Here is a 72089-nt window from a genome sequence, read left to right on the forward strand (position 1 = left end):
AAAGTTTGAATATTTGTTGGAGGGAGTACACTTTGAAGTTTAAAACAGACCATAAGCTGTTAATAAGCTGTTAATAGAGGCTTGTACCAAAAAATATCTTGATTCAATTTCTGTTCACATATCCCAATGGATAATAACTTTGCAAGAAATAACTTTCCATGTTGACCCTATTCTGGTCTATAGAGCAAAGTAGTGGACTGCCTTTCTCACTTGAAAAAGGATGAGGATGAGTCCCTGGACAGTGGGCTGGAGAAAGATGTGATTAGGGTGTTCAGCAACTTGGGGCCAGATGTATCATCACGGCCCATTGCGATTCGGTAATAGCGATTTTTAAGAAATCGCTATTACTGATTCGCAAAGGGTCATGTATCACATTTGCGAATCGGTAATAGCGATTTCTTAAAAATCGCAAATGCTATTACCGAATCGCAAATTGCGATACCGGCCCCATTCGCAGCTTTGGGCCTGTTGGCCCAGAGCTGCAAATTTTTAGCATTTCCAAAATTGCGATTTCTGAACCAGAAATCACAATTTTGGAAATGCAAAATGCCAGGGTGCTGGGGGCCTAAGGCCCCCTCTCCTGCACCCCAAAATTATTTTTTTTAACATGTAAGGTACACACATGCCAAAAGGGCATGTGTGCTTTACATGTTAAATTTAAAAATGCAGTTTTACTGCATTTTTAAATTTTGCACCAGGTTACCACCTGGTTGCATTTCATGGTATTTTGCAAGTGCAAAATGCGATTTTTGGAAAAAACGCAATTTGCGATTTTTTCCAGCATAGCCTTGTGACCTGGAAATTGCAAATCACAAATTGCGAGTCGCAATTTCCAGGTCGCAACGCAAGAAATCGCAAATTTAGCAATTTCTTATTTGTGGTCTGCGAATGCATTTCATGCATCGCAGACCACTGTTTTGCACTCGCTAACGGCCGAATTTACCGATTCGCACCGTTTGCGACTGCAAAACTTTTTGATACATCTGTCCCTTGGTCTTCAGTGTCACATGAAGAGTGAATGAAGGTGAGTAAGCATGTAAAACTATAAGACGTTGAAGCCAATTTAATGAGATGGGAGCAAAAAAGCTATTTAGGAGTGAATTGTTGGGATTCTGGATGGTTAAGGTGGAGGTAGGTCTGAATGGAATGACGGTCTAATAACTAGAGAAACTAGAGTGGTACCTCTCACCTGTTATGAAGTAAGTTGGTAGAATTAGCACATGAAGGACATTCACCAACCACCCTTCTCCCACCAGCCATTTCTTATCCATTGACTATCCCTCCTCCATCCACAATTCCTCATCCACCTTAGTGGACATCCCTATGATTAGTTACTCATCTATTCACCATGCACTTACGAATTTTCAATTCATTCTTGCACTCTCATCCACTGTATGATTCATTTCATACTTACACACTTAATAATACTTACAAACATTGGTAAGATTGTGAATTAATGCAGTTTTGTGGAGAACCTAGAGCTTCTGGCTTTCCCAATGCTTATTGAAATGGAAAATGGTCTTCTGGATGTCCTATCCTAAAGAGATTTAGAAGATGGCACAAAGGGTAGGGTGTTCCATAGAAGGGTTTGAAAGACGCTGGCCTAAAATCATTTTAACATAAAGGTTTGTTCCAGCGCTTCATTTGTGCAGGTGTTTGCAGTGTTCTGTGCTGTCACTTATTTCTAAACACCAGCACATTTAATGATAGTCCACCACATGGTTATACTGTGTGTCTATTATTAGGCAAAGCTCATCACCAAAGCATTTAATATGCTATAAAAAAATATAATAAAACCAGCAGGTTATCCTTACAGGTTTAGGTGACGTGGAATAGTCCAAACTGCCACACTTGTATTGTATTGTATTGTATTGTGTGATTGTCAGTATATGGCAGCGCTGGCCGGGGTAGTGGGTAGGTCCAACCTTTGAAAGTAGGAACTTTGAAAGTTAAATACTAAAACAGGGGTAAGAGAAGTTGTTTTATAAAGTTAACTTCAAGTTTGGTTTAATGCTAAAGATGACTGCAGTTTTTTACTGTATGGCCATATAGCAGTGTTGTCTGTGCAATATCCTTACTATTTGCAGCACATGCCTTTCCAGAGTGGCCAAACAAAAGATAGAACAGTTAATTCCTTGACACCAGGGTGCTCTTCACTGGGGTATGTGAAGTGCACATTTGTGCATTACATTCATTTGGGAATCACCCTTCGACAGGGAGTAATGAGACGCTTAACACCCAAAGGTCTCAGAAAGTGTTTATATATTACTCTCCATCCTTTCTGAATGTACAATTCTGAAGGGCTTCGGTGGATCCTTGAGGCAAGTATCTTCTCACATCTTCAGGTGACTTACAGTGCTTGCCAGAAAGAAGACAAGCCTTTGATGAATGTATTTTTGTCCAATAAAACCTGTATGCACTTTAGTCAATTTTTTACTTTGTTTCAGAAGGTTAGAAGGAGGTATATGAGCGGCACTTTTTTAGACATGGCCTTCATAACATATAAAACAGCTGTTTATTTCTTGTTCATGCTTAGTGTTGTGGCTATCTGGGCTGCACGAGCCTTATAAATCTCTGCCATCTTTATCTTGTGAATATCTGACATTGCCTTGAGTCACGTGTGTTACAGGAGCAGAATATCACATTTGCAAAACATCAGAAATCTCTGCTACTGAGACAAATGGCAGACATGACATTGGCTGGCTTCCGAGATATAAAATTGATGTAAAGAATTTACTTTTTGCCCTAATATGAAATGTTGCAGGCACATTCCAGATGGAAGGGAAAAATAATGTTAATGCTTGCCACTGTGTCCAGAGTACTCAGAGATAGAAAGTGCATGATGTATACAAATGCTTTTTCTATGGGAACTATAACTGTCTTCTGACGACCACCAGTAGGTTTTATACAAACACACACACACACACATATATATATATTTATATATGTGTGTGTGTGTGTGTGTTTATGTGTGTGTATATTATATATATATATATATATATATATATATATTTATTTATTTTTTAATTGAACATTTTCCAAGTCATTGGTTGGACTGGAAACCTCCATAGCCCATTGGTTTCTCCATGTCCCCACCTTAAGACTCGTCAAACACTTGCTCAGAGTTGCCAGTCTTCATCTGAGTCCAGACAGCTGTCCAGCTGCTCTTGAACCAGACCACTCCTGTGGCCCGGACTCTTCTCGTCACACTTTACCTCCACCTCCTCTCCTCCCATGAGTGGAGTAGAGCAGGGCAGGGACCAGTCACTCACTGCCCAGGAAGTGAGACAAGTAAAATACAAAGTACATGGAAGCAGCGATCACCTACTGACCAACCTAGAGTTTGAGTGATATACACAATCTTCTAGGCAAAGGCCACAAAGGTAGAGTGAAGTAAGTAACAATGTTGCTGATGAAAGGAAAGGCTGCAGAATGTTGTTTCCTTCTAACAACAAAATATAAGTGCTTATAAATGAACACTACAGAGGTGAAAATAAAAAAAATACACAAATGAGGCACTTTGTTATAATTCTTTGAAGAGTGGTGAAACAAAGATTCTAATAGGGTGGAAGCAAATCAAAGCACCATTCTTGGTGATGTGCACATGACAAATATTCACTCAAACTCAAATTGCACACATTATTATTTGTGCACTATGTAGTTGTATCACTAATAATTGTAAGTCTGTGCATATTTAATGGTGTGGCTCATATGCGACATTTGTGACATTTGCTTATTGTGTGATGCTTGGATTTTTCAGAATCAGTGATGCAACATTGATGGCAGCACCCTTAGTCTGAAAATTGTGCCCGTGTCACTGGGGGTGAGGGAATAGGGGAAGGGAGTGAGACACCTGCAGGTTGGTAGCTGGTCGGTCCAGACTGGTTTCCTCGGCACAGTGTCTCCACCTACATGAGAGAGAACACTAATTACTCTACACTCAGAAGTGACTTATGAGGCTCAAACACCACAGACTAGGGCTTACCCAGTCACTTGGTACACCGTAAGTAGCCCCAGTGAACCAAGACACCAACACAAGAGCCGGGAACGAAGATCACTGTAGCCCTGGGAAGGAGGACTATATGCTGGAAAATCTAAACTTGACAAAAGGTCAGAGGGAGGGAAACAAGGCACAACAGGAGAGGGTACAAGAGAACCGAACAGGGGAAAAACAGTAACTGTGAAGAAATGAGTCAAGCTGGACTCAAATTAATGCAAGTAACAAAAAGTCACAACTGCTGAGGCAAGTGAGCTTAGTGTAAGTTTTGCCTAATTATTCTAATTGTCTTCACTGTCAAGGATACGTGTCTGACTGTGGTGGCCCTCTAGTGGCTAGGTCTGCAACTTACCCTCGGAAATGTAGTTATACCGGTCAAGCTGCATAACTTCCATTGTCCTGTGTGCCACATGCTCTACGTGTGCCTTCTCAAGTGCCTCATTGTGTCCCATGATCTCACACTGTCTCTCAGAAGAGCTGGATAAACCTATATTTTTTCCACTAAATTTAACTAATGAGGATCAATTGGATCCATTCCCAGGCTATATCAGAGATTTCTCCTTTATGAGAGGAATCCATGGTCTATTGCGGTTCATTCTGCAGATATGTGGAAAAGGGCCAGTTATGCCTGGCTTTCTTGCTGAAGATGTGAACTCAGCTGTTAATTACTGCATCTTCTGCATCTCTAATGGGTCTGAACCTTGGCGGTGATCACAGGACTCGTTTGACTATACTACCTACCCCTGCAGTTGTCTGTGATTTCTTTTTTGAGAATTCTACCTCAACAGGGAGATCTTTAATTCTTCTATGATTTCTACAAATAACCAGTAAGCTACTTCTTCAAAACTGCAGTAACAATTTCCTGCTTTAGGTTCAAGTATTTATTTTATTTTATTTTGTTTCAATAAATAAAACCATTCCCCAGGGCTACTCGTTTGATTCTATCCTGGTATCATGTAGATGTGATGTTGTGATGGTGTTTCAACCTTTTGTTTAGTTTTGTTCCTTTTACAAGAGCCTTTGATTTTTCCTTTGTTGGTTGGTAAACATTTTGAGCAGGAAGGTCCTGCTTTACTGCATTTACAGTCGTTGTCTGGTGTACTAATCTGTTTTCACCTGGCTTGTTTATTACCTGGGCTTTCAGACTGAGGAAAACTTTACTATATGATTGATGTACTGTTTCTTATGTCCTTTTATGGTTTTTAATCTTGAAAACGAACAAAGAAAAAACATGACTCCTGGTTTAGGTTGAGGTCAAAGTGGGGGCAAGTCCTTGCAGGGATTTCTTGGTCCAAGATGCTGGATATTGATTCAGAAGAAGACTGGATGCTTGGGATGCTTGGCATTTACGTGCTGGGTATATTTATTCCTCATTTCTAATGAGCATGATCACTTAGGATGAAATTTGTGTGCCAGGTAGGAGAACTGTGTTTAGGGTGATTGATAATGTGCCTTCGAATGTGCATTATAGCTGGTACAATGTCTGGTAGTAGATTTATACAGAAAATGTGGTCACACAAAGAACCTCTTTCAGGCCTTCTGGTTTTTGCTTAATGATTTTGTTACAATTTGTAATGTTCCCTTTGGTATCTGCCTGCTTTGCTGATTGCCTTGAGATATTATTCACTTTTTGGCTTCTTCGCCACTCGTGTGCATTAAATATTTCATTTTGTTAACACCTGGGTGGGTATCAAGTGATTTCAGGCTTTTGCACCTATGGCAGCATGGGGTGTACTTGAGGACTTACAGACAGCAGATTTACAGTTTACAGTAGCAGGCTTGATCTAGGATAAACAATAATTTTTTGAGTATGATTTCGAATAATATGCCTAATTATATTTACAGTGTTTTAGACATTTTAAATAGAGCAGACCTTTCACCCAGTCTCATCAGAGTGTTTAGGCAGTGAATTGTTATAGTAGCTGGACATCAGCTAGAGTACATAGTACACTGAGACGTATGAGTAAAGAGAAGCGTTTATGGAACAGGTAGGATGTTCGACAAGGAAGTACCAAACTGTCACAGTTTTACACAATCTAAATATGTGTGTATGGCACAAGAAGAATACCTAATTTGTGTGGTATTGTTCCAAGTGGCAAAACCAAAATTAGAACCTGGGTCTTTAGACAGATGTAGTCTGGAGCATCTAGTAGGGAATATTGGTGTACCCTAGTATTGTAGGGAAAATATTGAGGACACAAATGTTGAAAAATAGGTGCATATAAGGAAGTATATGTTTGCTAATCCTAATTACACAACTACCTACAAACCTTAAAGATATATATAATAATGTCACCGTTCATAGGAAGAGTTAGGTATGGAAGATCTACACATATTAACATGTCCATATTTTTGCTCTCAATAGTACGGCTACAATATTAAGGTATAACAGTATTTCCTACTCAATATTCAGGACTCACACCCTTAAGATTCCAGCGTCATTGAGCGTGTGCCTTCTCCCCACAACAGAACAGTGGAAGACAATTACACCAACACCCCGAGTCCCACCCCAATGCTACAGAGGAGGGAGTTCTGAAGAAACAAGAAGACTATGAAAAGGCACCAGCCAGTAGAGCTGGAAGCACATCTACAGCACACAACTTTGTCTCTTTACAAGATGTTCTTGAGACCTGAGAGACCCCAAAGTATCGGTACAAGTCAGTCAGTTGCAGTTCTAGCCACCAAGATCCTCACAACAAGAAGTCCTTCACTGTGCACCTGGCGGCACTGGTACATCATGCTGAATGGTAACAGTTCTCACCTGTCCACACCCACACAAGACATATGCTGCTGCCTCCATTGCACTCATCTCTTTTGTGGAAAACTCCTTTTGCAGGTTGATGAACAGCTGCATTTTTCCTCTACACTCCATTCTGTGGACACAGAGTCAGTGGGATGTTTGTGCACTTTTAGGTTACCTTGTTTCTGCTGTCAGGCCACAATAGCACAATTTGGTGTAACTTTGGGAAAAGACCCCCCCCAAGATCCAACAAGCCCTTTCAGCAGGGCGTACTACATTTACTACCAGAGTAGGGGGAGATTTGGTTAAATCAGGCCTAAGGAAGCTATTATTTTCAGGGGAGCAGCTTCTCTATAGTGTCACTGAATCAACACATCAGGAATAATGGCATTTCATGGAGTAGAGTCAGGGTTCAGGTGTATATCAGTTTTCTAGAAGTAATTCCTATCTGATATCATTACACAGTAGGGATGGTGGTGGTGTTCCCGGAGAGACATACAACTTGATAGGATGGAGCTCTCTCTTCGCTGCGTGAAATGTTGAAGCTGAAAGAATTTCGAAGAGATTTATGGAACTACTTATATTCTTCATTACGTTCCTGATGGATCTAATCATCAGTCCCTTCCTCCCCCAAACTCTCCAAAAAGGCTCTTACTGAAGCCTGTTGAATACGTATTTCAAGTTATAGGTATTGGGAGGGTGTTTCACCTCACATGTCTCCTCTGTCAGAAGATACACTTATTCAGACCCCAGGAAAGAAGTAGAATCATCACTAGTCTTTATTAAATAGTTATAAAACAAGTGTCCCAGGCATTTCATTTCCAGCACACATTACTCAGCAAGCCCTTTCTGATTCTGGCTTCTGAATTAGAACCGGGGGTAGCATGGGTACATCCAGGGGTTGAAAAGAGAAAGCCAGGGGCCACAGGTGTGACCACTCTTGACCCCTAAAGGATGCCCATACCTTCATCACTCCTTCTGCTCGGGACTTGCTGCCAGCATCATAGTGCTGAAGACTGTGTAGACAATGTGTTACTTCAGGCTATGATGAATGTAAGGGACAGCAGCTGCATCGTACTCACTAGGGCTGCCACTGTGTGCTCAAGGTTTGGTATGTGGGCACAGGAGTGGGCCTCATGGTTTGGGCCAGCACCTCGGATTCTCCCCACCTCCACCAATCCCACAAGTTGCCTGCTTATTATGATTATCCTTCTCATGCTTCTTCTCAGACTTTAACAATTTCAATTGTATGTCAGAATATCCTTCATAGAATTATCACCTGATAAATACTGCATCCTGAATATGGTTGGCAAAAATATCACACTACTACGTGCAAACAATAGTTTAGACAAAAGTCTATGTTTGACAATAGTCTAACAGTGCAGTTCTGCTACTATACCTCTCAGGGTAGAGGATTACATCTGTTACCCATCAAACTTAATCTGATCTCATGTAAACTCCTGGATCTTGTGTAAGTTCTTCAGATTAAGCCATCTTGGCACATTTGTACCAGAATTCCTGATATGTTAAAAAAGACTGATTGGAAGGAATACTACTTGAAAGGGTAGGACTTCCCACTTCAGTTGTTGCTATCTATATGCACAGTGTGTGCCCATGTAATCAAACTGAATGTAAATCTATTTAACCCCCATTCAAAACCGCACCTCACAAAGAAGAAGAGATGCGTATTGTCCTAGAGATGAGGATCTCTGTTGTGGTATGGAGATGAGTGCCACAAGACAGTGAAGAGGACCTGCTGTTGTATGGGTGAATGAAGTTTAACACCAGGTAGCGGTAAGAGCGACAACACTGCCGGATGGGATAATAAAGAGGGCGTATGCACAATAGCTAGGATTTATTAACTTTTACTGCAAGTGTCAAACATAGTAAATATAACTTTGGAAATTTACCTTGCTCATTCTTGAAGAACATGACCGCTTTCATGCTGCATATTTAAAGGCAAAGGCATGCCTTGAGGCCATGTGAAGTCTTGTAACAATGACACCTGAAAATGCAACATGCCTAGTTTTGGTATAGAATATAGGTTTCTCTAACATGAACTGAGAGTATCTTATCCCAGTCATAATGAGATTGACAGCAACCACAGGTGCAGTTCACCAGGTAAACCTTATCATCTGCCAGGCTCTAGAGCAAGATGTGTCCCCCTCAGTTCCCGAAGAGAGCATCCTGATTAGTTAGTTAAGAAAGTTATGAATTTATACTTACACTCACACATATGAATGCACATGTATGCACTTATACACACACACATATATGCACAAAACACACACACACATATGCACAGCACACATGCTCAGCGTTTCTGATAATGCCCTCCTCTCCTGCCACATCCTACAGATTGCCAGAAACATAATCACCTTCTACCTCAGATGTCATCCACTGGGATAAAAGCCAACCTTTAAACTCGAAATTGCACACCCCATCACAACAACCTCCACCGGCAATGCAAGCAGGATCTTCCTCAGTGACTTCAATCTTGCTAATGACTCGCCTTCCAAAACTATGCAGAATTACTTCATTCATTAGCTTCCACTGCATTCATCACACACCTTGTCTCACTATCAGGTCATGAGAGGGTGAAACGTGGACTTCAGCTGCAATAGCATAACACATTTCAAATTTCACTTGCCACAGAAAGATTGCCAGATTGATAACACTGGTATTGTCTTCCACCAGACTCACAAATGGCAAACCCACAGAAATCAATAAAGTTCAGCACAAACAATGAGTCATTCAAAAAAATAACAATAGACTAACTCAGTCAGCCAGTCAACTTTACTTCGGCAATAAGCCATAAAAAGCAAGGTGGTACAGCACACAAACATAAAAAAGTCATATAAATAACACCAAAGGACAACAAAACATATAAAATCACTATCAATACAATTCCAAAAGATCAGGAGGAAATTACATCTCTTTCACATTAAAATCTCAGGTTAAATTTGGAAGCTCATACTGGTCTCTAATTCAAATTGGGCTCTTAATAAAATTTAACACAGAATGGCACAAATTAATCGTAGTTAATTTCTGCAAAACACCCATAGCAGGACAATGTTTTCTAAGCTCCCCTTGACGCAACAATGGAGTCAGAAATGTCCTTCTTGGATCTGCATAGAGTGGACAGAATAAAATAAAGTGACAAGTGGTTTGTTTGGTGACATGATCACAATAACAGAGGGGTACGTCCTACAGCCAAACAGCCAAAACATTGTGACGGGAAAGCTACTTTAAAATTTATTAGATTGAGTCCAAAATATGTTGAAAGAAGCCGGTGATTTGGGTCCTCTATCCATCTCAAATATGGTTCCAATGCTTTAACTGTAACAATCTGCAAATAAAGGTCCACCGATTTCACATAGAGAACACCTCTCAGCCTCTCCTCCCCACAGGGGATTGCATACCTATCTTTCGAAATCAACTTGGCGTTTCTTGCAAGACATGTGGGGGAATGAAACCAATCAAAAAAAACTAAGTTCTGAAGGGCCGATTTTACATACATCAACCACGGTATCTTGTTCACATTATCTAAAGCTAGATGATCTAGCATACAGACTCTGACTAATTCTGCTTCTGGGTTTTCCCAAAACTTAACCCAAATTAACAGTGGCAAGACTTTTATTTGATTGGTTATATAAGGGAGGCCCACCTCCTCGTGGCATATGAAATTTGCTGTATTTCTTGGGACTGCAAGCAACCTTACCCGTAAGGCATTCCCAATATATTGGAGATTATCTGATTTTTGGTAACCCCAAACCCCTGCCCCATAAGTAGCTACAACAATGCATTTAGCTTTATACAGGGTGATCATCTCTGTCTGAGGTTTCAGGCCTAATAACCTTGCAAATCAACAAATGCCCTCTATATTTCTTTCCAATTGTTGTACTTTCGCAAAAATGTGTTATTTACACCCTAGAGAAGAGCTAAAAATGATACCCAAATAACTGAATCCTTTGTATGTTTTAAATTGTACCCCCCATTCTAAAGTGAGTTATTTTCATGCGTAATGGCCCACTGGTCATGGTATATGATTTTGAATGGTTTACTTTTAAGTCCAGGCCTACCATATATTCAGTGAAGAGATCTAATAGCTTCGGCAGTGCAATAGGTGTGCGAGCAATCAGAACCCAACATCTGCAATACAAAAGTATTGGCACAAAATGATCCCCCACCTTTAGGACGTCACACCTACCCGGAATAAATGACCTGTAATACCATCAATGTAAATTAAGAACAGAAAGGTGCTACAATACAACCCTGTCGACACCTCTCATGGACTTTATTGGAGACGATAGTTCCCCTTGTCTGACACATCGGACCGATATTTTGAGATCCTGGTGCAAGCATCTTAATAAAAAAAGCAAGTCTGAATCCACCCCCATTGTCTGCATGATCTTCCATAATTTATCCCTATTAACCAGTCAAAGGCACTTGACAGGTCAATGAATGCCACATGGATGGCGTCACTCTTGACCTTTACATGTTTAATAGTAATCAAACTCAGATTTAGTATTTGCTCCACAGTCCCTGTACCTGGCCTGAAACCAAACTGAACAGGAGTTGAAATCTTGTTCTCCTCGGCCCATGGCTTAAGTCGGGGGAGGATGACTCTTCCCAGGATCTTTGCTGTGGTGTCTATTAGAGATATTGGCCAACAACAGGCCAGGCATGATTTATCTCCTTTTTTAAAATTGGGGACAAGGATGGCAGTTTTCCGTGACTCAGGGATTTCCCCCACCACAACACTTCTTAAAACATTTGTCACAACTGGAGCCCATAAATCTATGTTTGATTTAAAGATATCAACAGGTTAACTCAACCCTAGCCTGATTACTTTAGCCACGTCATACAGTCCCAGTGCAGAACTTGAATTAAGATGTTTAAAGAAAAACAGAAAGAAAGAGATTGCAGAGGTGCACATACTTAACACTTTTAGTGAATAAAGGAAAACACACATGGGGGAAACTGAAAACACAACACATTATACAAGAAAAGCAAATAAGTAATAATAAGACATTGGACCAAATAAATATATATTTAGCTAAAATAATAATATATTTATCTAAACAACCTGTTTTTCGACAAGTGTTTCACAAATGGTGCTTAGTTAGTTAAATTCTGCACTTTCAGCATTCCTTGTCCTCTTCCAAATATATTGATATCAGAGATCTGGGCGGTCTGGAGGAGGTGGTTGTCATAATCTGCCACAGCAGTGCTGCCACAGGGATTACAACTCCCTTCTCTGTCAGCGGTTTCATGAAAAGGCTGGTGGAGAACACGTGCGGGGCGCCCCAGGGGGTCCTTACACTGCCCATCAGAGATCCGGGAGGTCTGGAGGTGGTGGTGGTCCTAAACTGCTGGAGCAGTGCTGCCACGGGAATTACAACTCCCTTCTCTGCCAGCGGTTTCATAAAAAGGCTGGCGGAAAATGGGTGCAGGGATGTCCAGGGGGTCCCTCCACTGCCCATGCACTTTCCATGGGCAGTGCAGGGGGCCTCCTGGCTAGCACAATCACAATGTTCACTGTGCAGACAGTGAAGATTGCAAGGCTGCTAGTTCACCCTGCTGGCTACAGCATTGCTGACTGCTCCATTACAAGCCGGAGACAATGCTGTAGCCTGTTTCCCACTTGATCAGCTGGCGGAAACTCAGGTTTCCGCCTGCTGACCTAGCGGGAAACTCTTATCAATTCAGGAGGGGAGGTTTCCACATAGGTGGCGGCCACCCTGTTAGGAGTATGGGGGATGGAGTTTTCCATCTGCCAAACTCAAAATCAGGCCCTATGTGTCTGGTTGATCCAACTAAAATATTGCAGTGAGAGTTTATTATATTCCGCAATTCAGCCTACCTCAAAGCCCAGCATATATTTTATTTCTACTTTTTAACATTTCACATTTTCTATTTATCTCTTTCAGTTTTCAGAATATGATAGCTGCAGATTTCCAGGGGCAGAAAAACCAAACAACGGTGGCAGAATTTTTTTTAATTGGATTGCCGAGTTCTTCACAATTTCAAAAGTTATTTTTTGTAATGTTTTTACTAATTTATATAAGTACTCTGCTTACAAATCTGGCCATTGTATCAATAATATATGTGGATTCACATCTACACTCACCAATGTATTTCTTCCTGATGAACTTGTCATTGATTGACATTTTTTTCACCTCAGTCACATCACCAAAGTTGCTAACAATCTTCCTAGGAGAACACACCAGTATATCATTCAATGGGTGTATGACCCAGCTATATTTTGTATCATCATTCACAAGTGCTGAATTTTACCTACTTGCAGCCATGGCTTTTGACCGCTATGTTGCAATCTGCAACCCACTACAATACCTGGTGACCATGGACCTAAAGGCTTGCATGCTGTTGGGAGCTATTTCTTGGGCACTAGGCTTTCTTGACACTCTGCCATTTCTAGCCTTGGTGTGCAGGCTCTCATTCTGTGAGTCCAACACAATAAATCATTTCTTTTGTGATCTCAGAGCTCTTACTAAACTCTCATGTGATGACACACTGATAATGGAAATTCTCATCTATGTTGAGGGAGTGTTCATTGGATTTGTCCCTTTTCTTTTAACTCTCACGTCGTACATGTACATAATCTCAACCATAATAGGGATTCGCTCCCCCGCTGGAAGATGGAAGACCTTTTCCACCTGTGCTTCCCACCTTATCATCGTCATCATATTCTATGGGACTGTAATGTGCACATATATGTTGCCTACCATGTCCCATCAACAATACCAAGACAAGTTGTTTTCTGTTCTATACACAACTGTTATTCCATTGTCTAATCCTTTGATCTACACACTAAGAAACAAAGATGTTAAAAGGGCACTAAAACATTTCATAGTTCAAAGGTGTACCAGTCAATAGCAATATTTGTACTCTGGGAAAGAAAAAATGAAAATTGTTGAAAAAACTCCTTCATTAAAAAAAATTGACATTTTTCAAAACATAGAAAATTCACAAATGAAAGGATACAAGAGTCCTGATTTGTAAGAGGGTGATAAAAGAAACTGTGCCCTGGTACTACCAGACTTAACATCCATGTCATAAGCAGCATGTTGACTTATTTAGAGTTAGGCTATTAAGTACAAATATAACAATTTAATACTGTTAAAGGGTGATTGTAAATAGAGCAATTCAATTTATCTCTTCTCCTTAACCCCTAAAGGTGCCTTGGACAACGGTTACATCCTGGGCAGCACCGCTCAAGTGGCAAGGACTCAACCGTTACTGCTTGCTATAGCCTTTGGGGGAAGCACGATCCCTCCCCCTGAGGGCCTGGCACCCCCCTCCCCTGGGCAGGGATGTAAGGGGAATCACTTCCCCTTCTACCCCCACCCCCCTGACCCCGCTGGCATCTGATGGCCTTAATGCTGCTGATTGCGCGCTGACCTCATCAGAGGCTGCCTCATCAGAGGCTGCCCCCTCCACGAGAAATGAAAAAGACCTTTCCTTTCCTTTCCTTTGATGTCACTCTCAGCAGAAATGCCCACTAAACACGAGGGCTTTTTTATTTTATTTCTGAATAAGGGGAGTGGCCCCTTGGGCCGTTCCCCAGGGAGGCAAATTATTTTTAGGCCTTTTCTGCCCCCCAAGGTAGATCAGCCTTTTCTAATTAGGCCGATCTGTCCCCAAGGGGGGCAGAAACCGCTAGACAGCAGGGATTTTTTTGTTGTTGTTTTATGTATTGTTAGATGTGGGGAGCGATCCCTTAGGTAAGGGTCGCTTCCTGTGGGTGCAAAATTAAGTTTAGGCCATTTCTGCACCCCCTGGGGACAGAACGGCCTATTTTTATTAGGTCAATCTGCCCCCAATGGGGGCATAAACCACTAGAAGCCAGGGATTTTTTTCTTGGTCAATTTCACGCAAGGGTAGTGACCCCTTAGGAGAGGGTCGCTCCCCGGGGGAGGGGCAAATTTGTGTTAGGCCATTTCTGCCCCCTTGGGGTCAGATTGGTCTATTGTAGTTAGGCTGATCTGCTCCTGAGGGGGGGGGGCAGAAACCCCTAGACACCAGGGATCTTTTTTTTGTTGTTTATTTTATTTTTTATATGTGGGGAGCGACCCCTTAGGCAAGGGTCACTCCCCTGGGGGAAAAATATTTTTAGGCCATTTTGCCCCTCTTGGGGGTAGATCGGCCTATTGTGATTAGGCCTATCTGCCTTCAGAGGGGGCAGAATCGTCCAGGCACCAGGGATCTTTTTTTTTGTTTGTTTTATTTGTTTAGACGTGAGGAGTGACCCCTTAGGCAAGGTTCATTCTCCTGGTTTACAATTCTATTTTAAGCCATTTCTACCTGCGTCAATTTCACTCAAGGCGAGCGACCCCTAAGTCAAGGGTCGTTCCCCTGGGGGGCAAATTTATTTTAGGCTATTTTTGCCCCCTTTGGGGGCAGACCAGCCTATTTTTATTAGGCTGATCTGCCCCCAAGGGAGGCAGAAACCACTACTCACTAGGGAGGTGTTTTTTTGCACCAATTTCACGCAAGGGGAGCAAACCCTTAGGCAAAGGCCGCTCCCCTGGAGGGGCAAATTTACTTTAGGCAATTTCTGCCCCCCCCTTGAGGGCAGATCGGCCTATTTCTATTAGACCGATCTGCTCTCGGTGGGGGCAGAAACCACTTAGGCACCAGGGTTTGGTGTGTGTGTATGTGTGTGTTTTGTTTAGGATGGCAGCCCCTTGGGCAAGGGTCTCTCCCCATGGGGGCACATTACTGTTGGCCATATCTGCCCGGGAAGATCGGTCTATTTTTGGAAGGCCCATCTCCCGCCAAGGGGGCAGAAAGCCCACCTGAGTCTAGGGAAGATGTTTTTCCATTTTTTTGCCATACCCCTACCCCCAAATAAATGGGGCCAAAGTTGTTCTGCCCACCGGTGGGCAGATGGTGCAGTTACCTCTGATTCACTCCCCTGCCCTGGGGGCAGAAAGCCAATTAGATGCCAGGGACTTAAAAAAAAAAAAAAATAGTGGGGCGGAGGCTACCAACCAGTATGGGCATGGTTATGCCCCCACCCCAAATGAAGGGGGTAATAGTCTTTCAGCTCTCCCCCACACACTAAAACACCTTATCCCACGGCAAGTAAGAGGACATTTGATTATTTTGGGTTTTGGATTTACATTTGGACCATGAGAGCTTGTCTAACTCTCAAAATCGTCCTACTTGAAGTGGTGAGGGCTGCACTTTTTGGTCATGTAGAAAAATCCACAAGACCTAGATACATCAAAACTAAACATCTGGGTAAGTCTAGGGTGGGGTGCTTCACATACACCTGCACCGTTTTCTTACCCACAATGCCCTGCAAACCTCCAACCTTGCTGGAGATCACACAGTTTCCTACTATTTTGTGATGGAACCTTCCGGAATCTGCAGGAATCCACAAAATTCCTACCAACCAGCATTGTCACATCTATACCGATAAAAATTCTTCCCCACTTGTCAGCCTAAAGATGTTTTTTTTCAAACTGCCCTTTTGGACCCGTTTGGTTCCCCCTCAATTTCGACATGTTTTGGCTCTTCCATGTCACAGGCACTTGGCTCACCTACACAAGTGAGGTATAATTTTTACCAGGAGACTGAGGGGAACGTTGGGTGGTAGGAAATGTGTGCTGGTGCGGTGGTCCAACACAGAAATGTGGGAAAAATGTGATTTTTTTAGCAAAATTTGAGATTTGCTGAGGATGCTGGGTAAGAAAACACTGGGGGACCCACGCAAGTCACACCTCCTTGGACTCCCTTGGGTTTTTAGTTTTCAGAAATGTGTGGGTTCGGTAGGTTTCCCTATATGGCTGCTGAGTACAGGACCACAAACGCAGGAGCCCCCCCGCAAATACAGGTAGTTTTGTATTGATAATTTTGATGTGTCCACATTGTGTTTTGGGGCATTTCCTTTCAATGGCACTTGGCCTACCCACACAAGTGAGGTACCATTTCTATCGGGATACTTGGGGGAATGCTGGGTGGAAGGAAATGTGTGGCTCCTCTTAGATTCCAGAACTTTCTATCACCGAAATGTGAGGAAAAAGTGTTTTTTTGGCCAAATTTTGAGATTTACAAAGGATTCTGGGTAACAGAACCTGGTGAGAGCCCCACAAGTCACCCCATCTTGGACTCCTCTAGGTGTTTAGGTTTCAAAAATGCACAAGTTTGGTAGGTTTCCTTAGGTGCTGGCTGAGCTAGAGGCAAAAATCATCAGCTAGGCACTTTGCAAAAAACAGCTATGTTTTCTTTGGGAAAATGTTATGTGTCCATGTTGTGTTTTGGGGCATTTCCTGTTGCGGGCACAAGTTCTACCCCACAAGTGAGGTACCATTTGTATTAGGAAACGTGTGGGAACACTGAGTGTAAGGACATTTGTGGCTCCTCTCAGTTTCCAGAACATTCTTTCACCGGAATGTGAGGAAAAAGTGTTTTTTTGGCCACATTTTGAGGTCTGCAACAGATTCTGGGTAACAGAACTTGGTGAGAACCCCACAAGCCTTGCCATCCTGGATTACGCTAGGTGTCTAGTTTGTCAAAAAGCACAGGTTTGGTGGGTTTCCCTAGTTGCCGGCTGAACTAGAGGCCAAAATCCACAGCTAGGCACTTTGCAAAAAACAGGTTTGTTTTCTTTGGGAAAATGTAATGTGTCCACGTTGTGTTTTGGGGCATTTCCTGTCGCAGGCACTAGGCCTACCCACACAAGTGTGGTATAATTTTTACCGGAAGACTTGGGTGAATGCTGGGTGGAAGGAAATGTGTGGCTCCTCCCAGATTCCAGAACTTTCTGTCACCGAAATATGAGGAAAAAGTGTTTTTTGCCACATTTTGAGGTTTGCAAAGGATTCTGGGTAACAGAACCTGGTGAGAGCCCCACAAGTAATCCCATCTTGGATTCCCCTAGGTGTCGAGTTTTAAAAAATGCACAGGTTTGGTAGGTTTCCTTAGGTGTCGGCTGAGCTAGAGGCTAAAATCCACGGCTAGGCACTTTGTAAAAAACAGCTCTGTTTTCTTTGGGAAATTGTGATGTGTGCACATTGTGTTTTGGGGCATTTCCTGTTGTGGGCACATAGCCTACCTACAAAAGTGAGGTACAATTTTCATCAGGAGACTTGAGGGAACACTGGGTGGAAGGAAATTTGGGGCTTCTCTCAGATTCCAGAACTTTCTGTCATCGAAATGTAAGCTAGAGGCCAAAATCCACAGCTAGGCACTTTGCAAAAAACATGTTAGATTTCAATATAAAAATGTAATATGTCCATGTAGCGTTTCAGTCGCAGGCACTAGGCTTACCTGCACAAGTGAGATACCATTTTTATCAAGAAGCTTGGGGAAACACAGAAAAGAAAAAGAAGTGTTATTACCCCTTGTCTTTCTATATATTTTTTCCTTCCAATTGTAAGACAGTAAAAAAAGATATCTGTAAGAGATATCACTGTAATTCACATGCTAATATGGAGACCCCGGAATACAGAGATGTGCAAATAACCACTGCTTCTCAACACCTTATCTTGTGCCCATTTTGAAAATACAAATGTTTTCCTGATACCTATCTTTCACTCTTTATATTTCAGCAAATGAATTGCTGTATACCCGGTATACAATGAAAACCCATTGCAAGGTGCAGCTCATTTATTGGCTCTTGGTACCTAGGGTTCTTGATGAACCTACAAGCCCTATATATCCCGGCAACCAGAAGAGTCCAGGAGATGTAAGTGTATGTATTTCTTTAAAAATACTGACATCGCAGGAATATGTTACAGAGTAAAACGTGGAGAAAAATGGCTGTGTTTTTCACCTCAATTTCAATATATTTTAATTTCAGTTGTCATTTTCTGTAGGAAAACCTTGTAGGATCTACACAAATGACCCCTTGCTGAATTCAGAATTGTGTCTAATTTTCAGAAACGGTTAGCTTTCTGGGATCCAGCATTGTTTCCACCCCCATTTCTGTCACTAACTGAAAGGAGGCTAAAAGCACAAAATATAGTACAAATGGGGTATGTCACAGTAAAATGCAAAAATTGAGTTGAAAAATGTGGTTTTCTGATTCAAGTCTGCATGTTCCTGAAAGCTGGGGAGATGGTAATGTGAGCACTGAAAACCCTTTGTTGATGCCATTTTCAGGGGAAAAAACACAAGCCTTCATCTGCAGCCTTTTTTTCCCTTTTTTTAAAAACAAATGACATTTTTGCTGTATTTTGGCTAATTTGTTGGTCTACTCCAGGGGAACCCACAAACTCTGGGTACATCTAGAATCCATAGGATGTTGGAAAAAAGGACACAACTTTGGCTTTGGTAGCTTCTGTGGACAAAAAGTTATGAGGGCCTAAGCGCACACTGCCCCAAATAGCCAAAAAAAGGCCTGGCACCTGAGGGGGAAAAGGCCTGGCAGCGAAGGGGTAAAAACAATCTTGCCAAATCCAGAAGTCTCACTAGAGTTAAATACTTTGGTTTCAAAAGAAAGCAAATTCATGGGTTTCATCTTTTTTATGATTCTCTTCCCAGGGTGAATTTGACCTTCATCAAAAACAGCTATTTCTGTTCATCAAAATGTGCCAATGGACCACACATACTATCTCAGAGTAGATTGGAGCCAAAAGACATGAGTCTTTCAATCATTTTGTCATCATTGTCCTAACATGTGGGTTTTCACCTAAATATAGTGCTTTGAAATCCACACTTGTGGCACTCAAACCCACATGTAAGTTTAAAGGGAAAACAGAGGTTTATGATGTGATTACAGAAACACATATGGCAAACTATATGGTTGAGAATAGTCTGAGCTGTGGGACATATCTATTCAACACAGGCATGCAAATTAAGTTGTTGATAATGTTTAACCACAGTAGTGATTAGTAGAATGTATCTAGGGCCCCGACAATGTCCCATTGTGCAAGAGGAGTGTGAACACATTAAAGATATGCCCTGGTCTGCTGGTCACACAAGAAAGCTCATGTGCTATGAAAAGAGTTTTAGAGAAACCAACATTCAGTTTCCACTCTATCAAGTTGGTTCAAGTCTGTAAAACATGATGATGTTCTAGTCCTGTCACTGAACTAAATGCAAGATGTCTGGCAGTATCCTTTTAAAGATCCATCTACGCTTTCTTTGTGGGGTCTTCTGGTTTATCTGGGTATCAAGATCCATGTTTCATTTGCTGTCTCCACTTGCTCAGCTAACTTTCAGGACTGAGTTTCCTGGCCACACCTTGTCGCGTAGGCTCTCATTATCCTAATGAGACTACAGGATTTTGTGCAGCAAGATCGTTCGCAGTGTGGGGGACTAAGTCCGACCCACGGTGAAGGACCCTTGTCACCCTAAATCCGGGTTTTACTCTGGCTAACTAGCAGTGCCTCATCTCTCCCAAACTGAAGAGACAATTGGGCAGCCGAGCGCATGACATCTTTAGTACTTCCCAGGGAAGTTGTGGTCACTCAGGTCACAACCGGTTCTCTCATACACAGTATGGTCTCATATAGAAATGACAAAGGCAGTTTAAGTTTTAAAGATTGGTTTAATAAAACAACTGCATTTTAGATAGCAAAGCGTGAGCTGCAATAACCAGAACTACACAACACAGTAGGATTGAAATAGTAACGATAAGAGTGAAGCACAAGAATAAGGCCATCATAGTGCAACTAGACTATGTTCTCTCTGAATTATATTCTGAGCACAGCATGTGAAGCTCTAAGCCTGCCTTTCAGGTTCCCCCGGGAGGACATCAACCCTCATACCTGAGCAAAGGCCTGTCATCTGGATCAGCATCTGCAACAGGGCAGTCAGCGTCTAGTTGTAGGTTCCTGGTCAGAATCTCCCTCTGGCGTGTATTAGGACTAGAAAGTGCTTTTATAACTAACACTCAGATGTTCTAAAAAATGTCCCTACGTAAGGATGTGTATTTTCTACGAATACTAGAGGCTAAACTTCTACCACGTTTACCGGCAATATACGAGACTGTAGCCTTGACAGAAGCACAGGGCGATCAAGAATGCATTGTTTGAAAACACAGTGCTAAACTAAACTAAACAGTGTGATAGGAGGAAATAAAAACAAGACCATAAAACTGGTTATTGTAAAATAACAGTGCGAGGCTGAATAAAATGTATCTAGGGCAAAGTGCACAGTGGCCTAGTATGATAAACTAAAGTGCATGAAGCTATATTAAAAATGGCTACACTACACCCTCCCCTTGTCAGTAGAAAGTGGTTTAAGCCGAAGCTAAAATGCCCTAAGCTAAAATATAATTAAAATCCTATTCAATTTTAACAAGATAAGAGGACACACAAGCACAGCAATTTGCAATTTAAAAATGAGCATGCGGCCAAATGCTGAATTCAAATGATAATGTCAATTTAGAATAAGTCCAAATCAAGCATCGGTCAAGGAAAGCAGGAGATTCTCCACCTCGGCATATGACAAAACTGGAAAATCCACGCCAAAGACTATCAAGGAGCAGGTGTGTTCCAGAGCCCCAGTGTCAACTAAGGCGGCATCCCACAAAGTGCCTACGAACGAATCAATATAAACTTCCTCCAGGAAGGGTATCTCGTAATCAGCTTCTCTAAGCAAACGCAGGCGCAGCGCGCACGTCTGGTAATGAACCCTCATCAAGAACATCAACAGATCAGCATCAACCACTGGGGGGCATTGCTGTGAGAGACAAACGACCAGTGCATGTTCAAAAGAGCACCAACGGCACCGAAACACGGGCTGCACACAACCCAAAACTGGTCTGAAGGACAGAGACCAGTCACACTCCAAATGTTCCAGGAGTGTTGCTCCAAAGTGCTGCATCATGCGTTCACAACACAGCTGCGCTGATCGGAGCTCCCACATTCGTCCTTGTTGCGAAGGGACAGCCATTGCGGAAAAACAACAGCAACAGAAAAATGCCGCCTAATAAAGCCAAAGTTATTGGAAATCCCCCAAAAATGCTTCTGAAAATTGAATGAATAGCCGAAGGTATTAAACCGAATATGGAACAAAAGGGGTGAACGAAACCAATACCAACAGCTTTGAAAAAAAGTGCTAATCCAGCTGTGCTGGACGCATTAAATATACATCCCACGAGTTCACCAAAGTGTCTCGGAAAGTTCGTATTTAACAGGGACTGTATTTCCGCTGATGACCTTGCCACCTGTATTGCGTAGATCTTGCGTGCAGATGTAAGGGCCACATGCTTCTGAAACAATAAAGCCTTCAGTCTACTTAACTTGTCAAAATTCACCTTGGAAGTAGCAATGTGAGGCCAAATATCTGCTACCTCCCTAATTCTAGTGGGGGAAACAACACATTCCCGCAGCATGTAACAACCTTAGTGACCAAAACAACGTAAACTATTCCGGCCCGCATGCCACAACAGTCTTCACTATTGAGGAGGATGTAGCTGCCGTTTGACAGCACCTGGAACGCACGTCTAATCAAGGGGACTGGAACTCCCTTCAGATAGCAAGCCAAGTTCGCAACCAATGGCTGACTGAAGTCTCACATTCACTACCGCTAAGAAAGACCTCTTTCATGCCATTGAGGCATTTGCACGAGAAGGGAAGCTCCCACACCTCATGGATGTAACTATCTCCCAACTTTTCATATCTGCCTACCGGAACATGTTTCAAACAAGAGGTGAATTGTAATGTAGAAATAGGCAGATTAATAACCCAGTGTATTAACCACTCTGCAGAGGGAATCTCGGCCACAGTAAAAGGCAATCTTTCTAACTTTTCAATGTTGAGCATGACATAAGTCGCCTCTTTCCTAGCCATTAGTTGTTGTTGTCGCGTCAAATTAAAGGAAAAAAATATTTCCCTGGCACTGATGTGCTGCCACAGAACGGGACCTGCCTTCAAAGTCTGAAGTGTCCAACCCAATTGCATAATGGACCTGGTCTGACTCTGTCCATGATATAAAGAAGACATATCAGATCGTATAATGTTTGTAGCAGAAGAAACAATGTTGTTAATTGTATATATTCGGTCGGACAAGGTGTGAATTCCATTATCCACAACAGCTAATGCCTTTTTCATATTTTCCTGATCTATCTGCCTTAGCCGGGCTGCAGCCTCTTGTTGAGAAAGTTTCCATATTTCATTGTATACTTCATACAAGAAACGCTTCCTACGTGGTATCTTCGGGCCTGACAAAAAAATCTTGTAAGTCAGTGTTATTAGACAGGAGAGTGAGATGTGTCTTAACTGCATCTAGCGAGGATGATTTTAGCCACTGCTGGCACAATTTTCCTACACTATATGTTGTGATTATTTCAGCATGTTCTGGTGTTATATAGCGAGGGTCTGACCTACTCGTTCGGAAACCCCCCGAGGAGGTGACAAAACTTTGATGACACCCGTTGGTATCTATTGGCCACCATAACCACCCGCCTGGACGTGTCAGTGAAGTGTTAAATGTACCATTCTGGACCTATTCACTAAGCTCACTAAAAGTTGCATTTGTGTACTTTTGCCAGTTATTAAATTTTGCAGGGGCAGGTATACTGGCCATGTTTAATTCTCTGATCATAGCTAAGCCTAAGCAACTGTTGCACTGTTTCGTTTAAAAAAAACATTTGAATGGGAATGAGACATGCTCTAAACAATGTTTCTCTACCCCTTGTTTGCCAATTTTTTGTTCCGCAAACACTTTTCAGATCAACATTTTGTGACCAATATTCATAACCTTCAATTGATAACCGGGAAACAAAGGAGTCAGAATATATAAATTTCGTGTTGGTCAACAACATTTGTTTATCCCTAGTCGGAGTTATCTTAAAATATTATGACTCATCATTCTTTTGATAATGCCCAGAAAAATACGTACATTTATCAAAATAAGTTTTTGAACTCCCTTGCGGGGGAGTTGGGCAATGTTCCCATTGCGTATAGTCAAATATCGTTTTTGGACTGCCCGCTTTATGTATGAAATGGTGCCCATAATAATTATAGCAAAACATGTTACCATAATTGTCTTTAAACTGGCAAACCTCCTCATTTTCATAGACAGTATAATATTGCAATTCTGTCATCATTGAGTCAACTGTGTTCACATCCCAATCATCAGATACAATGCCTGGTATTACTATATCATTCATAGATAACTTTAGCACATACGGTATTTGAATTATTTCAGTGGGACCATATATATCAAACATTACTTTATCCCACACAATCCCATCTGGAATTGGCACTGCAGAAATGATCACAAAGGACAAGTCTCTTCGAACCTTATGTGATGAAAAATGTGGTTTCAACACCTTCTCCACCTGTTCAACCGCTGATCTCTCGGGAAGAAAGTGACCATGTATTAACAGAAAAAAGGTAATGACAAACCCAATCCAAAGAAAAAATGCTAGCATAGTCAATAAAAGCCACAGATAGTTCCATGGAAAAACAAAATACGTATCTTTGAGCCAACGTATCAGCTTACGTGGACCTGACAGGTCAGCAGTCGAAGAGACTAACGAGTCCAATAGACCATCATTTGTGTCGGCAAAGTAACCAGAGGCAGTTCGCGCAAAAGGCATTGCCGTAGTCAATGGAGGAGTTGGTGTTTCCCGCTGTGGTACACTGTAGACAGCACCATCCGTCACGTTTGTAGTCATGGTGACTTGATCAAATGTTTCTAAGTTGGTTGTTGTTAGTGGAACTAATGCGAGATCATCATCCACCCTCCCCAAGCTCGGAGAGTCAACAGTGTTGGTATAGACAACTTGAAGCGGAACTTCTTCTCCAGTAGTGAGAGGGATTTGGGAACTACTGGACATTCCTCTTGGTTGGCTGTGTAGAATCGGCCACATGTTGTAACTTGACATTGTCAAGTTACAAAGCGATTTTCTTTGGCACCTGGCAACGGGGGTAGAATAACAGTTCTGGTTCCGTGTCCCCAACACAGGGACTGGTGCACGATAAGAAGGGCCAAATTCTTTTTTCACTGCAACCTTTTCACGCACAAGTTCCCCAACCCTGGGAATCCAGCCGGTAGGTGTTACTGGCACATCCTTAATTCCTGTGGAGGCAGCATTTTTAGAAGAGTTATCTTCACGGAACTGCTGTAATTCCTGTAAAACAGTGACACGATCATTTATGTCAAAAGATGTCTCCACCGCCTCCACACAAGATCCGGACCAAACATTTGTGTTCCAAACAGGCACTCATATGAAGTACGACCCCCCAGGGACCTTTGAGGCATGTTATATAGTGCTCTCTGAACTCCATACAGGGGGGTTAGCCAACTACGACCCGTACCTAAGACTCTGGCTGTTAAGGATTGCTTTGAATCGCGGTTTAATCACTCCACGACAGAATTTCCCTTGGGATGAAATGGAGACGAGAACTGGAGCTGGACCCCAAACGAAGCCATGGTGTCCCTGAATGCCCTTGAGGTAAAAGCAGGACCCTGGTCCGAATGGAATGCCGCAACTGCATATGTATAGACAAAGACTCGCAAATCTTTAATAACAGGCCAAGCGTCAGCCGAGCGTTGTGGCCACACCCACACAAATCTAGAGCGAGAATCTACAGCGACGAGTATATATTTGTATGCACTATCCGGTGTTAGTGGACCGCAATGATCCAAGTACACACATTGTAATGGTCTGTTTGATATTAAGAGGGGTGTCTGAGGCGGGCGCTTAGCTGTTGAAACTTTAATTTGTTATCAGATGTCGCAACAAAGGACATACTGCTTAGTCTCTTTATAGAGACCAGGCCCCCAATAACGGGCCTGCAATAGCGAAATTGTAGCTGCCACGCCAGCATGTGCAGATGCCACCCCCTCATGCGCTGCTTTAATCAAATTGTGGCCTTACATCTTTATTGGGGATGTCGCATACGCCTACGCTTGGAATTTTAACTTCAGCCTTCAGCATACTTCCCATGAAGTATTGGTATTTGTTAGGAAATCCTTTAGGATAAGGCGTGCCATCAACCGTAGCTTTTATGGCAGCCATAATGTCTGTGTCTGGTTTGGAAATCGAACGAGTCACTGCCGCTACAGTGGCAACTGCCACTGCCGACTTTGAGGCTTCATCAGCCAAGGTATTCCCAGCAACATGTATTCCAACGCGCTGGTGCCCAAGTGTATGCACAACATGGACTTTGGGTAGCATCTCTTTCAGGTCTGCTACCTTTCCCCACAGTAGACTGTGTTTTATGGGGTTGCCTTTCGAATATCTGAACCCATTCAAGCGCCAGTTATGCAGGTATTCATTAAAGGACTGGACGCAATAATACGAATCACAAAGAATCAGCATGAACTGTGTCGGATCTCTATATTCTAGTGCCATTAGTAGAGCTTTTAGCTCAGCCAATTGTGCTGGTCAATCTCCTAAAGTCTGTTTATAGGTCTGTTGTGGACAGAATTTCTCCCCCTCCATATAGCTACTCACAACCGCACATGCAGCAGAATGTTGATGTTTCGTTCCAATTGCTGGTTGCGCAGAGCCATCGGTGTACATGGCTACCTGATATCGTGTCAGCGGGAACTAGATATTCAACTTCATATTGTAAAAATTCCTGAGTTTGTAACTTTGGGTCAAAAATGTAGTCTACATCAGTGGCTGTTAAAGACATAGCCCATTGTATCCATCGTGGGTGGAGTGCTTTTGCGTTCGGGATGCTAGCTTTTGTAACAGCCTGAAGGGCTGGAATAGGAGAAACGACTATAATGTGTTTCCCCTGGGCAAGCGGTCTCTCTTTAATAACAGCCATCTGTACAGCAGTGAGAATTTTCTCTGTGGGTGCAAATCGTTGTTCAGCAGCGGAATACAAGTGTGACTTGTATGCAAACGGGACTGTCTCACCTTCATTAAATGTGACATAAGTAACCCCAATGGCCCTAGCTATCACCCTGATGACCAAATGTGTCTTATTGTCCCGTGTGTGTAGATGTTTCGCTGCTAGCATATCTGCTTGTAACTCCCGAAGAGTATGTGTATGTTCAATTGTCCAGAATTTGCTTGAAAAATCAGGACGTATTAATTCATATAAAGGTTTTATGCGTGTAGCATAATCAGGAATGTATGTTCTGCCAAAATGTAGAAAGCCCAATAATGATTGGAGTTTCTTAATCATATTTGGTGGTTGCAACTGTGCACACTTTTCTAAAAATTGTGGCGCTAGGCTCTTTCCTTCATTCGACAGCTCATATCCCAGGAACAGGACGCTGAGGAAGGCAATTGTTGATTTTTTAAAATTAAATTTGTAGCCAATTTTGGCAAACCCTACAACAATGCGGGCTGCCCGTCTTAAATGTTGTAGCAACTCATCGTCCGTGAGATATTTATCATCCACATATGACAACGCTTCAGGGTCTAACTCGTGTAAAATAGCAGTCATACGAGCTGCAAACAGTCCTGGGCTGTTCTTATACCCTTGAGGCGAACAAAATAATTTTTCCTGGGAGCCTAGTGCGCGAAAGCTTGTTAAATCTCTGTTTTCATGTGCTATATTCTGGCAGAAGAATCCATTTGAGATATCCAAAGTCGTTTTATACTTTTACTGCGCAATGTTGCTCATTAGTGCAGTGCTAGGTGAATTTTGTTTAGCACATGTACGTGTATGTCCGTTCAAATGTCTGTACTCTAAGACTATTCTATTAGAATGGTCCGGTTTACCTACAGGGAATAAGGGATTATTCATCGGTGAGACACAGGGTTCGATCACCCCCTGGTATTCTAATTGTGTAAGTATTTCTCTCACCGGTGCCCTTGCTTCATGTTTCATGGTATACTGCGGTTGTGGCTGAGGTTCACCTTTAATGGGAATTACATGGTATGGAGAATCCCTGTCCCACCCTACGTGATTTCTATATAACGCAGGTGACTGTGCGAGAGCCCATTCTATAGAATAGGACTCAGCGAGTTCCTCTGGAACAAGTGACGAGAAGGAAGGTTTAATAACCTCCTCCCCGGCTGGGCATGTGTGGACAAAATCAGGCGGCCAATCTTGTTCGGCCAACAAAATGTCATATATTTTAACCACACGATCCCAAAAGATCGCGTGTATGGTGCATTCAATGTCTCGTTCCAATTGTAGAGTCACTCTATACACTCTATCGGGTTCAGAGAGACGCATGTCTGCTGTTTCTACTTGTATGAAGTCATCAGTTGTTTTCACCTCCAGATGCTCTAGAAGATTCCGGCTAATTATTGTGACCTCTGCCGCGCTGTCTAGGAGTGCTAGAGCCCAGTTCTTGTTCTTCAAGAGAACCCTCTTCCTGAGTAGCATGTCTAACTGAGACTGCTGCCACTTTTTTTCTTTTTAAACTGTTGTTTTTGTTGTACCGATTTCTCCTCTTTCTTGACAGAAACCTCCGAAGAGCGTTGTGATTCCTGTCTCGGTTTCACGTACTCTGTTCTCCGCTCTGATCACCCACCTCTCTCATTTCTCTTTTCCGATGAGTCCTGAAAGGAACAAGATTGGCGTGTATCAGTATATTGATATCTATCAGGCGTTTTTATATTCTCTCTATTTCTGAGATTATACCTATTCTGCGGGGTCTCCGTACGTGGAGATTCTCCCCTTTCTTTTTTAGGTGTTTGTTGTTTTTTCTCCCAGCACGTCTTATTACCCTCAGGTTGCTGTTTTGTATTGTCTTTATAAATTTTTCCCGGAAATTGAGTTTTTTTTGGTCTAGCCCCCATGCTATCTCGACCGATACTGGAATATGTTTCTGCTATTATTTTAGGCAGTTCCCGCTCCTGATCTTGTTGCCGAACGTCACGAAGACGCATGCGCACTGCAAGTGCAACTGCTCCCCCTTTAAGATTGCTTAGGATTATTGAAGAAACCGTGGCAAAATTGCCCATCAGTTGCATTCCTAAATCTAAGGCCGGGGCAGCCCTTTATTCATCTTGAATTAGTTTCAGCACTTCCGGTAAGTTGGCTAGTGTTGGTGTACTGTGTGCCGTTGTATAGAGCGCGGCAAATACCGTGCCCCATGTATTACAATGTTCCACTGTGGGAACCATCCCAAAGGGTAAGCACATAGTTAATATTCTATGTTTGTCCTGAGGTCCCGTATGGGGAAATGCCGCCTCCAGCGTATTCATTTTTTGTGCCAACCAAAACGGAGTCTCCTCTCGTTTTGCTGGGACCTTACCCATAATAGAGTGTACAGTCACTGGATTTATACCTGGTGTTATTTCATGTGGTTGTGCTGGAGCTGCACGCGCTGGGTTTGTATTTAGTGTCTGCATCACAAATTGTACTAATCGTCTATATATTGCTGTTAATTCAGTATATAAGCGTCGAACCTCAGCTACCGCCATGTTCACAACTGCAGGATGAGGTGTATATGTGGCCAATAAAGGCCAGGTAGGACCTTCATTACTTAGTGGACCTAACCTTACTGGTAAAATTGTATGGGGTAGGGCGCCATCAAGCCAATTATTATGTTCTTGATAAGATAAAGGTATCTCTAAGTATGCGTACGCCCTGTACTGCCCAGGCGCATTTGCAACTGTATATGTATGGAATGTATTCGTATTCCCAAAAACTGCTGGAAATGTGACCCAAGAACAGAACAGCTCTGTTCTATAAGCTGCGTGAGCGTCCACCACAAATGTGACTGGACCTCCCTGTGCTGTAGGTCCATGTGCTAATAAATGTGTCGTAAGTGGTTGTCTCATATTAAGAGCTATTTGTATAGCCTGGGGATTTGCCATTATAAAAGCACTGAGCGTTCAGAGAAGGCACACCAAAACAGGGTCCTTTTTCTTTTTAAGGTTCAAGCTTGAATAACCACCTGCTGTAAAATAGGGTTACCTATACGGCGGTGGTGGAAATCCTCAGTACCACGGACGTCTCCATATACGGGACTGAGGGGTCATTATATTATATGAGACCAAGATATACCAGTGGACCCAAAAATGAGAGCCTGACCAAACGTTGGCCGCGCCATGTCGCCTAGGCTCTCATTATCCTAATGAGACTACTGGATTTTGGGCGGCAAGATCGTTCGCAGTGTGGGGGACTAAGTCCGACCCACGGTGAAGGAACCTTGTCACCCTAAATCCGGGTTTTGTTCCGGCTAACTAGCAGTGCCTCATCTCTCCCAAAGGGAAGAGACAATTGGGCAGCCGAGCGCATGACATCTTTAGTACTTCCCAGGGAAGTCGTGGTCACTCCCGTCATAACCGGTTCTCTCATACACTGTATGGTCTCATATAGAAATGACAAAGGCAGTTTAAGTTTTAAAGATTGGTTTAATAAAACAACTGCATTTTAGATAGCAAAGCGTGAGCTGCAATAACCAGAACTACACAACACAGTAGGATTGAAATAGTAACGATGAGAGTGAAGCACAAGAATAAGGCTATCATAGTGCAACTAGACTACGTTCTCTCTAAGTTATATTCTGAGCACAGCATGTGAAGCTCGAAGCCTGCCTTTCAGGTTCCCCCGGGAGGACATCAACCCTCATACCTGAGCAAAGGCCTGTAATCTGCATCAGCATCTGCAACGGGGCAGTCAGCATCTAGTTGTAGGTTCCTGGTCAGAATCTCCCCCTGGCGTGTATTAGGACTAGAAAGTGTTTTTATAACTAACACGCAGATGTTCTAAAAAAATGTCCCTATGTAAGGATGTGTATTTTCTATGAATACTAGAGGCTAAACTTCTACCACGTTTACCGGCAATGTACCAGACTGTAGCCTTGACTGAAGCACAGGGCGATCAAGAATGCATTGTTTGAGAACACAGTGCTGAACTAAACTAAACAGTGTGATAGGAGGAAATAAAAACAAGACCGTAAAACTGGTTATTGTAAAATAACAGTGCGAGGCTGAATAAAATGTATCTAGGGCAAAGTGCACATTGGCCTAGTATGTTAAACTAACGTGCATGAAGCTATATTAAAAATGGCTACACTACAATCTGTTCCATTTAATCAAGGAATAAGGTTACTTTTTACAAATCCATACAGCCCACAATATCATTAACCTAAGACCCAGAAGACATTCTTGCACAACTGCATTAGGTCTTACAAATCTTTTTCCTTGCATTACGCCTAGGTCTTAGCAAGCATATTGCGTTTTGTGAAAGAAACATCTCGTGATGGGAAGTTCAAGCTGCATTGATAGGAGATAAATTGCTTTGAAACTGGAAAATGTGCATTAATCTCGGATTATGTTCTGTTAAACATCTTCTACCAAGGAATTGAAAGCAGAAACATTTCTTTTTTGACAACTATCAGCACATACATGCTTCAGTGAAGGCACCCTTATGTCACTTTTAATGTGATATGTGATGTTACCAGTCGTACCTGATGAACCAATAGTAAAGATGGTTACAATTATACTCATTAGCAAGCGTAGTCTCATAATACATTATTTATGATCGAAAGACTGAAGTACAACTTTCAACAAATATGCTCTATCATTCAATGCTGCTCTTGAGTTTTATGTTGACTGCTAGCAAACTGGAGAAAGAAAGAGCTGTACTTTGAAGATTCAGTGAGTTCATTGATTATATCATTGGTGATGTGCCTTCTCCGGTGGGGTTATAAATTATATAATTTATTAAATCTGTGTGCATGTGTCTCGGAGCATGGGCGGGTATGCATTTATATACGTAATGAATACTACAACTGCATGGACTGGCAAGACATGTATCCCAGAGATTAAAGATCTGATTCTTAAATAACCTTCATTTACTCATACAGGTAGTTTGGGCATACTTCTATGAAAGTTTGTATATTGGAAAAAACATAAAAGTGCACTGAAGCTGTAAGAGAGTGGATTATTAATGGGGATGGATGTATGTCCACTACAAGGAATGAGATCACAAACTTGTCAGGTAAACACAGTTTCAATATTTCAAACCCGGGCTCATCCCCCTGTTTGCTGTGGCACAGAGTAGACAATCCTAATGCGTAAATTGTTTAACAGTAACCAAGGAGTTAAAAAGTCAAAACACAACAATATAAAAAGCACACAAACACTTTATAAGAATAGAGAAAATGACACCCCAATGACAAAAATCTAATGAGGGGAAACAGAGATGTGAATGTTTAAAGTTTTAAGGCAAAAGCACTAAGAAGAAGTCAAGCACTAATTAGTAGCCACTGCTCATGGTTCACAGGGACTGAGGTGCTATGTCAGGCTGATGGCAATAGAGCACTTGTTGGATACACCAAGGAGGCCACCCAGTGAAATATTTTGCCTTCTGACCTAGTCTCTGAAATGGAAGTCATTATCATCCTGCGGGCAAGGTTCAAGGCTGTATCCAAGTAAATTCTCTCCAAGCCAGATAACTTTTGGATGAGGTCCTGCAGAAGCTGGTTTAATCAGGAAAAGCTCAGAACAGGGCACATTTGCCCTGTCAAGATTTCTATCTTTGGACTTAGTTTTTTTCATTTAGATCAAAATCCACCACGAGGCAGACCTGAAGATGTACCCAACAAAGTCCTTTGAAAATCAGACACCTTTGCCGTGAAGTCCTGCTGATGCTCCGGATGTCTTGAAAATCAAAAAAAGTCCCAACATTTCAGGGTTCCACAGCTCCCAGGATCTCTGGGACAGCCCTTAGGGGCCAGGGCTCACTCTGGTACAGATTCCCAGCAGGGTCCAGTCCATCTCTCATTGCTACTGGTCAGCTGGGTGCCTCTAAAAAGAGAGCTCTTGAAGCTTATTGTGCCCCACAGCCTCACAGGCCAACCGATTGACCCTTGGAGTTCACTTCTTAGTCTCCTTGGTACAAGTTGGACCGGTCTAGCACTTCCAGTCTCTATATAGACCTTAAGCAGCAAGTCACGTCTTCTTCTCTTCATCACCAGGTCAAGAAAGCGTTCTGATGAGCTGTGGGTGAGATGCTATGTTTGTAGGATTTTTTTGCCTGTGCATGGGGTGACTTCTGGACACTCCCTAATCTGGTTTGCTTTGCTGTAAACTATCCCACAGTGCACTTTTCCAAGTAAAATCCAAGATTGTACAGGCATTTTCCCCCTGGAGGAGGCTGAGGTGCCAGCCATGGGTGTGAATGGGAAATGAGTAGTCGCCTCCCTTCAGTTACACCAAACTGGTTCTAGGACCCGTGCCCCCTTCCACTTGGCTGGTGCCAAGCTGACTACAGTGAGCCCAGGAAACAAAGGCTTCTTTTCCCCAGATCCTCCTTTACACTTAACTATGAATGGGCATGTCTCACCGTAGTGCTTTTCATGTAATGAAGTACCTGGACCTTCTCCAACTTCCCTGCCTGAATGGTGTATGTCACATACCTCACATCCGGGTCTTCCTGCCAAAATACTTAAGCCATTGTTTCCTGTCTGGGAACAGTTTTTAAACCTCAATAAGGTGAAGCACAACAGACTAGCTGCTGACACACTAAATCTAATTAACCTACTAAAGGTTCTGGCAGTCAAAAACCTATCTTTTCATAACTATTTATTAAATATCTGATTTCATCACTGAATTTGATATCTAACAAACAGGTCAAACCAAACAAAATCAAACACAACAGAGTTATGATTTTATTCTCAACTTTTTTGTCTCATTGGACAGCTACAGCTCCTAAAGGTGAAAATAACGTTTGCAGTTTAGGACACATCAGGAACATGGCAACACATTTTGGATATACCACTTTTAAATATTAGACACCCTACCTTGAGGGCTACGAGGCTTACTTGAGGGATCTAAAAGAAGACATATATACATACATGTTTAAAAGCTGCAGGAGTCAGGCTACACATGCAGCCCTAAAGCCATGTTGTCTTTGTCAGCCGAGTGGATGGCACAACATGTGCTAAAGTCTGTAGGCGAACTTTAACTTCTCTATTTCATTGGTGCATTACCAGCACTATCAATCCACAACAAATGGGGACGACTATGAAAAAAGAAGTATTTTCTCACCCAGGCAAAGATGTAAATCTCCACCGATTCTTTTTTTGTCCATAGGGCTGTTTGTGTAATCAGGTTTTCTCAGTGTCCGTGCACACATGTGGATACTTGTATTTATCTCCTTAATTATGTCAGTCACATTTTGGCTTAGTACCCAAGGATGGTATAGAGAAGAAAGGTTATGATTGTACATGTAAATATGCAACTTTGAGGTACTAATACATGATGGATTTTAACTGCTACATTTTAAGTACTAGCTGTGATTATTTTTTCAGTTTTCATTGTTTACATTTTCATCTTTTAAAATTCATTATGTATATTGTATATTTGTTAACATTCTTGGTGATGAATAGCTAAACGTTGTACACATGTATATGATGGTTTCTCTGTTCAATGTGTGCTCCACAAGTTGTATTCACAAATATATAGTTTTAGAAAAAACTAAATGATATTTTCCTGTTTACTTCAATGTGCTGTTTTGCTTCGCTAATGACCGAGCTGAAACACTCATGCACTGACAACTGTCTGGAATGTGCTTCTTACTGTAAAGAAGACATTTATTGATTCACTTCGCAAGGTTCGTAAAGGAGATTAGCATGCTGAACATACACGTTTAAAATGGTCACAGCAATGAAATGAAAACATGTACAAATTATTCTCCACTGCAATATACATAGTATATGCAAAGCAGATAACAAGAATTAAAAAGTATGCCAAGAGGCACAGCACATCTGCATCATCTCCCTACTATCTGCTTTGCATTATGATATACATATATCACAATGCAAAGCAGATAAAAAGAATTAAAAAGTATGCCTTGAGGCACAAGCACATCTGCATCATCTCACTCCTATCAGTATCAGATCGCCAGATTCCAGAATCGATCGAGGAGAGAGAGAGAGAGATCAATTATCCTCATGGGAAGGATGACACACCCCAGCATCCTGGGCATGTCTGAGATCTGAATCACTCTCGGTCCCTGGTCCATCTGGTCTTGGCCTCTTATACTTTGAACAAATAAGAGAGGAAAATTCTAGAACCTCCCTCTCTCTGCAGAAGTTTATTATTAAAAAAATGCTGGTTACTTAAGGCCAGCTTTGAAGAGAACACGCCAGGACTTGGCTACAATCCCAAGGTCCCCCTTCAAAACAAGTCTGTTCCCTTCAGTCTTAGTACATTTTTATCATCCTAAACCCTTGGTGAGAAAAGAACACGAAAACAGAATAAAAACATGACAACGTTGAAAACTACTTGCAGCTTCTAACGTGGCAGTGGCTAATGCTAAAATAAAGTTAATAGGCAAAATGAAGCCGGTGGTCACTAATGTGACCGTGTGAGGCTAGGCTAAGTGCAAAGTGTCGTCAGTGGTCAAAACACAAATATCATTGCATGTGCACAAACCAAAGTTTGCAAGAATTGTAGTGTGTTTTATAACATAAGAAAACAAAGTATGCAAATTGTAGATCAAGGTAAAAAGTCTGTGTTTTGTTCTGAGAAATAAGGTCCCAAAACACACATTTTGATACTCACGGACACCATTACTCACACATGCCTTAAGTCACAGGTTCACTTTTCTGGAGGGATCGGGAAATGTTGACTGTGAGATAATTGAAAGTACAAGACTTAATGCAAGTCATGCCTCCTCTGTCAATAAGTAATAAAGGAAACATTGACTCTTTATCAAACTGCCTTAAACCTCCAATCCTCTCCTTGCGGGTCCAGGTACAGCCTTCAGCTTGCTAAGAGAACATGAAGGCAGCACGCTAGAGAAGATGGAAGCCAAGATAAGAGAAGAGAATGTATTGCTTTAAATGTAAAGATCAAAGATGAAAGCCTGTTACCTTTTCATGCGGTTGTCAAAAGCACCCAAGGGAAGACGTATTTTAAAAAATAAAGTCATAACTTTTCAAATTAGAGGAACTCTTTACATGGCTTATAGAGTGGCTTTCGGGCATTGTGTGCACATTTAGAACAGTACACTTATAAAGAAAAGGCATGTTGATCAATTGCTGTTTCTATAGACATAAAAACATTCACTCAGTTAAAAGACTGAAATCTTACCTGTAGCAAAGGCAGAAGTACATGTGCAATATGTTGGTTTGACCAGGTGATATACTCACTTAAATTGAATAATATGTATATTCTCATATTTTTGATTGCATGATAGTTTCCATATGTTTGTTTATAGTATTTCTTACTAAGAGTGGAAGGCACTAATGTTTACACCCAGCTTAGCAGTGGTAATAGTTATTTCAGCAATTAGTTTGTGCTGAGGACTTCACCGGTCAGAATAATATTAATGTTGAAAAGAATGCACTGATTGGAGAGTATATTTTGTATTAATCGTCGCCTGCTGCACATTATAAATACCAACTAAGATCCGAGCGAAACCCTGGGCTGGGCTCTTGTTTGGCTCTTCCTGTTAATTTGTTGGCTCATCCACCTCTCCTAACCCTTTGTGTCACCCTTGAGTCCTGCAACGTAATGTAGTGCAATGCAAAGGCTTATTTGTGATTAACAAAGCCACGGAAGGCTGGATTTGCATGGCCATGCATGGCTTTGTAAAGAAATGGAACGCAATGCAGCAGCTTGCACTGCCTTGTGTCACATTTCCCCCTTGGTAGGTGCTCCATGGGTGGAGCATTGGTGCTCCTGTGCATCCACCCAAGAATTTCACACAATTCCAGATTTGCTGAGGTTTGTAAAGCTGGAATTGTGTGAAATTAGTATGCCAAACATATAGACGTTTATTTCTCCTCATTACTTCCTCTTTCTCTGTGTGGCACATTCTGCAGCACACATACAAAGAGGAAGATGCTGCTTAGGCTTTTTTGTGCAGGAAGGTATGCTTTGCCTCAAAGAAACAATTCAGCCCATAAAGCTGGCACCCTTTCCGAATGGCGCAAGATTGCCTTTGTTGGTTGCAGGCAGCAGCAAGTGTGCCAGCACTGGGAAAAAGCTGAGGAGTGCCGTAGTTTTGTATATATGGTGTTCATTTTCTCTCTCCCACTCATGGCACGCAGTGCAGCAATTGGCCTTGCTGCACTGTGTTTTGTTAATTTGTATTAAATCTGCCTCTTATTATTTACTTATCACTATTGGCATGGTTGATGAATCCTACAGCCATATGGCCTGATTCAGAAAGGTCTTTACAAGAATGTGTCTCAGTATTTCTCTAGTCTATCTTCACAAACTTTAAGTCTAAGTTGCATAGCTATGGGCCTAATGTAACTACAGCTACATCTGTCTTATTTATGATGTGCATAGTTCTCTGCTGAGAGTGCATAAATCTCACACATAATATTAAGATTTTGGTCTGACAAGAGGGGTTGCAAGGAAGAGTGGTTAGAAAATGAGAAATATTTACTACATAGGGGTAGGAAGAATAGAAAATTAAGGATGGATACTTGGTGGGGGAATACCAATGCAAAAACAACAAAAGGGTATGCCAGTTTCAATTCACTAAGGTTACACCCACAACTATTTCAGTAGTACTATACCCGGACATGCTCAAATGTACTACAGCCACGCCTTGGACTGAGGCACACACCACACATGGCTACTCACATATACTGGAAGGGAATCACATGGAAATCAGTGGCAGCAGACAAAAGGTAATACAATTGTATACAATACACAAACTCAGACAAACCAAACAATTAAAAATAGTAAAACCAAATCCAAAGTAAAAATGTTTTTAAAATGGCTAGTTAATTGTATACATTTCAGACACTTATAAAAAACATATTATAAAAATGTAAAGATATCAGGTGTGTTCTCTAACAAAATTACAAATATGTACATTGTTAATAAATGTTATAAAACACAACATCTAAAATCTAATACTAGACGACACACAATTGAAGATGCATCATAGCTTCACATGTACACACACACACATGCACACAATGGCATATAAGACAACGGTAGTTGATGTCTGACTCCACAACGCCTTGCAGCAGAAGAGGAACAGAGCAGAGCTCAGACTGTGGGATCTATTTATGTGTCCCCCGGTTGTCAATATTTTCCACAAGTGAAAACCTAGTATGAGGGAATGAGTATGTTGACTTGTAAATTGGGCCTATTGACCCGATTAAGTGGGTGAGGCTTTTCCATCCATAAAGGAAATACCCCTTAAAGAAGGTGGATAGCGCAGTAGGCATCAAAGATATACATATAGTGAATGATATTTCGGCCCCATTTTTTGTTAGTATCTGTTATGGATTAGGAGTGAGTGGGGCAAGTGGATTCTCCTACCGCTCTAGAGTGAAAGATTAAATGATGGTGATTCCTAAACTCAATGTAGCAGGACTAATTGATTTCCTAAGCATCAGGTTTCCTAATAGATATAAATCACTTGAAATAAGGAATAGATAAACAGAAATGAATCAAAAAAATATTTGATATTTGTTGATGCATATTTGATATCCAGTGCCTATAGTTCCATGTCTAATGTGAAATCAGCAGTCCATGAGAACAGTAAACACTGTACCAAGATGCCAAGGCAATATTGGCATTTTATTGGGGTGTCAAGTACCAGTTGGCTATATGAAAAATGATTAAAGGGAGACATGAACAAACCCCAACTTAGGGCACACCAGTCCATCTTCTCTAAAGGTATTACCTTAGGACTGGAGGCAATCAGCGGGAAAGCTGTGTCCGGAACAGGTGTAGCATTGTGTGCACACTGAATATGTACCACAGCCTTCCACAGTGTCAAAGACAAAGTCAATAAACACTACAAGAGGTCTCCTGCGGCTTTTTATATGTTGATGTGCTGGCTTTGGGCTTCAGACCCTTTGACAAAGACTGCAGGTCTTTTTTTTACTTATTATGATAGCCTTTATATTGTTACTTAACATAAAACAAAAGTCAGAAATTCACTGAGAAAAACATAACATATTACTTTACATTCAAAAAAACCTCAACAATTCACCAGTTATACTCAACTGAAGAAACTATTTCTTGGACCCTTGCCATACACTGCTTATACACTGCTTTTGACCTCGCGTAGTACAACATTCATGACATAATTGAAAACATAAATGATGAAACCTGAAATGAGATCATTTATGACACTATGCATGGTGAGGGTGAGAGTTACAGCTACTTCAGTTAACAATAACTGGTGTTTTTTTTAGTTTAAAACATTACATTTTCACTGACATTTTCACCTAACTATAATATCACTTTAACCTTAGTTTTTTTCAATATATATAAATATAAGTGATATATAAAAAAACAAAGGTTCAAATATCGGTATAGTTAAGGGAGAATGTCATTTTGAGAGTTCAAAACTACTGAAATTCACCAATTGTAGTTAATGCTGGTAAGTATAAACAATGCCCTAAGGTTACTATAACTTATGCCCCCGCCATGCAGCCAGGCCTTGCATCCAACCCCCTCGTAGGTAGCCAACCCTACGCTGCTCATGCCAAGGGCTGTAAGCAGAGGGGTGTTGGCCATAGAACCTGGCCACCCCCAGACAGGCAACAAACTCTGCGCTGCGCGCAGTCTTGGCGCCAGGTCCTGTGGCCAACCATCCAAAGGCTGCAAACCACACCCTGGGCATGACCTTTGACCGTCCGCAGCAGGGGGGTGCAAAAAGGACCTGGTCTGTGGTGAGGTCCTACGTCCAAACCCCTGCATCTACAGCCAACCCCACGATGAGCACGGTCTTTGGCCGTGCACAGCAGGTGGTTGGTCATAGACCAATACATTTCAACAATGTATTCACTTTCTGAAAGGGTCTTTCTTAAAAAAACTATGATTTGATGGGATCTTATAATCTCGTATATTTAAATCTTGTCCTGATATCCTACACATCCTTGAAACCTGAAATCATCTTACTGTCCCTATTTCCCAACCCATCATTGAAAATGAAATACCCCTCACTAGCCTCATACCCCAACTACCCATACCAAACTTTAAAACATAAACTATGTTGGAAATATAAGGCATTGTAACTTACCTCATTATTAATTCCATCACTACAGTCATAAATACATTGTTATGGATGAGTTGCAGCAGTACCTCGTAGTAATCAATGCTTCACAATCGTGCACGATCGTGCACTGACCTCATCAGAGGTCGCCTCCCATTGTGATCAGAAGAGAAATGCAAAGCATTTCTCTTACGATCAGGGGGTGAGGGCAGACAGAGGCATGAAAGGAAAGGAAAGGAAAGGAAAGGCCTTTCCCTCCAAGTCTCTTTGAGCATTTCTGCAGCCCAATCATGAAGCGATCGGGCTGCAGAAATGCCCACTAGACACCAGGGAGTTTTTTTTTTTTTGTATTTACTTATAAGGGGAGTGACCCCTTGAGCAAAGGTCGCTCGAAAGATTGTAATTAGGCCGATCTGCCCCCAGGGAGGGCAGAAACCTCTAGACACCAGGGATTCTTTTTCATTTTTTTTTTTTTATTGTTTATACGTGGGGAACGACCCCTAGGATGGATTGCTCCCTTGGGGGGGGAAATTGTTTTTAGGCCGCTTATGCCCCCCTTGGGGGAAGATCAGCCTAATTTAATTAGACCCCTCAAGGGGAGCAGAAACCACTAGGCACAAGGGATTTTTTTAAATGTTTTTTTACAGATGCGAAACAACCCCAAGTTACGTCAGCGCCTTGAGACACTCATGGGTGAGTATTGCACTCTACAAACTCCCTGATTGCTAGATTGATTGAGGCCAATCTGCCTCCAAGGGGGACAAAAACCACTAGACACCAGGGATATATTTTTGTGCCAATTTCAGGCAAGGAGAGAGACCCCTTAAGCAAGGGTCGCTCACCTGGGGGGCACATTTATTTTAGGCCATTTCCACCCACTTTGGTGGCAGATCAGTATATTTTAAGTAGGCCGATCTGCCTCAAGGGGGGTAGAAACCACTAGGTACCAGAGATTTTTTATTTATTTTCATTTTTACAGATGGGGAGCGACCCCTTAGGCAAGGGTCGATTCCCCTGTGGGGCACATTTCTTTTAGTGATTGATGTGTGTGTTTTGTTGGGGGGGCAGCCCCTTGGACAAGGGTCCCCCCCCCATGGGGGCACATTACTGTTGTCTGTTTCTGTCTCCAAGGGGGCAGAAAGCCCATCAGAGACCAGAGAACATTTTTTTTCAAAAAAAGAGAGTGGGGTATGGCCATACCCCCACCCAAAATAAATGGGAACAAACTTGTTCTGCCCACCGGTAGGCAGATGGGGCAATTACCCTCGATCCACTGCCCGGGGGGGCAGAAAACCTACAAGATGCCAGGGAATTAAAAAAAAAAAAGTGGGGTGGTGGCTACCAACCAGTATGGGCATGGTTATACCCCCACCCAAAATGAAGGGGATTACAGTCCTTCAGCACTCCTCCCGCACACTAAAAAATCTTATCCCATGGCAAGCAAGAGGACATTTGATTATTTTGGGTTCTGGTTTTACATTTGGGCCATGAGAGCTTGTCAAACTCTCCAAATTGTTCCACTTGGAATGGTGAGGGCTGCACTTTTTGGACTTTGGGGCTCTGCCACGTAGAAAAATCTATGAGACCTAGACACATCTGAAAACTAAAAATCTGGGTGAGTCCAGATGGTGTGCTTCGGATGCACCTGCACCTTTTTCTTACCCACAGTGCCCTCCAAACCTCCAACTTTGCTTGAAATCACTCATTTTTCCAACATTTTTGTGATGGAACATTCTGGAATCTGCTAGAATCCACAAAATTCCTACCACCCAGCATTGTTGCATCTATACCGATAAAAATTCTGTCCCACATGTCAGCCTAAAAACATTTTTTTTCAAACTGCCTTTATGGACCCCCTCGTTTTGACATGTTTTTGGCTCTTCCCTGTCACAAGCATTTGGCCCACTGACACAAGTGAGGTATCATTTTCCCGGGAGACTCAGGGGACCGTTGGGTGGTAGGAAACTTGCCAAATTTTGAGGTATGCAAAGGATTCACGGTAAACAGAACCTGGTGAGAGCGCCACAAGTTACCCCATCTTGGGTTCCCTTAGGTGTCTAGTTTTAAAAAATGCATAGGTTTGGTAGGTTTTCCTAGGTGCCAGCTGAGCTAGAGCCCAAAATACACAGCTAGGCACTTTCCCAAAAACACGCCAGTTGTCAATGTAAAAATGTGATGTGTCCATTTTGCGTTTTGGGGCTATTCCTGTCATAGGCACTAGGCCTACCCACACAAGTGAGGTACCATTTTTATCGAGAGACTTGAGGGAATGCTGGGTGGAAGGAAATTTGTGGCTCCTCTCAGATTCCAAAACTTTCTATCGCCGAATGTCAGGAAAAAGTGTTTTTTTGTCACATTTTGAGGTTTGCAAAGGATTCTGGGAACCTGCTGAGAGTCCCACAAGGTACCCCATTCTGAATTCCCCTAGGTGTCTAGGTTTAAATAATGTATAGGTTTGCTAGGTTTTCTAAGGTGCGAGCTGAGCTAGAAGCCAAAATCCACAGATAAACACTTTGCAAAAAACAGGTCAGTTTTTTTTGGGAAACTGTATTTGTCCTGTTGTGTTTTGGGGCATTCCCTGTCACTGGCACTAGGCCTACCTACACAAGTGAGGTACCATTGTTATCGGGAGACTTGGAGGAATTCTGGGTGGAAGGAAATTTGTGGCTCCTCTCAGATTTCAGAACTTTCTATTACCCAAATGTGAGGAAAAAGTGTTTTGTTTGCCACATTTTGAGGTTTACAAAGGATTCTGGGTAACAGAACCTGGTAAGAGCCCCACAGGTCACCCCATCCTGGATTCCCCTAGGTATATAGTTTTAAAAAATGCACAGGTTTGGTAGGTTTCCGTAGGTGCCGGCTGGGCTAGAGGCCAAAATGCACAACTAGGTACTTTCCAAACAACACGTCGGATTTGAATGGTAAAAATGTGATGTGTCCATGTTCATTTACTGTATCAGGAATTAGGCCTACCCACGCAAGTGAGGTACCATTTTTATCGGGAGACTTGGGGGAACACAGAATAGCAGAACAAGTGTTATTGCCCCTTGTGTTTCTCTACATGTTTTCCTTCCAAATGTAAGGCAGTGTGTAAAAACGACGTCTATTTGAGAAATGCCCTGTAATTCACATACTAGTATGGGGGCCCAGAATTCAGAGATGTGCAAATAACCACTGCTTCTCAACACCTTATCTTGTGCCCATTTTGGAAATACAAAGGTTTTCTTGATACCTATTTTTCACTCTTTATATTTCAGCAAATGAATTGCTGTATACCCGGTATACAATTGAAACCCATTGCAAGGTGCAGCTCTTTTATTGGCTCTGGGTACCTAAGGTTCTTGATAAACCTACAAGCCCTATATATCCCTGCAACCAGAAGAGTCCATTAGACGTAATGTAATATTGCTTTTGAAAATCTGACATCGCAGGAAAAAGTTACAGAGTAAAATGTGGAGAGACATTGCTGTTTTTTTACCTCAATTTCAATATTTGTTTTCAGCTGTTATTTTCCATAGGAAAACTTTGTAGGATCGACACAAATAACCCCTTGCGGAATTCAGAATTTCATCTACTTTTACGAAATGTTTAGCTGTCTGGGGTCCAGCATTGTTTTCACACCCATTTCTGTCACTAACTGGAAGGAGGCTGAAAGCGAGAAAAATTGTAAAAAGGGGATATGTCCCAGTAAGATGCCAAAATTGTGTTCAAAAACGTGGATTTCTAATTCAAGTCTGCCTGTTGCTGAAAGCTGGGAAGATGGTGATTGTAGCACTGCAAACTCTTTTCTGATGCCATTTTCAGGGAAAAAAACACAAATCTTCTTCTGCAGCCCTTTTTCGCACTTAAAAAAACAAAACAAAAATTAGCTGTATTTTGGCTAATTTCTTGGTCTCCTCCAGGGAAACCTACAAATTCTGGGTACCTCTAGAATCCCTAGGATGTTGGAAAAGAAGGATGCAAATTTGGCGCGGGTAGCTTATGTGGACAAAGATTATGAGGGTCTAAGCACAAACTGCTGCAAATAGCCAAAAAAAGGCCCGCCACCTGAGGGGGAAAAGGCCTGGCAGCAAAGGGGTTAAAGCACCAGGGACTGGCATCTGTGGTGTGTCACTTACGCCAAAACTTGGCTGGAGTAGATTTGAGCCTGTTTGAGATATAGTTGCAACTGCTTAGATGTGGGTGTAACTTTTGTAGACAACAATTTATCATTTTGTAGGCTTTTTTCTGTATTCACTTTATTTGCCTGTTCCTCCCTGAGCCTCTCTTGATTTTTTGTTTGCTCCTTTCACTTCGTAGTACATATTCCACATCCAAATCACTCTACTTTACTGTTCCAAAGTTTATACCTAACACATAGAACTATGCGGGCCTTATTCACAAAAATACAACAGAACTATGAGCAGAGATTTACATCTCCACTTGAGTGTACTTTTTCAGCAATTTCTGTTCCCAAAAATCTCCAGAAGTACACCAGGGAAGCTATATTGGGTACAGGTTTCAAGGTGTACTTCTGGTATATGGCTGAAATTTGTCTCGGTTTGCTTGTGTTGCAGTTTAGAGAGGACTTGGCTTGGCAGTTCAGGCTGGACTGTTCCTATTAGAGCAGGACCAAGGTTGATTTGCATACGCCTGGGTCATATCTGAGGAGGCATTCTGGGTAAAAAAACAATGTGTTGGAATGCTGCCCTGAGAAATTGCCAATGGTTATACTAGTTAGTAGCATTACTCCTATCATCCTTTGTGTGTTTGTTGTAGTTTGATGTCTTGGGGCATCACCCACAGGGTCTTCTTCCCCTGTTTGGAACATTGGCAATGAAGTCCCAGTGCAGATAGACATTTTTTTCACTTTCTCCATGAAACATCATTTTTCCTATGGGAGAAGTCCATTCTGTACACCCCAACAATTTATTCTATACTATTCTATTCTATTCTATTCTATTCTATTCAGGAGTTTTGATATACCGCATATCGGGCCTCCCAGTGCTAGAGACCAACACACCTGCTGGTTAGCTATATGTTCTTAAGATAGTGACATGGGCTAGGATTAGAAGAGATGCAACTTCAGGAGTTTTCTGAAGATTGTTTCTGATTTCTCCAGATATGTGAAGGAGAGTCCCCTGCATCTCACTCCGTTGACCCTGGGTATAGTCAACAGTTTTAAATTCTCAGAACAAAAATACCTGTTAGGGAATTTTAGTGGTGATGAGTTAATGGATAAGAATTGGGCCTCTGAAATGTATAGCTTGATGAGCCATGCATAATGCTATAAAACAATTACTTTCTGCACCGAAAGCCAATGCAGGGCAGCCAAGGCCGGGGCAGTTTGAATGGTATTTTGGAAGTTTATGAAGAGTTTGTGCTGTGGCATTCTGAACAACCTGCAGTATTTTTATGACATATTTCGGACTACCTAGGAAAAGAGAGTTTCCATAGTTGAGCAGAGAGTTGATGAGTTCCTGTGCGACTACTCTCGATGACGAAAGTGCGAGCCACTGTATGACTCTTCTGAGAGCTCTCACCATGCCAAAGCAAGTCCCTGCCAGTTTCTAAGCCTGTTGTTCCATCGTCAACGTATAATCTATCCAGAAGCCTAAGCTTTTCACTGCATGCGATCTTTGTGGAAACTCTCCAAGATAATCGTTCAAGCTGTTTTTTCCACCAGGAGTGGTTGTTGCCAATTAGCAGTATCTCTCTTTGTTCACCACTGAGTTCTAGATAGCTTTCAGACATCCAGTCTGTGACCTGTTTTAGACATAAGTTTAATTGTGGGGATGCCTGTCCTGTTTCTGAGAGCTAAAATCAAATGCCTGTCATTAGCATAAATGTGAGATCGTGGTCATGCACTATCTATGCCAAGGTGAGGACATATAAGTTAAAAAGTGTGGGGCTTAGGGAGTAGCACTGAGGAATGCTACAATTTATAGGGTAAGGGGTTGAGAAGATCATTTCTTTGCAAACATAGAAGCTCCTATTTTCCAAGAAGGCTGACAGCCAGCTCAAAGCAAACCCTGGTATACCAGCTTTCTCCATCCTTTGCATGAGGATAGAATGTGAAACGGTATCAAATGCTGCACTGAGATCCAACATTTTCATGGCTGCCGAGCCTCCCTGGTCAAGAATCGACATCAGTTTCTCTGTCACTTCAAGCAGGGTGGTTTTGGTGCTACTGCCTGGTCTAAAGCTTGTTTGAGTAGGGTGTAAGGCTGCATGTGTTTCTAAAAAATCTTGAAAGATGCTTATTAACATGTTTCTCAAGCACTTTGCTTGCTAAGGGGAGTAGAGTGATGGGTCTATAATTTTCTGCCAAGAGTAGATTGGCCAAAGGTTTCTTCAATGAAGGTTTAACTATAGCATGTTTCCATGAAGAAGGGACATAACAGGCTCCCTCAAGTAGTAACAGACTGAAAACAGCAAATACAAGACCATTGTACCATCCCTTTAACTAGGCTACACAATTTTAGCTTTAGCTTTACATCCATAGGTCTGACTGAAAAATGTGTGTAGGGTATAACTACTTGTGTCACACAGACTGTTACCATTCTACCACCTTCTGGAGTAAGGGCCTCATTACGAGGCTGACGGGCCGACTGTGGGCCCACCAGCCCCATGGTGAGAAGACCACCATGGACATGTAGGTCTTCTTACCGGGCCTATTATGACTTTCCCACTGGGTTGACAGTCACGAATCAAGGTTCCCACCCGTCATCCCAGTGGGAAAGGTGCAGCAGCATTGGTCCCGGCTCATAATATTTTCAAGGATGCTGGGCAGGCAGACCCCTTTCTATGGGCTGTGCAGGGGTCACTCCTTAACCCTCTGCACTTGTTCTCTGCCAGCCTTTCTCATGGTGGGGAAACTGCCATGGAAAGCTGGAAGAGAACAAGGTTATAATCAGCACAGCGGTGCTGAGTTCAGCGTCAACGTGGCTGACTACAACCAAGACCGTCGTCAGATCTTTGGTCCTGGCGGGAGGGTGGTCTGTAGGCATGTCCACTTGCCTATCTTCTAATGTGGGAGTCAGAACACCACAGCTGCGGCAGTTCGACCGCCACTGCGGTCCTGGCGGTCCTAGGACTGCCAGCCTCATAATGAAGCCATAAGTCATGACTGAGTGACAGGCTACTCTTCATTAGTCAAGCACATAAAGGGAGTAACTTGGTTACATTGAATGAAAAGGATGTCTCCGGTCCAGGACACCAGCAGTAAGCAGAAGTATTACCAAGAGAGATTCCTTAGTTAAAACTGGCTATCCCAGGATACTGAGAAAGTCTGGACAGATACAAACATTCCAAAATTAATAACTTTGTCAATGTTTCTTTCTGAAGGTCACTTCAAGTCAATTTTGAAAGTAGCGATGTGAGAGAATGTGCACTGTAATACGGTAATTTAAATTCTTGTTCTAATGAATTGTTAAATATTTATTACATGGTTGCAAACTGAGGATGGTATACGTTTGTGTACAAGTAGGCTGCACAGTATCAGAAATTAGTCACAATAAAATTAAATACAGTTACATATAGCATTAAAGAATTTGCTAGTTTACACCAGGGCTTTTGTCAAATCGTAAGTGAATCCTTCATGACAACTCCAATTTGTGCATAGGGGCTCATTGGGTAGAGCCCAGAGACGGGCACTGACAGAAATTATCAGACCCCAGGGTCTAACAAAGTGTTTATATGTGACTGTGTATTCTCACTGTGTGTGCAAGTCTCTGGGCACCTGGTGAATTGACAAGGTGTGTACCTTATAGTATCTTCTTGTGACACACACAGGGTGGAGGAGCAAATTTTATGTGTTGATTTTGAGTTTTGAGAGAGTGTACACTACTGTTCAGGTAGGAAAATGAAGCCAACAAAGAAACCAGTACTGAATAGTGTTACAAAGTCTGTAAAAGAAGTACTTGAAGAAACAGACATGCAGCAAGGGAAGAAGCACTAGTGATGTGCGTCTCTGCAAAAGCTACGTTGCTCCCAGTGCTACTCACTCACTATCCTTTTTAATTTGAAAGGCACTTCCACATAACGTGCTCAAACAAAATGCATGCAACGTCTGAGCTCAATCTGACCACTGAAACATTTGCAGGACTTTACCACAACATCCTTTCAATGTGAACCTGGGAAAATAAACCTATGAGTGCCCCACAATCAATCTGAGCTTGTGAGGCAAGAAAGAAACTGCTGGGCACGTTATCCCAGGTAGGATGATCTGGGAACTGACAGAACTGAATAAAACTACAAACAAAATTATTTTTAGTGATCTGTAATGAAACAACAAAAAAGGGCAAAGACTATTAAGGAATTCTGTAATGTCCATGCTGTTCAACATTGGGTATACAAGTACTGAAGGCACACCAGAGGTTCTTGACCACTACTGTTACTTGTACTAAAGTGAAAAGGATATCTGCCACATTTATGACAAAGTAGGTGTTCACCGGACTGTACATCAGTGCCTTAGTTTGAGGTGGGTGTGATAGAAGATTCATAAACGAATTCATAAATGATTCACATTCAGACTGTACATTCATTTCACAAGGATATCTTGATAATGTGGCCTGGACGTATGAGGGCACAGGTCGATTCAAAACTTGACTTATGTGTGCTTGCATGGGTCGGGAGCTGGATTGGCAGATAGTGCAGATAAAAAGTCCATGCATATCTATCTGCAAGGCAATGTTCTTTAACACACCCCATGAAAGAATGATCTTCCACATCTCTTCAGATTTGTCCTGCAGAACATCTCACTTCCCCGGTGGAATCAATTTGTCTGAAACTCTACGTTTAGGCATTCAGATTGCTCTGTGCTAGCTTGGGTCTCTTGGTGTGCCCTAGTCAACCTCAGTAGCGCAGTTGTACCGGTCTATCTCATTTGTGTCTATATTGCTCTCCAAGCAGCCGCATTCCTCAAGTGGGCTTTTGTAGTGGAAAACTGCAAGAAAAATAAGATTGATGGGTGGAATGCCTGAATTAATCACAGCCACAGAAAACAAGGTTGGGCTGCATTCTCATTCACTCTGCATCACTCTATTATAAACAGTCAGTACCAAAAAGGCAAATCAGTAGAAACTGTCCAGTCGCAACTGCCCAGTCATGTCCCCAGAGAAGAGAGCACAAGCAACCCCATATCACTTTAGCCTTGTCAGACCTCTTGAGAGAGGTGAAGCTTGACACGTATGGTGGAGTAAGCTGCAGAATCCTTGTCTGGACATACCTCTCACACCTAGGGCATTTCAGTGCGAAAAATCTAAAAGATGGAAAAGAGAATGCTTAAATTAACCTCAGCAAAAGCTGTTAACTCTGGACCTCATTCTAATCAATTGCTTTTTTTCACCACTGGGCAAACATAGACATTGAACAACCATATCTAAATCAAACTTGATCCTTCTCCAATAGAAACAATCCAGTCTGAACTGCCAGATCACATCCTTGCTAAACAGGAACACAAGCAACCTGAGACTGGCTTCAGCATTGAGGAGCCTCATCAGTAAACTGCAGCTTGAATCATATCACAGAGTGAACTATGGGACCAGGAAAACAGCCATACACATGTGCAAGGTGAGCAAATGGTACTGACGGCAACAAAGGTGTGCAGTGTTCTTGGATTGCTAAAGTGCTACCTGCGCCCTCAGTAGCTGGCTTCACACACCTGGGGAAATGAGGTAAGGAGCGGAATTGTTGAGCCAAATAAAATGGTCTGACAGAAAATCTTCAGCTATCTGGAATGTATTCAAAACTAATCAAAAGTGACCTTATCAAGAATGCTGTCCAAGATTATGAAATAAATGCAACAAAAAATATAAACCATGAAAAATGAGTTTTAAAGGGGCTTCAACATTTTAAGACATTAATCCAAATTTAAATAATACCAATGACACACATAAAGTCTGTATGTATTTATGCATATTTTTGACAACCTTCATTACCTTTTGTTTCTTGAATAGCTAGCCACTGGTCCTCAGATTAAAATTTACAATATTGCTGACCTGTATTTTGGCTGAGCCTAGCTATTTAGTGCCATTGCTGAGTGAGGGAAGTGGCTGTTATTCACAAAAGCTGAAGCCTCAAGTGGGCCAGGATGCACCTCCATTCCTCAACAATTGTAATAAATGGCAAACTACACTCTGTCAATCTGCCTTCATGATTTATGTATTACTGTTTTTCATGTGTATTTGTTTTCAAAAGGTGTTTAACCAGAACAGAGAAACAAGGCATTACATTTGTTGTGTTAAGTAAAATCACATTGAAGAGACCCTGTGTAAAATGTTTTTACTATGCCAGTCAGTTAAAGTCAGTCAGAACATCTTTAGTTAGATAATCAAATATCCATAAAAGGAAAATCACATTAAAAGCCTTTAAAACATCTAAAATACGAGATAAAACACAAGTTATCACACACAAAATAAACGCCAACATAAGACAAATAGTCACTACATTTTTTAAATAGTCATCTTACTCATAAAGGATAGTACAATGAGCCCAAACAGTGGCTCTGAGATAAGAGCCTACATGTAGGCTTGTTTCAGCAACAGGCAATTGTAACAAGAAACTGAAAGCTGCTCTGAGATACCTAATATTGTGTTTTTTGATGAGCGGAAATAAAAAGATGTTTGCATATCTCTGCGAAAATTTACAAAAAAGTGCAAAGTGCTGCATGATCTCATCTGAGGTCCAATCACAAGGGCAGGGGGACGCATCAGGGTTCATGTGGAAGCCCAGCGGAGATCATAAAAAGTACTTTAGTGTGCAGGCCCTAAACCGAAACAGCAAACTCTGTTCCTAGCGCCCCCTAGCTGTAAGTAAACAGTTAGTAGACGGGCTTGCTGCAACCATATTGAGATAAGTTGCCGTAGTTGACTTCCCCCATATTCATTAGATCTCTCATAGTTCTGAAAATTAAATGGTTTGCTTCACAAATGTTTTGTTTACATTTGAATTATTTTTGAGGGTCTGTGAAGATATGTTGTAAACCAATCTTTCGAAAGAGAGACTCCACACCGGCTAACCATGGGAATTGGTGACCCCCATCATACTCAAGACAATCCCTGATGATATCCCTTGTTAAAGTGGCCTCTGCATTTCTCCATACTGCTAACCACATTCCTGCAGGGCGTGCTCTAATGTGGCCTTTTACATAGGGTAAGCCCAGTTCTTCGTGGCAGATCACATGAGAAGATGATATAGAGACCTACAGCACCTTGCTACAAAACCTGTTTTCTGCAATCTGAATAGCATTGCAATTAGTGTTACCCATATCCCAGCTCCATACGTGGTGATAGGAGTACATTGAGTTCTATAAAGATGCAGCAAAGGGCTATGGTGCCCCCCTCCAGGTGGCTGGGGTAGGGTACATAGTGAGCGCATTGCCCGAGACACCTTACACTTACTCTGAGTGATATGAGGCGTCCAAGACCCTGGGGCACCAAAAGTGAGCCCTAAGTCGGAGAAAGTGCTGGTGCATCTTAAACTGTTAGTGCCTACAAAATTATGCAGCAAGATTATCTAAATTATGTGGCAAAATGTTGAAATTATGCAACACGTTCCCTGGGAACACTATTTCTTATCCAAAAGCTGTGCGCAGTTGAGGATGGCCTCCCATGGAGGGCTGTGTGCTGAGAACTGCTGCACATGGTACATAATAATAAAAAATATTAAAACAAAATTTACAGGAGCAAGTGTAGCTAGGATTAGAATCGTTCATAACACCCCAAAGTATGTTTTAAAATGCCTGAGAAATTGACTGCAAAAACACAGTTAAAGGAAATCATGTGTAAGAATTAAAATAGAAAAAACACTGAAATTGGCAACCAATGGTTAGGACTGCAATGCATAACTTCCACAACTGCCATGCAAACCGTAAGTTGCAAACCGTAAGTTGCATCCCAGATCCTGTGGTTATGACCTCACAATATTAATGATGATACATGAAAGCACAGAGAAGCACAATGTAATTTATTTAATAAATTCAACAATTACTGTTTGTCTCTTTCTTTGTTCAGAAACTGATGGAAATTGATTATAAATGGCAAGAGAACCGAACAAGGGTGACTGAATTCATTTTCTTTGGCTTCGCAAGTCTTATACAATATCATAGATTTTTGTTTGTCATGATTTTACTAGTTTACATAAGTACTCTGCTTACAAACCTGGCCATTGTGTCAGTAATATATGTGGATCCGCACCTACAGTCACCCATGTATTTCTTCTTGATGAACTTGTCGCTGCTCGACATCTCTTTCACCTCAGTCACTTCACCAAAATTGCTATCCATCTTTGTGGGGCAACGCAGACATATCTCCTACAATGGTTGCATGTCCCAGTTGTATTTTGCTACATCACTCACAAGCACTGAAGTTTACCTACTCACAGCCATGGCTTACGACCGCTATGTTGCAATCTGCAACCCGCTGAGATACTCATCGATAATGAACAAGAAGGTCTGTGTCCTGCTAGCGGCTATTTCTTGGTCAGTTGGTTTTATGGACACTTTACCACCAGTAGTCTCAGTATGCAGGCTCTCATTTTGTAATTCTAATATAATTGATCATTTCTTTTGTGATCTTAAAGCCCTTGTAAAGCTATTGTGTGGAGACATATGGATAGTGGAAATTGTCATCTATGTAGAAACTATGATCCTAGGAGTTATCCCTTTTCTTCTAACTCTGATGTCATACACATGTATCATCTCCACCATCACGAAGATCCGCTCTTCTGACGGAAGATGGAGAACATTCTCCACCTGCGCATCCCACCTCGCTGTTGTTGTTATATTTTACGGGACCGTCAATTGCACCTATTTGCAACCTACCACATCTAATCCACAATACCAAGACAAGTTATTTTCTCTGCTATATACCACTTTTATTCCATTGTCCAACCCTTTAATTTACACCTTGAGGAACAAGGAGGTGAAGAAAGCCCTAAAAACGTTGGCACATAAAAAGTTGTGTTGATCGACAAAGAATACAATTGATGAACCATTTTCTAAAGAGCTTAGCTAAATTATGATATTTTATTTTTTCATCATTTAGCTAAGCTCTTTTCATTGTATGATGAAGATAAAAGACCAAGGCTTCAGTTTCCTGGGTGTGATGAAATCGAGGAGTCCTTTTCATCTGTGGATCCCTGGTGTGTACTGAAAAAGAGGAGTTTTTGAATTTTTAAGTTTTCAAAATAAAAAAAAAATATTTCTGATGAATGGATTGACTCATCTACAGCCTAATAACACGTTTTAATCAGAATGTCAAGACACTAACAAGAGCATGCAACTTATGTTTTATTTAAATATATCATAACATGTGGATATTTTCAGCATGTTAGACATCTGGGTGAAATGCGGTGTTGAAAGTTCACTGCACCTTTCGCAAAAGTAAGTAAATTAATAGTCTGTGTGTTCAAATGATTTATTGTGTAAGCAGTCAGTGGATGCTTATATTCATAGACAATTTTAATAGAGACAATATATTTAAACATATTCACCCATTTTATGACCACACTGGTTTCTTCAAATGAGAAAAAGTTCCTTGTACATACATTTTTTATTGGAAAACCTGTTCCGCGAACTGGTTTTGCCATAGTTGTTTTTACTTTACATATGATCACCCTTCACCTATTTAGAACTTGCTCTGCAGCTTTCCATTAATCGAAACCACAATGGCTTCTTTGAGCCATACATTTTGACCTTTGCCAATTATACAAAACACATAGGAGATGATGAAAGGCTGCTTGCAATGTCTGACCACTGCCAGTAGCTTGGGCTAGCAGTCGGAGTAGCTCTCCAACCCATCATTCTTTTGCTGGACCCCACCATATGCAAATTAGTCTTGACCCTGCTCTTCGTGAGGACAGTTCAGCCCAAATGCCTAGCAAGGTCCTACCTGAACCAAAACACAAGCAATTCAGAACCAATTTTGCCCTAGTTATGAGCTCATCAGCTGGGTACAGCTTTTTTTTCCAGTGACACTGTGAGCATGGGACCCATGTCTCTATTTCATGTGCCACTCTAAGTGGCATGGGTATGCCTAGACATGGGTTCCATGTTCACCTTGTCTCTGGAACCAAACTGTACCCGGCTGATGAGCTCATAACAAGGGCAAAACCAGTCCTTGGTTGCTTGTGTGTCGGTTCATGGAGGATCTGGCTCATCAGTCCAGGCTAGACTGTTCCCATGATGAGCAGGCTCAAGGCTGATTTGCATGTGGATGGGTCAAAACTGAGATGGCAAGGAGATCAAAAGAATGAGGCGCTGGTATGCTTCCCTGAGCAATTGCCAGCGGTTAGAAACATTGCAAGCATTTCTTTAATTATCTTTTGTGTGTTTTGCTCTAAGTGGGACAGTTATGCTCAGAAATGGGTCCCATGCTCACTGTGTCACTGGAACCAAGCTGTACCCAGCCCATGAGCCCATAACTAGACCAAAACTGGTTGTGGGTTCCTTGTGTTCCGGTTTGGTGAGGACCTGGCTCAGCAGTTCAAGCTGGACTTTTCTCATGAGGAGAAGGTTGAAAGCTAATTTTCATATGGCTGGTTTCACGCTGAGGTGACATGGTGAGCAAAGTAATGATGCTATCCTGAGCGATTGCCAACGGTAAGACAAATTGTAAGCATTCCTTCCATCATCTTTTGTGTGTTTCTTCATTATTTATAAACATTTATAAAAGGCAGTGCTGTAGAGTGAGTGCTTTGGAAGGACTGTTACCCTGCACTCAGGAATAAGCTGGGCAATGAATATAATAATGGGAGGGTGTGAGTGTACCTGTAAAGAGCTGGGTGATGTGCCCAAGGACCAGAGATGTTCTCCAGCTCTGTTGCACCAGGCCTGGCATGATCTGACGGATAGAGAATGGTCAAAGAGAAGAGTCCAGAGCAGTGCTTGACCTCAGAAACGTAGGCAAGAGGCAGAGATAGAGAGTGGGAAAGGCTTGTGGGAAGGTGGCAGTGCATTATGGTGAAAGTGCTGAGATGAAACCTAAGTGAATGTGAGGGTGCACTGTGTCAGGGCTGGTATATGCACTGATCACAGAGCAGCAAGCTATTGGTGAGGTGAGAAGGACAGCGTCATGATGCCTCCAGGAATGGATTCAGGAGGCAGCATCATATTGTCAAATCAACTCAGAGAAGTAATAAACCAGAAGCAAGATGAGTCTGCACACTGAGAACAAATACCTACAGATGATGCTATAACTGTAGTATTCAGATGGAAAGATTGTAGATATACAGCACCCAGTTGCAAGTGAGGCTTTGTGCAGGTAACATTCACATGCAAATGACACTATATAAGAATAAGGGTGTATGCAAGCAGCACCCAGATATGTGTGACATCCATGTTACAGAAGTAGAACTGTATATAGGTAACATAAATGAAGCGATAATAATCAAGGTAAAGAACTGCATACAGATAGACCTAAGATGCACCAAGATGCAGAATCACAATACACTAAGGGAGAGGTGTATACAGCAGCACCAGGATGCAGAGCAAGAATGTAGACAGGGTCAGTAGCAGCAGGTTGCAGAGTAAGTGTTGGAAAATGGAGTATTGGTAAAGGCAGGTAAGTACCTACACTTAGCAATAGGCCACTAATCTCCACTTAGGTCCAGTTAGGTCTCAATAGATTAAACCCAGCTCAACCCTCGGTATCTTGGCAACGAGTGACAAAGCTTACCTTAGGAGACCAGTGTGTAAAGCATTTACAAATCACAAAACAGTAAATAAGTAACACACAAAACACAGTAAAAATCCAACACCAATTTCTACAAATAGATTATATTTCTATCTTTAAAATGACACCAAAATGATGAAAATTGGATAAGGGGAACCAGGGATTTACATTTTTAAAGAATTACTGTTTTCTAGCGCATAGAAATGAAAAGCGCCAATCTGGTCCGCTGATCGCACCTCGACCGGTGCAAAGTCAAAGTTTAAGGATGACCACAATGGAGCCCTGCTCGGCTACAGCAAGCGGGAGGCCACAGTCAAAAGTTTATCTTCGGACATATTCATTTTCTTGAAGATTTTCTTCAGCAGGACAAAGTTGCCAGTCTGATCCGACCTCCTTGAGACCTTCCTCAGATACGCGTCGTAGGAGGGGAAGAGTTCTATGTTTGGACTTAGATGATTTTTTTAGATGAATCTTGATCAAATGTCCCTGGAGCCCTCTTCGGATACAATGCCTGGGAGGTCCCGGTCAATTTTCTACGTTTGGACTTAGTCACTTTTTTGAGATTTTCTTCACCGGCACAAACCCACAAGTCAGGCTGGGTCACAGTTGAGGTAAGCCGCTAGAGTTGCCATGGCAGGTCGGTTCCTTTATGGAGCTTTTTCCCAAAAGTTCTCCTATCTTCTCCCAACTTCTGGATCTTTTTCCAGAAAGTCTTTTAAGGTTCTTTTGGAGTCCACAGCTCACCTCAAGGTTCCAGAAGCTCAGAGTTGCTCCTTGAGGGTGCAGACTACAACTCTCAGAATGCACCTGGCCCAACTCTAAAACGGCACTGGACAGTGGTCAGCTGGTCAATTTATTCAGGATCTCTGGCAGGGGACTCTGGGTAGCAATTTTTCACCTGTAGCAAGCAGGGAGTCCATCCTGAACCAGTTGAAGCCACGCAAAGTCCTTCTTGTGGTGGAGCCCAAGTGTCCAGCTGGTGCAGTCCTTCAAAGTGCAGTGTCCAGGTGCAGGTCAGGGGTCCAGAAGGGTAGTCCTTCTACTTCTAATGTTCTTCCTTGTAGGGATCCGGTGGGGAAATGAGGTATGGGTACAGCTCTTCCATATTTATCCTTGCATCTGGGTGAAAAACAGGGGGTGCTGGCTCTCTAATCAGATGCAGGGTCCTTCTCCCTATGATGACCACTTCCTGAGAAGTGTGGCAAAAATCAATCCCAGGGAGCAATATTCCTCAAAAATCCATCACGGCTGAAACTGATTTTTGGAGGTTACATCAGGCTGAGCCCACCCACTGTTGTGACGAAAAATCCTAAACACACCCTTACCCTGCCTTCTCCTAATCTAATCAAGGGGACACCTAATTGTCTCAGTTTTCAGGATGTGAGGGAGGTGCTGGGTTGCTCCAAATTTCCTTCCCTGCCTTCAAAGACCAGTTTGGCAGCCCTCCCCCTTCCTGCTTCTCCATCTGCTAAAGAGAGTTCTCCTCCCCCAGGCACATCTCTGTGTGTTCAGCCCACGCCACTTCACACCTCATCAAGGCAGCCTGGCCATGCTGTCAGAGGATGGCCAATCAGAGTAGGGCACCACATAGCTGAATTTGGCAACTTTTTAGGTAGAGTTTAAAACTCTTTACCTGAACTAGTTATATTAAATGCAACAATTGGAAGTTGTGGGAATTATTACAACAAATAATTTGATTCCAAACTTGAGGTATCTGACGCTTAACAGGACTTTGTTGATTAAAAATAAAGTCTTCTCATTCAGTACAGTGAGGGAAAAACGAATGTGGTTATTTTACCTCACCAGGGTTTATAAAACTATTTTTATAAGGTCCCTGCTGAGGATTTCATGGCACTCAACCATAGGGGCACGTAGGGCATACCTTAGGGGTGACATATGTAAAAATAAGATAGTTTAAAACTTTGGAACTACCTTTAATTCCAAAGTTGAATTTGCATGTAACTTTAATTTAAAAGCAGGCCTGCCTTTACAATGACACTGGGCACCTCAGCGGTGCACCTATGGGTGCACTACCTATGCCGGGGTCCCTACACCTACATGCCCTAGTTAGACTAATTTGCATACTGATTTTACACAGAGCACAGGCCCTGGAAATGGTTAGCAGCACCCAGGGCACCATCAGAGTCAGGAAAACACCAGCAAGAAGTGAAAAATGGGGGCAAAAAGTTAGGGGGCATCTGTAATCAGCCCTGTTTTCTCACAGTAAGAATGTAGCGAGGGAAAGCTATACCAGGTATCACCAGGGTGTAGAGTACAAATAGACACAGGGAGAGGTATGTAAAGTAGCACCAGGATGTAGAGTAAGAATATACACAGGGAGAGGTATATAAAGTACCACAAGGAGCAAGAGTAAGAATATAGATAGGGAGAGGGCTATAAGGTAGCACCAGGATGTACAGTAATAATATAGACATGGAGAGGTATCTAAGGTAGCACAAGGATGCAGAGTAAAAATTTAGATACGGACAGGTATGTAAGGTAGCACCAGGATGCAGAGTAAGAATATGAACAAGGAGAGGTATAAAAAGTAGCGCAAGGATGCAGAGAAAGAATATAGATAGGGAGAGGTATATACAGTAAGACAAGGATACAGAGTAAGAATATTGATAGGGAGAGGTGTACATGTTAGCACTAGAATGCAGAGTAAGAGTATAGATAGGTAGAGGTATATAAAGTAGTGTAAGGATGCAGCTTAATAACATAGACAGGGAGAGGTATATAAAGTAGCACCAGGATGCAAAGTATGAATATATACAGGGAGAGGTATATAAGGTAGTACCAGGATCCAGAGTAAAAATATAGACAGGGAGAGGTATATAAAGTAGCACAAGGATATAGAGTAAGAATATAGACAGGGAGAGGTATATAAAGTAGCACAAGGATGCAGAGTAATGGTATAGATATGGAGAGGTGTATAAGGTAGCATGACGATGTAGAGTAAGAATATATACAGCGAGAGGTACACAAAGTAGCAAAAGGAGGGAGAGTAAGAATTTAGATAGGAAGAGGTATATAAGGTAGCACCAGGATGCATAGTACGAATGTGCTGAATTAGGTGGTACCCACAATTCAATCTCAGTTGACAGCTTTTAGGGACCTTGCTGTGTAATGCAGGAACTTTGCAGCCAACTATACTACTGGATAGGTTCTAGGACTTTGGAGTGGTCAGTGCTATAGTTTGAAAAGTGAACAGTGAGGGCTGTGGTTGAATTAATTGTATTCATTAAGTATATAGGTGCTTTCGGCAAAAAACTCACACATACAATAGAAAAATAATAGAATAAAAATCAGGAAGACAGAAAGAAGGGAAGTAAGTGAAAAAGAAAGAATCTGTGGGTGAGGTGTTTGATGATGGAGACATTAAAACATAACTTTAGCTGCCTGTGACGCTCTTTTTGGATTTCCACAATGTCAACAAGGACAGGATTTTCAGATTTCTCATGCAAGTTATTTGGTGAAATGCTGATTCAAGGTCAGGAGCACTAAAACTCTAACACCGGCTAGTGAGGATGTCATTTCTGAGATTTAAGTAAAGGGAACTTATCAACAATCAGAAATGCATTCAGTGCCCTCCAGTCTATGATCAAATATAAATCACCTGCCAATATATGTACAACTACTATGGAAGCCATCAACTTAGCACCCTATATTGTTTCTATAACTCCTTCCTTCTACCACTTTTGTAATTCTGTTTTTACTCTTTCTCTGACACTGAATGGCATACCCTGAAGTTTACTTATCCTGGGACTGGCCCTTCTTTCATATGGATTCTGTGCACAAAACATTGGTGTGCAAGTCCACCATTGCATCTTGTAATGTAATGAAGTTTAAATAACATTTTGGCATTTAAGCTGAAGCCTGTTTGTGTTTTACTTTGTGTGTTGTTTTGGTTGTCACCCACTTAGTGCCTTCATCACACCCTAGGATAAACTTGTGAAAAACATTTCTAATTTGCAATATCCGACTTGCAGACACATCAATGTTTCTAGGCATGATTGAATTCTATGAGAAATTTATCAAACATTTAGCATTGAAAGCTGAGAAAATAAGGAAATTATTGAGGAAGGATGTTGAATTCATATGTGTCAGACAGAATTCCAGGTGTTGAAGTGAGTGTTGGAAGGTATTCTCATGCTCCAAAATGTAATCTCTATACAGAAAAGTTGACTCGAGTGTTAAAGGCTTAAGAGCAGACCTTGTGCAGATGTCTCAGAGTTTGACACTCAGAACAATAACACTTGGATCAAGTAGCTTGAAGGTGACAGGAGAGGCTTTTCAGTAATAGACCATGAGGTTCTAGATGTAATGTGGGACATACAAAAAAGGTTTTAATATTTGTTGGAGGGAGTACACTTTGAAGTTTAAAACATACCATAAGCTGTTAATAAGCTGTTAATAGAGGTTTGTACCAAAAAAGATCTTGATTCAATTTCTGTTCACTCAACCAAATGGATAATAACTTTGCAAGAAATATCCATGTTGACCCTATTCCTGGTCTATAGAGCAAAGCAGTGGACTGCCTTTCTCGCTTGACAGAGGATGAGTCTCTGGACAGTGGGCTGGAGAAAGATGCGATTAGGGTGCTAGGAAAACTTGGTCTTCCGTGTCACATGAAGAGTGAATAAAGGTGAGTAAGCATGTAATCCTGTAAAACGTTGAAGCCAATTTAATGAGATGAGAGCAAAAAAGCTATTTAAGAGTGAATTGTTGGGGTTCTGGATGGTTAAGGTGGAGGTAGGTCTGAATGGAATGATGGCCTAATAACTAGAGGAAATAGAGTGGTACCTCTCACCTGTTATGAAGTAAGTAGGTAGAATTAGCACATGAAGGTCATTCACCAACCACCCTTCTTCCACCAGCCATTCCTCATCCATTGACCATCCCTCATCCATCCACAATTCTTCATCCCCCGAATTGGACATCCCTATGCTTTGTAATATATGTGTGCTGCTAAATGCAAGATTAGCTCTCCTGCTGAAAGGGTGTGGCTTATAAGTGACATTTGTGACATCCGCTTATTGTGTGATGCTTGGATTATTGAGAATCCTTTTGAGTTCATTGATGGAACGTTGATGGCAGCACCCTCAGTCTGAAAATTGTGCCTGTGCCACTTGGGGTGAGGGAATAGGGGAAGGGAGTGAGACACCTGCAGGTTGGTAGCTGGTCAGTCCAGACTGGTTTCTTTGGCACAGTGTCTCTGCCTACAGGTGAGAGAACACTAATTACTTGGAGATATACACTCAGAAGGGACGTATGAGGTGCAAACACCACAGTCTACAGCGTACCCAGTGAAAGCAGATGGTACACTGTAAGTAGCCCCAATGAATGAAGAAACCAGCACAAGAGCCAAGGAATAAGATCACTATAACCCTGGGAAGGAGGAATACAGGTCGGGAAATCTAAACTCGACAAAAGCTCAGAGGGAGGGAAACAAGGCACAACAGGAGAGGGTACAAGAGAACCGAACAGGTGAAAAACAGTAACTGTGAAGACATGAGTCAAACCGGGCTCAAACTAATGCGAGTAACAAAAAGTCACAACAACTGCTGAGGCAAGTGAGCTTAGTGTAAGTTATGCCTAAATATTCTAGTTGTCTTTACTGTCAAGGATGCGTGTCTGACTGTGGTGGCCCTCTAGTGGGTAGGTCTGCAACTTACCCTGGGAAATGTAGCTATACGTGTCACCCTGTGTAACTTCCATTGTCTTGTGTGCCACATGCTCTACGTGTGCCTTCTCAAGTGCCTCACTGTGTCCCATGATCTGACACTGTCTCTCAGAAGAGCTGGAAAACCCTATATGTTTCCACTAGATTTAACTGATGAGGATCAATTGGATCCATTACCAGACTATACCAGAAATTCCTCCTTTATGAGAGGAATCCATGTTCTATTGCGGTTCATGCTGCAGAAATGTGGAGAAGGAGCAGCCAAGTTTGGCTTCCTTGCTGAAGATGGGAATTCAGCTGTTAATCACAGCATCTTCTGCATCTCTAATGGGTCTGAAACTTGGCTGGTGATCACAGGTCAGGTTTGACTGTACCACCTACCACTGCAGTTGTCTGTGATTTCTTTTTTGAGAATCCTGCCTCAACAGGGAGATCTTTAATTCTTCTATGATTTCTACAAATAACCAGTAAGTTACTTCTTCAAAATTGTTGTAACAATTTCCTGCTTTAGCTTCAAGTAATTTCTTTATTTGGTTTCAATAATTAAAACCATTCCCCAAGGTTACTCGTTTGATTCTATTCTTGTATCATGTAGATGTGATGTTGTGATGGTGTTTCAACCTTTGTTTTGTTTTGTTCCTTTTACAAGAACCTTTGATTTGTGCTTTGTTGGTTGGTAAACATTTTGAGCAGGAAGGTCCTGCTTTGCTGCATTTACAGCCGATTTCTGGTGTACTAATCTGTTTCACCTGGTTTGTTTTTTCCTGGGCTTTCAGATTGAGGAATATTTAATGTGTGATTGATGTACTGTTTCTTATGCCTTTTATGTTTTTAAATCTTGAAAACGAGCAAAGAAAAAACATGACTCCTGGTTTAGGTAATGAGAATCTAGTCCGTTGAGGTCAAGTTGGGGGCAAGTCCTTGCAGGGATTTCTTGGTACAAGATGCTGTACATTGATTCAACGGACAAATGGAGGATTGGAATGCTTGGCATTTATTTGCTGGGTGTAATTATTCATCATTTTAATGACCATAATCACTTAGGATGAAATTTGTGCGCCAGGTAGGGGAACTGTTTTCTGGGGTGATTGTTAGTGTTTTTTCTGTGCCTTCAAATGTGCATTATAGCTGGTACAGTGTCTGGTAGTAGATTTACACGGAAATTTTTTGTCACACAATCAATCAATCAATCAATCAAACAAATTTCTTAAGCGCACTACTCTCCCGGTAGGGTCACAAGGCACTGGGGTGAAGTTACTGCTCCAAAAGCCATGTTTTGAGGTGCTTTCTGAAGGTTAGGAGGTCCTGGGTCTTGCTTAGGTTGGTGGGGAGGGAGTTCCAGGTTTTGGCGGCGAGGTGGGAGAAGGGTCTGCCACCAGAGGTGGATGCGGGGGACTGTAGCAAGGGCGAGGTCGGCGGAGCAGAGCTGTTGAGTTGGTTTGTGGAAGTTGATTCATTCATTGAGGTAGGTTGGTCCAGTGTCCTGGACCGCTTTGTGAGGGTGGACAAGGATTTTGAAAATGATCCTTTTATTGATGGGCAGCCAGTTTAAGGATCTGAGGTGGGCGGAGATGTGTTCGTGGCGAGGAAGGTTGAGGATGAGATGTGCAACTGCGTTCTGGATTCGCTGGCGTTTTCACTGAAGCTTGGCTGTGGTCCCTGCACAGAGGGCGTTGCCGTAGTCCAGTCTGCTGCTTATGAGGGCGTGGGTGACTGTTCTTCTTGTTTCTAAAGGAATCCATTTGAAAGTCTTGCGTAGCATGCGAAGGGTGGTGAAGCAGGAGGATGATATGGTGCTGATTTGCTGAGTCATGGAGAGAGATGAGTCCAGTATGATGCCAAGATTGTGTGCGTGGGTGGTGTAGGAGGCTGGCCTGGCTTGTAGTGGGTACCAGAGGTACTTACACCTTGTGCCAGGTCCAGTTATCCCTTATTAGTGTAGAAGAGGTGTTTCTAGCAGCTTAGGCTGATAGAAGGTAGCTATGGCAAAGCAGCTTAGGCTGAACTAGGAGACATGTAAAGCTCCTACTATACCACTGGTGTCATATGCACAATATCATAAGAAAACACAATACACAGATATACTAAAAATAAAGGTACTTTATTTTTATGACAATATGCCAAAAGTATCTCAGTGAGTACCCTCAGTATGAGAAATATACACAAGATTTATGTACACAAACCAAAATTATGCAGATAATAGCAAAAGGAAGTAATGCAAGCAATGGAAAGTTACAGTAGATTGCAATAAGAGCACATAGGTATAGGGGCAACACAAACCATATACTCCAAAAGTGGAATGCGAACCACGAATAGACCCCAAACCTAAGTGAGCTTGTAGAGGGTCGCTGGGACTGTAAGAAAACAGTGAGGGTTAGAAAAATAGCCCACCCAAAGACCCTGAAAGGTAGGTGTAAAGTGCACCTACAACCCCTAGAGAGCACAGAAGTCGTGATAGGGGGATTCTGCAAGGAGAACAAACACCAGCAATGCAACAACAGTGGATTTCCGGACCTGAGTACCTGTAAGACAAGGAGACCAAGTCCAAGAGTCGCGACAGTGTCGAGAGTGGGCAGGAGCCCAGGAAATGCCAGCTGAGGGTGCAAGGAAGCTGCCACCGGGTGGAAGAAGCTTGGTAATCTGCAAGAACGAAGAGGACTAGGAACTTCCACTTTGGAGGATGGACGTCCCACGTCATGAAGAAGCTTGCAGAGATGTTCCCACGCAGAAAGAACAAAACAAGCCTTGCTAGCTGCAAGGGGCGCGGTTAGGGTTTTTGGATGCTGCTGTGGCCCAGGAGGGACCAGGATGTCGCCACTTCGATGAGGAGAGAGAGGGGGGCGCCCAGCAAGGCAGGGAGCCCTCACAGAAGCAGGCAGCTCCCGCAGAAGTACCTGAACAGGCACTTAGAAGAAGAGTGAACCGGAGTCCATGCGAAGTCACAAAAGAGAGTCCCACGATGCCAGAGGACAACTCAGAAGGTTGTGCACTGTGTCGGGGACCCAGGCTTGGCTGTGCACGAAGGAAATCCTTGAAGAGTGCACTGGAGCCAGAGCAGCTGCAAATCACGCGGTACCCAGCAATGCAGTCTAGCGTGGGGAGGCAAGGACTTACCTCCACCAAACTTGGACTGAAGAATCACTGGACTGTGGGAGTCACTTGGACAGAGTTGCTGAGTTCCAGGGACCACGCTCGTCGTGCTGAGAGGGGACCCAGAGGACCGGTGATGCAGTCTTTTGTTGCCTGCGGTTGCAGGGGGAAGATTCCGTCGACCCACGGGAGATTTCTTCAGAGCTCCTGGTGCAGAAAGGAGGCAGGCTACCCCCAGAGCATGCACCACCTGGAACCAGTCGAGAAAGCCGGCAGGATGAAGCGATACAAGGTTGATAGTAGTCGTCTTGCTACTTTTTTGCGGTTTTGCAGGTGTCCTGAGCAGTCAGCGGTCAATCCTTTGGCAGAAGGTGAAGAGGGAGGTGCAGAGGAACTCTAGTGAGCTCTTGCATTCGTTATCTGGTGAGATCCCCAAAGCAGAGACCCTAAATAGCCAGAAAAGGAGGTTTGGCTACCTAGGAAGGAGGATTGGCTACCAAGAGAGGTAAGAGCCTATCAGAAGGAGCCTCTGACGTCAGCTGCTGGCACTGGCCACTCAGAGCAGTCCAGTGTGCCACAAACACCTCTGTTTCCAAGATGGCAGAGGTCTGGGACACACTGGAGGAGCTCTGGGCTCCTCCCCTGGGAGGTGCAGGGGAGTGGTCACTCCCCTTTCCTTTGTCCAGTTTCGAGCCAGAGCAGGGCTGGGGGATCCCTGAACCGGTGTAGACTGGCTTATGCAGAGATGGGCACCATCTGTGCCCATCAAAGCATTTCCAGAGGCTGGGGGAGGCTACTCCTCCCCAGTCTTCACACCTATTTCCAAAGGGAGAGGGTGTTACACCCTCTCTCAGAGGAAGTCCTTTGTTCTGCCTTCCTGGGCCAGGGCTGCCTGGACCCCACGAGGGCACAAACCTGTCTGAGGGGTTGGCAGCAGCAGCAGCTGCAGTGGAGACCCCGGAAAGGCAGTTTGGCAGTACCCGGGTTCTGTGCTAGAGACCCAGGGGATCATGGAATTGTCTCCCCAATGCCAGGATGGCATTGGGGTGACAATTCCATGATCTTAGACATGTTACATGGCCTTGTTCGGAGTTACCATTGTGACGCTGTACATAGGTAGTGACCTATGTACAGTGCACGCGTTTAATGGTGTCCCCGCACTCACAAAGTCCGGGCAATTTGCCCTGAACGATGTGGGGGCACCTTGGCTAGTGCGAGGTTGCCCACACACTAAGTAACTTTGCACCCAACCTTCACCAGGTGAAGGTTAGACATATAGGTAACTTATAAGTTACTTAAGTGCAGTGGTAAATGGCTGTGAAATAACGTGGACGTTATTTCACTCAGGCTGCACTGGCAGGCCTGTGTAAGAATTGTCAGAGTTCCCTATGGGTGGCAAAATAAATGCTGCAGCCCATAGGGATCTCCTGGAACCCCAATACCCTGGGTACCTCAGTACCATATACTAGGGAATTATATGGGTGTACCAGTATGCCAATGTAATTTGGTGAAATTGGTCACTAGCCTGTTAGTGATAAATTTGGAAAGCAGAGAGTGCATAACCACTGAGGTTCTGGTTAGCAGAGCCTCAGTGAGACAGTTAGTCATCACACAGGGAACACATACAGGGCACATACTTATGAGCACTGGGGCCCTGTCTGGCAGGGTCCCAGTGACACATAGACTACAACAACATATATACAGTGAAATATGGGGGTAACATACCAGGCAAGATGGTACTTTCCTACAGGTGATGCGTGTTGGGGGTGGTCCAAGGGTGGTGGGCCACCAAGAGTCATTCCATGCTGTCTTGTTGGGACCGAAGATGATGATCGCTGTTTTTTCTGAGTTCAATTTGAGGTGGCTTGCTGTCATCCAGTTAGCAATGGTGAGGAGTTTGGCGTGTAGGTTATTCTTGGCGGTAGATGGGTTCCTTGTGAGGCAGATGATGAGCTGGGTGTCGTCAGCGTATGAAGTGATGGTGGGGCCATGGGGGCGGATGATGTTGGCGAGAGGAGCTATGAAGATATTGAAAAGGGTGAGGCTGAGGGAGGATCCTTGGGGGACCCCACAGATGGTCTTGGTGGCTGTAGATCGGAAAGGAGGGAGGCAAACTCTTTGGGTTCTTTCGGAGAGGAAGGAGGTGAGCCAGTCCAGGGCTTTGTGGTGAATTCCGGCATCGAAGAGGCGTGTGCGGAGGGTTTGATGGCATAGAGTATCAAAAGCTGCGGAGAGGTCTAGGAGGATGAGGGTGACGGTTTCGCCCTTGTCCAATCTGGTCCTGATGTCGTCTGTACAGGCGATGAGGGCGGTCTCGATGCTGTGGTTTTTGCGGAATCCAGACTGGGAGATGTTGAGTATGTTGTTGTCTTCTAGGAAGCGAGACAGTTGTATGTTTAATATCTTCTCCATGACCTTTGTGGGGAGTAGAGAGATGGTTTGGTAGTTTGTGAGGTCTTCAGGGTCTGCTTTGTTTTTTTTTAGAAGAGCGTTGACTTCGGCGTGTTTCCAAATATTTGGGAAGGTTGCAGACTCAAAGGAACTGTTGATGATGGCCCAGAGCTGGGAAGCGATGATTTGGCTGGCCTTGTTGAAGATGTGGTAGGGGCAAGGGTCTGTTAGGGAGCCTGAGTGGATGGAGCTCATGGTTTTGCCGATTTCTTTGTCGTCGGTGGGGGTCCAGGTGTTCAGTAGGTTGGTGTGTCAGGGTGTTGTGGTGTTGGGTGTGTCGGTGGTGGTGATGGTGGGTGATGACGATGTGAAGCTGTCGTGTATTTCTGCGATCTTGCGGTGGAAGTAGTTAGAGAAGGAGTTGCAGAGGTCTTGGGAGTGTGGAGGGTCGGTGGTGCAGGATTTGGGATTGGTGAGTTCTTTGATGATGGCAAAAAGTTCCTTACTGTTGTGTGTGTTGTTGTCTATGCATTCTTTGTAGAGGACCTCTTTGTGGTCCTGATGAGTTGGTGATGTTTGCACATGGCTGATTTGAGGGAGTAGAAGTTGCTTATTGAGGGTTCTTGGCACCATGCTTTCTCAATTATTTGGCATTCTCGTTTGGAAGACTGAAGTTCTGTGGTGATGCAGGGGGCGGTCTTGATGGTGCAGGTGTTGTTGTTTATTTTGAATGGGGTGTGGGAGTCTGCGCTTGTTTCTAGCCATCGTGTGAGGTTGAGGGTGGTGGCGTTGGGGTCGTTGGTACTGGGAGGTGGAGCTTGTGCGAGGTTGGAGATCAAGTGTTCTTTGGAGATCTTGTTCCACCTGCGGTAGGGGGTAGGATGTTGTTGGTGGTGGGTGGGGGGTTTCAGGAAGGAGAAATGGACGCAGTGGTGGTCAGTCCAGTGGAGTTCGGTGGTGTGAGTGAAGGCGATGTAGCTGCTGGAGGTGAAGATGGCGTCTAGCGTGTGTCCGGCTGAGTGGGTGGGTGAGGTGACCATTTGCTTGAGGCCGAGATTTGCGAGGTTGTCCAGCAGAGTTGCAGTCGTGGGTGCTTTACATGTGAAAGTTAAGGTCACCAAGGAGTAGGTAGTCTGTGGAGGTGAGGGCGTGGGAGCTGACAGTGTCAGCGATGGTGTCACAGAACAAGGGGCGGGGTCCTGGTGGTCTGTGGATGAGGGTTCCTCTTAGGGTGGTGTTGGCGTTGATGCGTACCTGAAAGTGTAGGTGTTCTGCGTTGTCTAGGGTGTTGTTGGTGTTGGTGGAAATCTTGATGGAGTTTCTGTGTATTATGGCGATTCCTCCTCCTTATTTTTTGGTGCGGTTTCTACAGGTGATTTTGTGTCCTTCTGGAATGGCTATGGCGATGTCGGGTTCTGATGAGAAGTTCATCCATGTCATCCATGTTTCAGTGAGGAAGGCTATTTCAGGAGAGTTTGTGGTGAGTAGGTCCCAAAGCTCGATGGCATGCTTGTGGACAGAGCGGGTGTTAAGGAGGATACAGTTAAGGTGATTGGTGGGTTTGGTGTTGTTGTGGTGCTTGTTGGTGTTGTTGCAAGAGAAGTGGCATGAGTGGCATGTGAAAGGCTCGTGTGTGTGTCTGGGGTTGGCCTGGGTGCAGGCGGTGTCCCGGCCACGGTTGAGAGCAAGGAGCTCTGTGGAGGAGTAGTGGCGCTTGGGGGGGCCGGAGGAGCGTGGACCAGGGGGACGGGTGATGGGAGTGGTCGAGGCGAGGACGGGCACACGCTTGCTTGCGCGCAGCGGCCGCCATTAAGTAGGGGAGGTGGGAGGGAGGAGCAGCTGGGAGGCAGGAGGCGGGAAGGAGTGGCCAATGGGGGCGTGAGGGGGTGGGGCCAAAGGGGATGCAGCAGCCAGGTTAGAACAAACCGGCAAGAGCCTAAAGAACAATGGGCACAATCAGAGCAATAGGAAGTGGAGCAGAAAATGGTTACAGGTAAATTTCAAAACAGTGTGTGAAACGAAAAACAAATTGCAAGAAATGAAATACGATATACAAATAACGAAATACACGGTACAAAGCACTAGATACGCCTACCACTAGGCACCAGGGATGAGGCGCAGGCAGGTGCCTGCGGGTGGTGGAGGGCCTCAAACTTGTATTTGCAGAAACGGCGGGGTCATGGGCACAGCAGCAGGGTGGTGGAGCCGAGTGTACTCCTGGCCCAAAGCAGGTCAGCGGGTCACAAAGAACCTCTTTCAGGCCTTCTGGTTATTGCTTAGTGTGTTACAACTCTGTCGTCCCATTTCTAGGTGGCGCTGTAAGGGGACTGTCAGAACCCTGGGAATCACCTTGAACACTTATCTAGAGTCCTTTGCTGACTCCTGTTTGTTTCTCTTTTCGCCACGGTATACTTGTGTAGTACTACATTTGCTTCCTGGGACTGAAAATCCCATAATGCACAGCCTGGTAGTCAGTAAAGCCTGGATTCTGTTTCCCATTGTTTTCTATGGGAGAAGTCCAGTTGCTCCTTTTCACCGGATCCTCTCCTCCAGGACTTGCAAGTGTCTGAAATTACACACACCTGAGACCTCTCCTGTGTAGCCCAGTTTGGAACTGCTTATAAGCAGCCATTTCCTCAAGATCCCGGTCGTGCATTGGAGTTTGATTCCTTTGTGTTACAGACCGTTTATCAGATGGTGTTCCAGTTTTGTTCCTGTTCTGTTCCAGCTTGATCCTGTTTCCTGTTTCTCTGCCCTGCTCCTGATTGTTCCATCCAGAGTCTGCTCCCTACCTCTTAGCCTTGTACCTGTGTGTTTCTTCCAGAGCCTGCTCCCTGTTTCTCTGTTCTGCTCCTGCCTTGTTTCACTCTGAACCTGCTCTCTGTTTCTCAGTCCTGTTTACTGCTTATTCCTACTCCCTGCATTCCAGCCCTGTCCTTGCCTGTTCCAGTCAGAGCCTGCTCTCTGTTTTCGAGTCCTTTCTCGGTTTGTTCCAGCAGAAGTTTGCGCCCTGTTTTCCAGTCCTAGTCCTGCCTTTGCTTCAGCTTTAGCCTGTTCTCAGTTCCTCCCTCTGTCTCTTAGTTTGTCTATTCTGTTTCTGTTTCCTCTCTGTATTTGTGTCTGGTAAGTGTTCTATCAGTCTTCATCAGTGTATAAGTGTCCTCCTTTGTACTGGGGTTGGCTCCTGATTTCCAGGAGGCAATTCCAGCCCCCATCCTTGTCCAGTGTTCTATGTTGTCTTTCGTGCCTAACAGTGACAGTGTGCCATTGCTGTTGTTCCAGGAATCGCCACTGTGTTTCCAGCTGGACCCACAAGAGCTTGTTGTGCGTATGTAAGTACTATCCTTGTTTGTGCTCTAGGGTCCAGAGACAGAATCACTTCTGCTGCCTCCTTTCTATGGGGCTGGCAGGGTGACTATCTGTAAGAGCAAACTGCACAGAGGCATTGACATTCCCTGTCACTGTGGGAGGTTCTGCGCCCTACTCTGTGTACAACCCCAGCGTGTTTGTCCATTAGTAATCTGTTTTGTGTTTGTTCACACAAGGGTTGCTCTGCTTTTACTTTCCTGTTTCCTGTGCCTGTCCATAGCTGTCCTTTCTGTGTATGCCTTTAGCTGCTCTTCTGCCCCAGTACACTACCTCTTTAGGATATTCGGTGACCTCAAAGGGTGTCCCAACCAGAGTTCTGATCAGGCCCGCCCAAATCCATGACATAGTGATTTTGCTACCATTTGTGATTTTTCCCTTTGGGATCAGCCTGCTTTGCTGAGTGGCTTGAGATAATATTCACTTTTTGGCTTCTTCACCACTCGTGTGCATTAAATATTTCATTTTGTTAACGCCTGGTCAGGCATCTAGTGATTGCAGGCTTCTATACCTAAGGCAGCATCGGGTGTACTTGAGGACTTTCAGACAGCAGATTTACAGTTTTCAGTAGCAGGCTTGCCCCAGGATAAACCATCATATTTAGAGGAGTACCAAGGGTTGCAAAGAGGAAGCCAGGAGCCACAGCTGCAACCACTTTTGACGCCTAAATGTTGTCTCAGGACTTGCTGCCAGCATCATAGTGCTGAAGACTGTGTAGACAATGTGTTACTTCAGGCTATGATGAATGTGAGGGCCAGCAGCTGCATCGTACTCACTAGGGCTGCCACTGTGTCCCCACAGTTTGGTATGTGGGCACAGGAGTGGGCCTAATGGTTTGGCCCAGCACCTCAGACTCTCCCCACCTCCCTAATCCCACAGGTTGCGTCTTTATTCTGAATAGCCATTTCATGCTTCCTCTCAAAGTTTAATGATTCCAGTTGTATGTCTAGATATCCTTCACAGAATTATTGTCTGATAACTACTGCATCCTGAATATGGTTGGCAACAATATCACACTATTATGTGCAAACAGTATTTTAGACAAAAGATTTATGCTTGACAATAATCTAACTGTGCAGTTCTGTCACCATACCTCTCAGGGTAGAGGATTACATCTGTTGCCCATCAAACTTAATCTGATCTCATGTAAAGTCCTGGATCTTGTGTAAATTGTTCAGATCAAGCCATCATGACACATTCATACCAGAATTCCTGATATGTTAAAAAAGAATGATAGTTTGGAAGGAATAAAACTTGAAAGGGTAGGACTTCCCACTTCAGTTGTTGCTATCTCTATGCACAGTGTGTGCCCATGTAATCAAACTGAATGTTAATCTATTTAACCCCCATTCAAAACCACATCTCACAAAGAAGAAGAGATGCGTATTGTACTAGAGTTGAGGATCTCCGTTGTGGTATGGAGATGAGTGCCACAAGACAGTGAAGAGGACCTGCTGTTGTATGGGTGAATGAAGTTTAACACCAGGTAGCGGTAAGAGCGACAACACTGCCGGATGGGATAATCAAGAGGGCGTATGCACAATAGCTAGGATTTATTAACTTTTACTGCAAGTGTCAAACATAGCAAACATATCTTTGGAATTTTACAGTGCTCATTCTTGAAGAACATGACCGCTTTCATGCTCCACATTCAAAGGCAAAGGCATGCCTTGAGGCCATTTGAAGTCTTGTAAAACTGACACCTAAAAAGGCAACATGCCTAGTTTTGGTACATAATATAGTTGTCTCCAATATGAACTAAGTGTACCTTATCCTGACATGTTCATCACAATCATAATGAGATTGACAGCAACCACAGGTGCAGTGCTCCAGGGAAACCATATCATACGGCAGACTCCAGAGGAAGATGTGTCCCCCTCAGTTCCCAAAGAGAGCATCCTGATTAGTTAGTTAAGAAAGTTATGAATTCATACTTACACTCACACACATGAATGTAAGTGTAGGCACTTATACACACACACAAATGCACAAAACACACACACACATATGCACAGCACACATGCTTAGCGTTTCCGATAATGCGCTCCTCTCCTGTCACATCCTACAGATTGCCAGAAACGTAATCACCTTCTACCTCAGATGCCATCCACTGGGATAAAAGCCAATCTTTAAACTCGAAATTGCACACCCCATCACAACAACCTCTACCAGCAATGCAAGCAGGATCTTCCCCAGTGACTTCAATCTTGCTAATGACTCATCGTCCAAAATTATGGAGAATCACTTCATACATTAGCTTCCACTGCATTCATCACACACCTTGTCTCACTATCAGGTCATGAGAGGGTGAAACGTGGACTTCAGCTGCAATAGCATAACACATTTCAAATTTCACTTGCCACAGAAAATTACCAGATTGATA

General features: G+C 43.0%; 1 protein-coding gene across 1 annotated transcript; it reads left to right on the top strand.

Annotated features, from left to right (window-relative positions):
- Positions 1-25690: 25690 nt before the first annotated feature.
- Positions 25691-52467, top strand: LOC138246724 (olfactory receptor 1E16-like). The gene is made up of 3 exons (XM_069201493.1): positions 25691-25777; positions 48911-49072; positions 51514-52467. Exons 1-3 carry the CDS (start codon positions 25691-25693, stop codon positions 52465-52467), a joined length of 1203 nt encoding a protein of 400 aa, XP_069057594.1.
- The last annotated feature ends 19622 nt before the right edge of the window (positions 52468-72089 follow it).

Source organism: Pleurodeles waltl, chromosome 7 (genome assembly GCF_031143425.1).
Source record: "Pleurodeles waltl isolate 20211129_DDA chromosome 7, aPleWal1.hap1.20221129, whole genome shotgun sequence".
NCBI lineage: Eukaryota > Metazoa > Chordata > Amphibia > Caudata > Salamandridae > Pleurodeles > Pleurodeles waltl.

Excerpts from the sequence above, each read along its gene's own strand:
- LOC138246724 (XM_069201493.1), top strand. The coding sequence starts at position 25,691 with ATGTCTGTGTCTGGTTTGGAAATCGAACGAGTCACTGCCGCTACAGTG. Across the intron at positions 25,778-48,910 it reads TTGAGGCTTCATCAGCCAAG|AAACAATCCAGTCTGAACTG; the intron begins GTATTCCCAGCA and ends CTTCTCCAATAG. Across the intron at positions 49,073-51,513 it reads CAGCCATACACATGTGCAAG|AAACTGATGGAAATTGATTA; the intron begins GTGAGCAAATGG and ends TTCTTTGTTCAG.